Genomic DNA, 61,029 nt, shown 5'->3' on the forward strand with positions numbered 1-61,029 from the left:
AGATTTGGTGTTGCCCTGAGAGCAGCTGTGACAAAGTGGAAGTGGTGACCCACTAGTGACACAATAAGAAAAGTCTTTGTTAAAGTGTAAACAAGCCTTTTCCCTTCCCAGTCTAAAATCTCTTTGCTTCTGGCTGACAAATACATATTTCTGGAACAAAAACCTAAACCTATTATCTCTAGGGACAATTATTTTGGATATTAAATACTCAGTTCAAATTGTTGTAGGTGATTAGAGTGAAAAAATAGGTGCCACAAGAACGTGAAGCAAAGGCAGATGGACTGCTGAGAATTAGTGATTGAGTTGAGTTGCTTAATGAGGAGCTCACGCTAAGTTCTAGTCAGGACAACAATTGATTCCCTTCAGGTTCTCCCCGAAGGCTCTATCTATCAAACACAGCCTTTCCAAGCTACTTGACAAAACTGCTTGTGGCATAAAGATTTTCTTTCATGTTTATCACCAAAATTAATCGATTACTTGATAAACACTAGCGGTTGTTATTCCACCTTCAAGTTTCTAATGAATCAAAAGTTGTCTGTGCTGACCAATATGACCTTTACCTTGTGTGCCCCTGATCTGTTCTGAAATGGGTTTTTTCAATGTCAGCATTTAACTCCTGCTCAAAGAGAAGTGTTCAAAATATTTTACAAATTATTAGTCTTTAAATGAAACACACACTAATGCCTAAAACACACAGGCTATTGCTATAAAGTGACAAATGTATGACAACTACTAGACATTATTCAGCCTACAACTGAAGTTAAAAATAATGTATTGCAATAGGAATACTATTTAATATTCTATATGCAAACTTCAAAAAAATTATAGCGTTTTTAAGTCCTTCCCTACCAGCACACCTCTGCATATTCCCTTTGCAAGGGAATTTTTTTCATATAAGTAGTTCTTTACCTGTGTTTATCAGAAAAATAAAAAACCTTTCAAAGCTATTTCCCTGACTAAATTGTTAGAATATTTTCTCTGTGTGAAATCCAGCAATGCAGCAAGTGCTGAATGACTTCCAAGTGCTATTAGTTTCAAAGAATACATTTAGGACACACCTTCAGGTATGGCAGTAAGTCAATAAACCGCTTCCTGAGGACTGTTTGACCTGCCTGTGGGACCTGGGCAAGTCCCTGATCTCCAGGGCAATTACTGGGAAGAGCCACTGCTGTTGCTTCATCACCTCAGGAAGGTCAGCTGGGGTGTCTGCATGACCTGCCTGGATCAGCCCACCCAGGGCCAAGGAGGATTTCAGAGGGTGCCTTTCAGCTTCTCCAAGCAATGCAGCATCCAAGACACCCAACCAACATCCACTTCAGGAGGGAACACCAACTCTGCACTCTTTTTGGCAGAGTTAGTGAGGGGAGATCATTCTTGATTTGAATCTATGCACTCAGATTTGACCTCACCCGGGGAAGAAACAACTCACATTTAGCAAAACCTGTTAAGCCTTATGATTAACGGGAGGGAAAGATGCTTTTAGCAGGTTTCAATTTTCCCCTAACTCATTTTTCTCTAGGCAAAGAACAGTTGTTTGGAACAGTGAAATCTGGCAGGCAGTTAACCTTTATTTCAGAGAGACAAATTACTTTTTCATCACAGTTTATCAAATCAGCAATTCAGCTCCATAGATCAACACAGCAGGAAAATTTTATCAGATATGAAAGAGGACTTTACTGAGAACAGATTGGCTCAAAATAAGATATGGCTGCTTCTGCAAGGAAAAACACCAGAGGTTTTCATGGTACTCAGAAATGAGGAATGGGAACAGGGAAATTAGAGGAGGCACAATGGCTTGAACTGCCACAAATCTTTTCCTGCAATCTCCTAACGCAGGGAAAGCCAGCTGTCTATTGTGGATTAGGGACATAAACCCTGTCTCCACACAGGCTTCTTTTACTGCTTCACCTTCCAGACATGAAAAGCAAAATAGCATTGTTTTCTATAATTATATCAGGGGAGGATTGACAAAAGCATATGGTAAGCACAGAAAGCTTGACACAAACAATTAGACTAAACTTTGGTGTGCTGAAGAGACATGGGAGGAAACACTTCAGACTTGGAATCTGTGGGTCCCAGGACACCGGGATTTCGGTTTGTTTTAGTTCCCATTGTCTCTGTGCTCTGTGAGAGCAACACTTAATACAAACAGGCTCCTCCAGTTTAAAATCAGCTTCTGCAAACCTGCATGGCCTGTTGCTCATTCTCACCATCTTTTCAGTGTCCTCCCATCATGTCTGAAAAGCAAACACAAGATTGGCCAAGTCCTTTCCCAAAGAATATTTGCTGTCCAGGCACACGAGCTTCCAACCCTCCAGACACACACAACTGAACTACAATAAGCAAAGCCACACAGTTACAACAAGAACAGACAAACTATAAACAAAGCAAACTTTCCTTTGGATAAGGGACTGACAGTCCTCCTCCAAATTGCATGCCTCTGCCTGTTCATCTCCCTGAGTTCATTTGGGGAGATTTTTTTTCTCTCTGTGTTATAGGTAAATTACAACTTTATCAATACCTGAGTACTAACATCAATCATCTATGAAATAGATTTCACATTATTGTCCTGGGGTACAGAAATAGAGTCCATGTACTCATAATGAACTAACTTATACATCTTTTACTAATGTGGAATTCTCAGGAATGCTAAAGTTCATGACTGAATATGGTTTCATCCCTGTTAAAAACAAACTTCTGATGTTGTAGAAATGCAAATTTTAAAAAATCTAGAATAAGTTGAGCTTTATTGCTTCCTGATTTCCAGTGCAGTTACTGCTCTTGAATACCATCCTTAATACACCTTGAGGCTACAGTGAAGTTGGCTGATTCCCCTGAGTTCTCAAGACAAACATCATTTGGGGAATGAGAATAAATAGCTCTGAGAATCTTGAATTATTGAAACAAAGTTCCATCTGAAACATTTCTTCCCAGCTTCTGTTTTTCTTCTTCAGAGTTTTCTGGTGAGAGAAAAAGACTTTTCTGACTCTTACTCCACATAAAACCAGGCCAGTGCCTTTTTCCTTGCCCAGCTCAGCACAGAGCAAGCAGCTGCCATGGAAAGCCAAGGAGTGGAGCTGGATCAGTGCCACCTCCTCCCATGGGAACAAGCTGGCAGAGCCACACGAGCTGTCCCAGCAGAGCTCTCTAGGAAAGGGAAACTCAAAAGTGCCCTGGAACATGGGCCCTATGGAATACTCTAAAAGCCAATTGGACTTAAAGAAGGTTCAGGACTACACACATTTGCAAACACTACTGCAGAGTTCAGGACATTCCAGCTTGAAAGGAAACATTCAGCTTATAAAAGGCACCACTCTGAGAAAATGAGACTGAAAAAAATGGTTAAGGATGTCACTGCTGTCAACACAGGTGGAGAGCAAGGAAACCACTCCTATCAAGAAAGCACATTATTCTCCTTTCAAGTAACTCTTCATGCAATCAATTTTCTCTGTGCTGAAAGGGACGACGAGGCTTTGCCTAAAATAATATTACTGTGGATAAGCATGAAAAAACCCTGATTATAGGTCAGGTGCTGAAGAAGATGAGAACGGGAACAAAGGAGCACTGACATGCTGTTACCATGTATACCACAGATATTATTTTGCTCATTAATTGCTCATTACATCCCATTAAAGTAGTTGTTGCTTCAAATTCTGCCAGTGCTCCTGCAAAAAGAAGTGTAAAGCAAAGATTGTGATTCACTAAGAGTAACAACAAGAAGAGTTTTCCCAGTGTGAGTAGTAGTGCTCTGTACCAGGCTTGGCTGAGTCCTCAGTAGGGGGGCAACTGTCAGAATCACAGGGAACTTTTCCAGCTTCACTCTCACAATGCAGAACAGTTTAATTCTTTCAAAGGCAAATCAAAAAGCACTTTTCAAACAGAGATTTAGGCCTCAGAACATCTATGGAAATTAAGTACTAATATCACCATATCTACTGTCCTTCCAGTTGCTGGGAATGCTGAAGAAAGAAAGAGGAAGAGCCAGCAGATGAACACCTGGCTCTGAGCCTGGTGTGAGCAGCAGAATTTTAAGGTTTGTGATTAGGGGTCAGTTCCCACGACAGCTCTGCTGACAGCACACAGGGTGCATCCATGTCCAAGGGGGAAAGGGATCTGTGCACAGGACTCCACAGGGATCACTGGCAGAGCTTTAAGTAGATTTGAAGGGAAGAGATGAAACAGCTCACTGGAGGTAGGGCTGGGGGCAGGGCAGTCTGAGGGATGATGTGCTAGTGGCTCCCTCAGTGTGCCCCTCAGGGGAGGCAGGGCAGGGAAGGGCACGGGCAGGAGGAGCCAAAAGCCATCACACACCAGGGACATTGTGCTGGTGGCCACCAAGGAAAACAGTGGGATGACTCCCACAGCTGGATGATGAGGTGCTGGATGGATGGCCATAAACTCCTCAGTACTTCGTTCTTCTCTCAGTTCTGGCAAAAAAAGTGGCTGCTTGGCTGTGACTGCTTGCAAATCCCCTTTGACAGCATGCCCACTTAAACTTCAATTACCATTTAATTTCAATTACTTTTTTTTACATATAGAAAATACACTTTCAAGTAGCATATCGATTAATTATAAGTAGTTGTTCTACCATGTATATCATCATATTGTCTTACACTTTTCCTATGAAATCTCACGGAAATTCTGAGGAACTGCACAGCACTGGGTCCCACTCTGATCTGAATTTAGGTCACTGTCTATGTGGCACTAATAATGGATTCATTTAGAAACTTACATATATCCTAAACACTGAGAATCTTCAGGTTTAAATAATAAACCTTACAGCAAGTGAACTGAAGTTTTGCTGCAAGAGGTGGCTGTGTTTGTAGGAAACATTCCAGGAGATGCAGCAGCTCCGAGGCAGGTGGCCCTCTGTCACCCAGGAATTATATATAGCATCCATTACTGACATGAAGAGGAGTGCAAGTGAATCACCCATCACCAGAAAAATTTATAGTAGGGAAACACCTGCCTGCCCACCTGTTTCTTTGCATTCCTTTGTGCAATTAAAACGCAAGCTTTGTTTGAAAGGGCTGTTTGCTAAAATCCATAGACTAGAGGGAAGGGCTTGTTAAACGGGATAAGAAGTAGGAAACAACTGAAAACACCACCAGCCTCCCAAATCAGTTCTGAGACACCTTTTTCTTATCCAAGACCAAAATTATTTGAAACCCTGAGGTTTCTTCCAATCTGAGATCTTCTGTGAGTTGTGTGGTTACTCAAAATGCAGGAGAGAACTCTGGGTGACCTTCACCTGCATTACTGAAGATGAATCACTGTTGGTTTTTTGCTTTCCCTGCAGTCATAACATTCTATTGTCATTTGGAAAAAGTGCAAAGAATACACACAGTAGGTGGAGAATTATTTTTTAAAGTGTGTACAATTGTGCAATTTTAGAGTTCTCTCTAGCATATCAGTGCTCCATTTCTGGGTCAAGAAGGCAGAAGTCAAGAAAAATGTGAATAAACTCTTAAAACATTAAAGAGCTTGAATTCTACACATAAAAAGCATTCAGCTATTTTCAAATAAGTGATTAGAAATTACAGGTATTTTTCCTTCATCATCCTGTCATTTCAGTGTATGGGACATAGCTGTGGCTAAAAACACTCAAATTTGGGCAGGATAATAGTTATCTGCAACTTTTCTTCAAGCATGAAAAATGATGTAAATTTGTTACCTACTATACACACAACAGAAGGAGAACATGCAGGCATAGCAGAATCACTGCTTTTGCTTTCTAATTAATCTCCCAACTCTCTTGACTTCAGCCCTTATTTAAATCATTACCTCTCTAACTATAGAAACATCATCATCTGCATTTTTAATAACTGGATAGTCGAACGTGGGGCAGAAGGCACAAGGTTCTTCTTTAAAATATGGCTACAGCAAAAGAAATCTCCACATCATTTTCTATAAAAAACTTTCAGCTAGACACTACAAAATAGTTTAGGAGTGATAGATTTGCAAAGCTGCAGGAAATGCCAACAATATTGCATTAAATAAATCTTCCTCAACATCGATGGCCACTGTCTTGCCATGAACTGGAGAACTGTGTATTGGGCACATACAATTTGAAATAAGAGATGAGCTCCTCCAGCTCTTCCCAAAGATGTTTTTTCAGTTATCAAATTCAGTATCTTTCATATGCAGGAAGCAGTGAAAGAAAAGTTTTAGAGAAATGGGAAGAAAAGCCCCAGTAAATCCTGCAGTTGGGCAGACAAAGCTCTGCACACCAGTTTCTCTAACAGTAAACTAGAGGTAACAGTTACAAATCTTTGTTAAATTGCTCTGTAATAACCAGGGATCATTTCACACAGCACAGACACAAAACTATCTCCAGGGTAAAACAGAGCAGCAGTTTAATGAAGCACAGCCATGCAATGGAACACAATTCTGCTCCAGAAGTAAAACCAGAACAAAGCAATTTTCAGTTTCCTTCATTTTTAAAAGAGTCTAAGCAGACAAGGAGCTACTGGAAGTTTGGTCAAGACATTGGCCTTTAAAATTGCATTATTGTAGAAAAATATGTGCTTTCTATGGGGTTTTCTTTTAACTTCCCATACACTTGAAGGAGCAAGACTTTCCCATACTAGCTAAAGTTTCTAGATGGACACTTTTACACTGCTCATCTAAAAGGCCACTGTTCACTTGGAAAATTACACTTGTGAGAGAAAAATGGGGCATGAGAGCAAACAAGTACAAAATTCTGCTGGCTCTGCTGGTTTGCAAACTGGCATTTCTGTGACAGACACAGAAGAGTTCACAGATAAATTCGTTTCTGAATAAACCTGAAGTGTCCCACATTTTTCTCAGACCACACAATTGCATCCACTTTTAAAAAGAAATACCACGAGACCTTATCCATCTAGAAATTCCTTCTGTGCCTGGACAATATCTCCTACCCCCCTCCCCACAAAAGAAGCAAAAGTTAGCAAGGGAATTTTTCTTAAAGAACATAGGATCATTGCTCAAGAAAAACTTGGCTGTGAATCCATAAATCGGTGTCACTCAGCACAGTTCTTTGGCTGCTCAGTTTGTTTCTTAAACAGAGCCCCACCATCAGAGGAAAAACATTAGGGTTCTTTACAGGCATTAGAAGGGAGCTCAGCTTTTATTTGCAACACTGTTAGTACAAAACCAGGCAATCTCCAGCTGTTATAAACTAGTGCAGATTCACTGGAGTCAACTTAATGGTCTGATCCAGGATCACTGGAGAATCTGACCCAAAACGACAACAAAGTAATAGTTCAAAACAGCCACACATTTCTCAGTCTGCAGAGAGTGCTTTCAAAGGTTCTGAGCATCTGGAAACTTGTAAATATATATATATAAAAATACACATATACACACACATGTATATAAACCCTTGTAACATTTTGATCTTTAAGATAAAACATTATTCTGATCCCAAAATGGCCCCTTCATGATGCAACATAGAAGAAAAAAAACTACTGTTTGAAAGGAATTAATTTAACTCAAAAGATATTTTGAGCTCTTTTTTTCTGAAAGTTACTTTGGGATATAAGCCCAGCCCTGAAGGTTCATTTATTCAAGGCTAATGAGACAGGTGGGATTACTCAGGCAGCAAGCAGGGCACCAGTGATTCCAGCTCAGATCCTACTGAATATAGACAAATGTTAATGGAATGTCTGAAAGGAAACAAGGGATACAGAAAAGTTGAAATAAGTGATGAGTCAAAGAACATTTAACTAAGTACTCAGAGTATCAATTTGTTTCTGTCTTCCCTCACAGAAAAACAAACTTTAGCTATGTTTTATATCTATGGGAATGGTAAGCCAAGAAATTTTGCAGACAGAAGGATTCCATTTCTTTTCACAGAACAGCGTTTAATTTTCTACAGTAATATACTATTTTTTGCCTTTTTTTTTAATCCCAGTTTTTTTATGCTGCCTCTACCACACAACAGTAAAAAATATACCCCTTTCAGTTCAATTCAACCTCAGTGTGTTGCTCTGTCACAAAGATATTCCCTCTACAAGTCTTTCAGAAATATGGGTCCCAGTGTATCAAGATATATTAAATGTAATATCTGAGACTGATGAAGTAAAGGAGTCATAAATAGATTTAGTAGATTTTCAGTCATCTTCTCCCTCTACTTTCCCAGCAAAAAGATTTTAGTGCCCCTTTTGGTTTCTGCTCGTGGTGGTGATGAACAGCTTAAACCATTACACCAGAATTAAAGGCAATATTTCTATCTGTTCTTAGTGCAGGTCAGAGACAGAAGAGTCACTGTTGCCCACTTATTACATCATGTTATCATAACAAGGATATAAAAGGACTGAGTCTGGTCAACATTTATCTTAAATACAGAACTGTTTTCTCAGCCCTGAAAGAAGTTAAAAAAAAGCAAACCAGAGAAACTCTACTTAGCACTTAGAGCAGTAAATCCATGCATGTGGTGTCTCTTTATTCTGAGCATTGTCTCCAGCTAACACTCTCCTCTCAGAGCATCTCCACTGCAGCACTTCACAAGCTGGATACCCTTCACATAATCACACCTAAAGAGTTCTGATCCAGGGGCTGCAGGATACAAAGGAAAGATGGAGTTTGTCTGACATGACAATTTGCTGTTATTGTTGTGGGATTACAACAAACCTACAGCTAAACTAATTGTGCCGGGATGGTTAAGGTTGTGTCAGCACTTTCCTTGTAAACCTCTTATCCAGTGGATTTATTACTAAATAAAAAGTTTTTCAGGGGCTGAAACCTGGCATGAAAGACTGCATTTATCTTTAGAGACTGAGAAAGAAATTCAGCTTTCCTTAATGGAGGGAAGAAAGAAGATTGCTAACTTGGGATACATAAGTTTCTACTGCTAATCTTAGCAGCCCTGTGCACACTCTCCATGCTTTAAAAGATATAGGGAAAAATACTTTGTTGATGTAGGTTCATTTCAATTTAGAAAACAAAAATCCCATGCAAGCCACCTTCCCTTGTTATGGAGATTTTAAATTTTTTACAGTGTATGTAATGATTTTTCCCTGACTATCCAATACAGTGCCACAAACTGGCCCTAACTATACCCTCTGGTTACACCAAAGACTAAAATAACTATGAATTACCCAATATAAGTTTATTTAAAAAAAAAAAAAAAAAAAAAAAACCACCACCAACCACTACAAACCCCACACCTGTTATATGGCAACAATGACAAAAAAGAATTTACACTAATTTAACATCCATGGGAATCTGGGATGGCCCAAAGCAGTGGTCTGGCTCCTGGTGGGAGCTCCTCAGGCACTTGACAATAATACTGAATTGCATCCCATACAAGCCTCACATGAATATTTTATCTGCAAATAGATTCAAAACATCTTAGATCCAAAAATTCTGCACTGGTGACCTCAAATTTAGCTGTATTTTGTCTTATTTTACAACCACCTATTGCCAGCCCTGCCAACTCACAGTGGATGGAACAGCTACACTGACCTCCCTCATACCCCCGTCACCAACAGCAAGGTTCTGAGTCTCAACAAGGCCCTTCTGCAAGTTCACTTGCTTTAAGAAACCCACAGAAAATGATGGTTTTCTCAGTATTGCTCCTCCTGGACTCCTGTGCAGGTAAAGTACTTTCCATGCAGTTCAGAGGTGCAATAGAAAACCACTATATTGTTCTGCACTGAAACTCAGGAGGAAGATTCTGGCACCAGTTTGCTCTTCTGCAGCTGTAGCACTTGTGTGTGCCAAGAAGAGTAAAAATAAATAAATTTTAAAATAATTCAGCAGATACAAATGAAAAGATCTGAAATGAAGGAGTTCAGTTTTAACAGACACGCCTTTTAAACATCACTTTAATGTCTAGGTCACCAATGTGACCTACCTATTGGAACATGGCCAGGAGATTACTACCCTTAAAATGGTTCAGCAAGGACTTTGCACAGTCCTTCCTCCTTCAGTGAAATGCCTTCCTAAAAGTTTTATTCTTGTTCAACTAGATAAAGCCTTGGCCTTCTTCTTTCTACCTTTTCTCTCCTCTCTGTATTTCCTTGCTGTAAACACGCCTTTCAGACAAAAGGAGACATATTAAAGAGGAATAACAGAGCAGCAATCACTACCTGAGCACTGCTTCGTGTAGAAGTGATTTTACAGAGTCAGACAGTGCCTGTTCTCCTGAGTAAATAAGTGGACACAGGCCAACCCACACAGGAGATGAACGTTCTTTATCAAGTGGAAAAGGACTCAGATGAGGTAGACACAGTGTCATCAAAACAAACATGCGTCAATTTTGCTTCAGGATGGCATGTCAGGATGTGTAAAGCCCTTCCACCTCAAAGGGCACTCAACCTTCCCAGTTAGGACACGTGTGTTCAAGGCTAGCTTCCAAAGCAGAGTCTCCCACAGTGTCTCCCAGCCTTGTTTACCTGCCTGCTGAGTCTCCTTTCCATTCTCTGCCCTTTTGCTGCACAGCATCTGCTCCCTGCACCGAATTAAGTGTAAGCCAGTGAGTCTGCTCAGCCAAGCTTGGCTCTGACTCTCAGAAATAGCTCATGTTGTACCCTTGTGCATTTATTTAAAAGTTTGTGTCTGCATGCAAACACAATCCTCATAGCTTAAAATTTAAAAAAAACCCAGAGTTACAAATTCCTGTTTATGTCAAGCAGTGGCACATCACACAAAGTTCTCCCTTTGTTGTCAGAATTTTTTAGTTCATTTAACTGACCCACACTATCAAGCTAAGTTTGCATAGGAAAAATAAACACTCATTTTACTGCACAGAAAAACAAATTATTCTAATTTGAGATTTTTTCTTTTTTTCATCTTTTCTAACTACAGAAATTCAATCCTATATTAAGCAAGCATTGCTTCTGCATCATATGCCCTTGCAACAGAGGATATTATAATCAGAATAATGTTGTTCATAATGAATATAGAAGAATGTTCAAGTTGTCACAGCACTGGGTCATCAACATCCATAGACCTCTGCTGGATGTTGGAATGCAAGCCCTCAGTCATGTACCAACAGAAATCCTATTTAGAGCCACCAACATTAAGAAATCATTTTACTGGTACCATTTAGAAATACAGCAAATTTATGTGCTCTGAGAGCTTGTATTCAAAGAGGAAGTAAAAACAGTGAAATTCAAAACTGATGTTTGAAATGCACATTGTAAATACAAGAAAATAGTGGGAGACTGACCTGACCTGCCCATATGCATACATTGTAAAGATTTGCACATGCAGGACCACACTGCACAGCGCTCCCAACGAATAACTCCCCAGTAATTTGTATCCTCCACCTCTCCAAGCATCTCTGAATAGCTGCCATTTTGTACTCAAAATCTTGCCCTAAGAGATACAGTTTCTCTATCACTTCAAAATCAGAGCATCTGAATATAACAGAGGCCGGGGCAGGGAGAAGTTGTCTTTGCAGTGCTCACTGCAGGAGGATTATACACACAAACAGGTTCCAAAAGCTTTGGGGGGCAAAACACACCTCATAAAACTTCTTCCTGGGAAACAGAAAACACAGTGTCTCTAACACATACGCAAGGTCTCCAAGACAGGAAGAAATAAACAATTGTTACTTCCCATCATAAAGTTTCCCAGAGTTCCCACAATCCCAAACTGTTCCCAAAGGCCTTTCAGGAGCAGGAGGACTGGGGTCCCAGCCCTGAGTGGGACAAGGGAGGCACAGGCAGTGTGCCCTGGCTGGCAGGGGCACCCCCAGAGCTGAGCAGGGAGAGCAGAGCTGGCCAGGAACAGGAGCCAGGCTCAGGCACAGTACAGGGACCACCACCACAGCCTTACCAGTGCAGCAGGTCAGGGTCGAGCTAGGGAGTCCCATCAGTGGCTCAAGATCAGACTGAGCAAGAGAAACGGTCCAGAAGAGGAAACAAAGCTCAGGCAACTCCTCAGCAAAACCAGGGACATCTCCAACACGACACCCCAGTGCTCTCCCCACAGCAGCCTGGCTAAGAAGACACAGCTGCCCCCCATCAAACTGGCCTTAAATACAGGCAGCAAAGCCTGAGGAGTGGGAGGGATTTGCAATCAGGGCCTGGCACCTACTAATTGAAAACAGATGTGTTGTGGAATCCAATTTAAACTGGCAGCACCAAGTCCTTGACTATTACTGCATCTACTTACCTAGTTCTTAATCATCTTGAGCTTATGGAAGATGACAAATTTTGAATGCTTTTCCAGCACTGAGAACACCAGAGTGTCTGATAAGATGCAGGGAGTTGTGAAGCCTCGTGCACAGAGGCATTGAAGATCATGAGAAACTGATGGGAGCTGCACAGTCTAAAATGTCATGAGACTTTTTTGGACAGTTCTTTCTGATCTGACATAGTGCATCTTAGAGACACATCCATAATGGAGAAAACGTGTGAATTATGTATTCACACACAGACCACCCCACATATATAGACCATAGAGCACCCAGTTTGCTCTCGCTCCTATAGCTTTAGATGTATAACAATAAAATAATTTTTGTCTTTTAGTTTGTATTGGTTTTGCTAGGGGTATAGAAAAATCTTTTGCTGACATGAGACACCAGTTTGTTATCCTGAAACATTGGTCTGACATGGTAAAGGTGTGAGGGATATGGATAGCATTTACAGTATGTTTGTTCCGCCACCAGAGCTTCAGTTAGAAAACAAAACACCCTTCTTGGACTGGGTGCTTATTACTGAGTTACAACCTTTGTATCCAGTGTGCAAGGTTATTACTGCTACAGGGTAATAAATCTGCTGTGGCTCAGTGAAGAACTGGAATTGCAGTTACAATTATTCCCTTTCTCTCTGCTTGTGCTGCAAACCACAATTCATCCATGTAGTTTAAGTGTGAGCAAGAGAATGTTGAGATGGTATTTCACACATTTTCAAGAAGGGAGATACAGATGTTCTCCCCTTGCAGCTGAGTTTGCCAGGAGTAATGATAGAGAGGGAACACTTTGCTGTACTGTGCCTTTGGATTTGTGCTCTGATGAAAATAAATCTTACATTTTGTCCATGCCACGGTCTCACACAATGTTACTTGATGCTGGAAGCATTTGTACTGTGCTAAATACCTTAAAAAGTCACTCAGAGTTATTAAGTGCTCATTTAAACTAACATTTGTGATCTGCCAAACTACTTAAAAGCACACAGTAAGAAGTTTTAAGCCATTAACAAGCTTGCAGTTATACATAATAGGGAGGATGGGTTTAAATAAAAATCACTTTCAAGGAGGGGAATGATTAATCATTGCTGTTCTCTCCTTCGTTTGTATTCTTAGCAAAAGTTGTCAACCTTTGTCCCAGCATTAATGGTGAGTTTTATGTGACTGTTCATGGTATTCTTAAACTTGATTAATTAGCAAGGCCACATTTTATTTGAAAGTGCAGGATGGAGTCACATTTTCATTCAGTTCCCTAGGGAACTAATTATAAGGTCTGCTCCACATACATCACAACAATATCTCCTATATGGCACAAGTAATTATTTAGATACTGTAAATATCCTTCCAAACACTTAAAACAGAACTGCTTAAGCTACTTTAAAGTTTCATTAGAAACTGGTGCTAGCCTCTGCTGGGAAGTTCCAAATATTCCCTGCTCAGGAAAAGCAGTAGGTACTCAGCACCATGAGAATGTAAACCCTCTAATGGGAATTTATCACATTCATCTCTGAACCAGCACAAAGGAAAAAAATAGAGAGAAAGGGAACACAGTAGTTAAGATTACACAGCCCTTTAAAAAAAAAAATGAACATAAATGTTTAACAACCAAATGATGTTGTTTTTTCTCCCTTAGCTCCAAGGCAGCAATCAATTCTTTCTATTCTCCACCCCCAGTACGCTTGAAAGTGGCAGTTGTGCTGCATTAAAAATCAGAGTAGAATATGCAAAAGCCCATCTTTAAAGAGGGAAAAGTCCTTCTCTCCCATCTTGCACGAGTCTTGGGGCAGTGGGTAGGAGGCTAAGGAGTGGCAATAGCTCTGACTAGTCATATTCCAGTCACTTTAGGAATGGAATTCCATCATAGCAGATGTACAGAAACATCAAACAAAGTTTTGTGCAGCAGCACTTTCAGTCTAAAAAGATTAGACAGTGTGTGGGAGAAAGAAACCATCAGTTTGTACCTGGGAATACGACACAGAGAAGTTTCCCTCAGTAGCACAAGACTCCTCTGTAACTCTGGAGCAGAACTGGGCACTCCAGTGCCACAAAGCTGCAGTTCAGCACCGGGAACACTCACACAGGCACAGGGGCACTCCCACTGCCTGGGAAAGGGGCACAGAGCCTGCAGAGGAGCTCAGGGGCTGCACCAGACACCAGCTTACGGTTTCCTGGTTTGTGGAATTCTCAGCTTGCTCCCACTGTGCTTCGATTCTCGGGATTTGCCCCCAGAGGCAAATTTTAGGGGAAAAAAGTGCTGTTTGATTGGCTCCAAAGCACTTCTAAATGGGATGATACAGTGAGCACCAAGCAGCAGAACAGCTTCCATAGCAACACACACTCTGTGCTGAGTTATTTCTGGGGCATCTGTCACTGACTCTGCTCCCTGAAAACAGTTGCAGAGTGAAGGTTCCTTGCAGACTTGTAATCAGCCCATGGTAGTTCAGGAGTGTATCTGGATTATTGTCAGAGTGCCCCCTGTGAGGCAGCAGCAGCAGCAAACTGCTCTTCCAGATTGATTATAATCCACATTTAGATTTCCCAGCATCTCCCAAACAAAGACTTCAGAGCAGTCTACAAATAGGCTTCAGAGCAGTCTACTAAACATCTGCAAGAGCCTAAAATTATAGATTAAACTTTCTGAAGCCAGAAAGATTAATTATACAAGACCATGCTCCCTAGAATTACATACCAGCTTTGTTGAAGCAGAAAACAAGTCCTTCCACATAGGAAACCAGTTAAATATTTCTAAATTCTTCCCCAAATCCACTTTTTCTGAACTAGAGGTGTACATATTATAGGTGTAAATATTAATTTATCTCACCTTCACTATATAGCAAAACAAACAGTATAACTTGAAGACCAACATATATGTCAAATGACAAAAACTTGTGCCATTCTAATGCTTTAGTTAAAATTACTGTATTTAGAATTTTAAGATTTTCTTGTATTAGCTCACAAGTAATACAGCATCAGTAGCTCTCCTTATTTTCATCACCTTGGAAACACCACATGCAGGAAAACAAATACCAGAAAAATAAATATGGATTTATTATTTGTAATTCCATAAAATTTTAATCCTGAATCTTCTGTTTTATATTCTTAAAGAATTTCACAATAGTTGAGACTTTTTTTATCCAATAAATCTCTTCTGAAGCTGAGTAATAATAATTGTGACCATGATTTTGAAGATTATGAGTATAGATAAATAAACAATGAGGTCTGGTGGGCATGCACCATTTCCCTCCACAATAAAATCACAAGTCTTCTGAAAAAAAAGATGGATTGCATTTTAATTTTAAATACTGCTAATTTATAAAATGTCTGAAAGAGACATACAGCAGAAAACACCAGTTACGACTGTTCTAAATAAGAGCTCTCAGATGTGTCAGCAGCTACTGAAATCAGCAATAATTAACACTATAATTCACAGGAGAAAAAATGTAACTGATGTTCTCTCTTGCTAGTTAATATTTTGGTAAAGCAGACAGACTGAGAAGATGCATTATAAGTAGTTTGGTCTGGTTTTTAGTAAACAACACTGAACAGTCACCAAGTATACACATCAAGCACACAGTCAGTACTTTAAATGTTTTTGTCTTTGGGGTATTTTCTAGTCCACTGCCATATTCACTGAACAATGAGTCAGTAGAGAAGATACCAAATGTTCTGCATCTGATATAATAAATATATTAAAAAGAAGAGGAGAAAAAGGAATTTAAAAACACCTAATGGGAAAAAGAAGAAAACTCAATTTTTTTCTTACCCACTCTTTGTTCAAAACAGCCAGTGTGTGTTGACCTGCAGGGCATACAGTAAACTTTATTGAGTTTTATTGGCATTTGGAAAATGCCAGAATTTGATGAGACTTGCAGACAGCAAAACTTTGTAGCACTCTTTGCCAATGTTTCCCGTTGCAATGGGTTTAATGTTTTGTCTTGCTTATGCCAGGGTTGCTCATGGTCTTGCAAACAGTGTCCAGGGTTCAGCAAAAGGGAGATCATCCACAGAGTTCAAGAGAGCAGAGGAGACCCAGCATGAGGAGCAGAGTGTCAGGGAGAGAGACACTTAAAACAGGTCAGAAAAGTCTCATTATGGTACAGACTGTGAGCAAAGTGCCTCAGTTAACACTCTTTGCTATCAACAGTAACTAATGAAATCAGCACCACGGAGAAAGCCTCACCTCACTCAGATTGCTGGCCAAAGGAAACCACAGCTTGCTGCTGCTGCTTCAGGAGCTCCAGCAGCAAAGGCTTTTTGCAAAGGTTCTGTCCTCAAACACATGGTAAATGAAAATATGTACTCCATCAAATTTCAAGGGTTAAAAGGGAACTTCTTTTCAAGGATTGGAAAATATAAGCAATCATATCTTAGGGGTGCAAAGGTAACAAAAGCCACTCCTCTGTACAACTCTGTGTCAGATCTATTGCCCTCAGCACCCCAGAACTGTCCAAGGCACACGCTCCAGAAGGTTTTCCACAGGACCCAATTTCCAAAGGGTGTCTGAGGTGTGAGGTCACACCAGGAATAATAACACCAAAGGCTGTATTCCAGTTCACTCACCGTGTCAGCACCATCCAACCTCAGCAGTGACAAAACTGAGGCAGAAAATGCCTGTGCTGAGGTCACTGGAGTGTTGCAGGAGGAGAAGCAGCAGCACTGCACTGACTCAGCCCAGGTTCTACCTGTGTCTGTGCAAGGGAGCCTTCACTTACCCTGAGAAATGTGCCATGGAAGTGGTGCCATCTTCTGAGAGGCCTGTAAAACCTGCACCTTCTGGCTGAGCCTGAGCCTTTACCTGGAATCACAAAGAATTGTTGACTGGGATAACAAGGAATTGTTGCTATTATCTACCCTGTTTGTAAATACAGCCAGATAACATTGCACATCCAGCTCTAAGCTCACAGCAATCATCCAGAGTCAGTTAGAGAACTACCACAGAACTGCAGCAAGTGCAAGAAAACCAGGAGAGTCATCCTCCAACCACAATATATATAATAGATAACCATGGCAGAGGGTGTCTGTTCAGGTGCCTCTCTGCCCAGGTCACTGTGGGGTCAGTGGAGCCTGGGGCCAGTCCCAGGAGAAGGGCAGGGGCAGGGGCAGGGGCAGGGCAGCATCTCAGCTTAGCTCCAGCATCAATGGATTCACAGCACAATCCACCAGGAACTGACTCATACCAAAAACACTAAGATAGCACCAGACAGCAGTTCAGAAGCATTCTGTTCCTCTAGGAAGAAAACATGCAGCTCTTCCAAATGCCCACCAGTCACTTTAATAGTGAAATGTTGGTTCTCTTTCAAAATCCAGTGTATAATTCTTAATATTAGGCCAGAGAAAGGAAACATCATTTCAGCAATCAAAAGATGATGCTTTCACATAAAGACAAATATTCTTAATAAAGTCATCCCCAAAACCTTTATGTGATCAGCTACCAGTTCAAAGCCAAGACAAAGTGTAAGTACAATAACTAAACACTTTAAAATATAACATAAACCCCATAAGTGTAATGAAAAGAATATTGCCACCTCTTTATTTCAGTTGAAAGTCAGAAACAGAGAAACACGCCTAGAAAAATGCAGACATACAACTGGTGTAAGACTGACTGGTGAAAATAAAGAAACATATTAAAGTTCTACTCAGTGACAGAGATAATAATTGCTCTGTGTCATTCTTCATAATCAACTGCAAAGAGATTAAAACCATCAGGAAACAAAAACAGCAAAGGAGAAATTCTGCTCCAAATGATAATACTTCAAACTGTTCTGTTACATTTTTGTTTCAGTAAGTTTTGTAACCCCCTTTGATTTGGAAGCATCATCCACGTAGGAACAGAGGAGTTCAAATGACAACATTTAGAGAACACAAAACCAAAGACAGATCAGGTTGTATGAATTCAGGATTTGGGTCACCAGCACAAAATGGAAGCAGCAGAAAATGTCATCAGTAACCAAAACACTGTCAGGCAAACAATAAAACTGAGAAAGAACAACCTTAAACCAACTTTCAAAGAAATTTTATATTACCAGATTGCAAAGATGAGAAGGTTTTTTCCTCCAGTTAACTTGAACTGAAACAGATGAAGGGGAATGACGGGAACTGAAAAAAAAAAAGAGATACAGAGAGTTGAGAGAGTTATTCAAGTTGCTGCAGACTCAGCTGGATGCCAGTAATGTTGGAACAAGAAAGAGACGTTCCAGATAATTGGGAAATTAGATCTAGAAACAAGGGCATTTGTTTCTAAACAAGTATTTCTAAAAAGAAAGAAGCAGCATAAAGGAAAAGCATAATGAAGATTGACATTTCTTGGTTATCGTGAGAAATGAAAATTTCAGAAAAACATCACTTAGAACCTTCTTGTAAAGCTTTCCAGAAACAATCAGTGATTCTCAGTGACCAACTAGACATATCTATAAGGCTCCTGCTAATCCTAAAGCTTTCAGCACCCTAAGTAAACGTTTGCTGCTACACAATGTTTTTGTTGATGTACATCACTCCATGTTCTCCAGGAGTGATGTTTGCTTTTCCAGCCCCAAAACCCAGCTGTACAGTAATTCTACACCTATGAATGAGAGACAAGAATAACAACAACTTTACTCTGCTCATTTGAGGAATGAGTGAACTTAATGACCTTGCTATGGAAAAGAATTTATCAGATATATCATGTCATTTATACACATCTAATCAGGGACTAACACATTATAGCAGAGTCTGTAGTTGCTGTTACACTGTCCCTGCTCAGGTGACAGGGTGGGCACTCCCAGCAGGGCCATGAGGAGCAGCTGTGCAGCCACAAACAGCACCCTCTGAGTTGGAAGGGCTGTTCTCACTCTGCTTCAGCTGCACCTCAACACACAGTGGAATATTCCTGTGCCAGGACAGCAGACAGAACCTTCCAGTAATTTCCAGAAAAATTCAAATAACCCTTATAAATCTTCAGGTGATCAGTATGTCTAAAACTATTTTACAAAGGCAATATTTAAGGCAGGAATGAAGGAAACCTGAAAAGAAGCTCACATTGTGATCTCACATTGCAGGGCACGGGTTGTGTGTTCTCTTCATTTTTGAGCATCCACAGAAAAAGAACTCCTGAGACCAAGTGGCAGAAGATTAAAAAGTCATCTTGAAAAGGAGGCTTTTGACACTACTGCAAAAGAAAAAATAATAAAAAAAACCACAACAGTTTTTAACATGGTCTCTGGTTTAATATTTCACTTCTGCAATGTTCTGCTTCACTGCTACTGAGTGACAGAAAAGGAAATAAGAAAAAGTTTTTTGGGCATCCATATCTTGACTTTTTTCTGTATATTCTAAGAAGAAACGACAGAGCTGATAATTAAAAATATTACAATTAAGTCCTGCAGTCACCAGATGTACAGCTGAAAAGAGAAGTGGGATCAATTCTGAAAATTACATCACAGTTAAAGAGAAATTAAGACTGGTGAATAAACAGAGAAAACTATTAGAAAAAAAAATGTAGCCTCTTCTGCTAGACTGGAGGTGAGGTGGGTGGAAAAGAGGTAGTATCATGTTGTTTGAATAATCTAATTCTCTGTTATGCACTTTTCCATGAACATGTTTAATGCAGGCTTCTTGCAGGTTTAATGCAGGCTGTGATATAGCAACAAATAATCAATTTTCTATTCCTCCCACCCCAATTAAAAATTATAATAGTTTGAAATACGTGGAATCAGAATAATTGATCCTGACTGGGACACTCACAAGTTTGACAACTGCCACCTTCTGCAACCAGCCACGGGATGTGTTTGCTGCTTGTGGATATGTGGAACCTCCCAAAAAAACAGAGAGATGAGTGGAGGCATCAGACATGGTTTGGATTTTTGCTGGGTTTGCTACTGAGCAATAACTAAAATTGTGAGTACCCTCCATTAGGCAGTCACCACACAGTTATTTCAGTGGCTGTAAGTGCTTATACAGGTAGAGAACATCGGCCTCTCCCTTCTCATGCACAAAAGTGAACGAGACCTACCCCAGCAAGCCACTCCTCTCCTCTCATTTCATTGATTTCTTCAGGTATGTTGAATTTTGGGTTGTTGTTTTGTAGTTATTTTTCTGAATTCTGGACCCTTAAAAAAGCCACAGTTGGTAAAAAAGCACAGGCTTAAACCAGCTGGTATCAACCTCCTACACCATCCTTTGGGCTGTTCTCATATATATTCTCATATATTACAAAACTATATTTATTGTCATATTTATTTTTCTCATTTATTTATATCATGTATTTAATTCATAAATTATGAACAATTCATCTTTGATAGGTAGAAACAGACAACTTCCACCAACTGAAAGGACAGAAAGATCGATTCAGAATAGAGAGTTAAAAAAAAAGAAGCTGACTAACTTACAATGTGTATTCTTCACAGTCAGAAGAAAATTGAAAATCCACATGAAAGACACCTGGAAAGATTCTAATATTGCTGACAGCATAATTTCAAATGCATGTAAAGATATTAAAAATTTGAAGGAGAACTTATTTGAATATAATTAGAGTAAAGGACTTCAGCATGAGGCCAACAGACATAGAAGTACAACTCAAATCTGGCCATGAAAATCGCCCAGGCTGGAGAAGTGTGAGGAGAAGCCCTGCTCTGTCAGGAGCATGGGAACTCCCACTGCTCACTCCTCAGCCCTGCCCTGCACACACTGCCCACACTCCCCCACTCCACCCGCTGCTCTCACAGTTGCTCACCACCTCAAAAGGATTCTCTGCACACTACAAGAGATAATCACCTCCATAAATCAAGACAAATAAAGTCCCACATAGTAGTTATGTGCATTTTATAATGCCAGATCTCTTACAGACACAGGTTGGAAGGAAGGGTTTCTGTGGGAAATGAGGGCTTTTAAACAAAACAATTTAGAAACAAAAACAAAGTTAAGGATATAAACCAAATCCAAATCCTCAGTGATTCAGTTCTTCAAGTGTTTGGAATTTTGATTTTAAAAAGATATCAACATTCAATAAAAACATAAAAATATTTGGAACTTTTCAAACATCTGCATGGTCTAGTTGTCAGTATTTACTACCCCACGCTCTCTCATTATGCAAACACTCTTTCCCTTGGCAGTGTAAATTTGGGGACACAACACAAGAAGGTGCATCCCAGCTCAGGACAGGGTTACCTGTACTGAGACCCTGAATTGCCCACAGAAGAGGAATTGTTTCACACCCACACAGAGCCCAAAGCACTCCCCACACAACACCACTGTCTCCTGCAAGTCTTTCATTGCTGCAAACCAGGGGAGATCTCCAAAGAGTAGGAATATTCCATATTTTCACGCTATGAAAGCATTCCCCATTGACTAGAGTGGGACAAAGGATCAGGTCAGAGCAGGCCCATCTGACACCTGCTGTATTTTGGAGCCCTTCTTTAAATCACAGCTAAACTGTAGAGCAGAGGGAAATGCAGCACACAACCATCCAAGGATGGAGAACTAAAATGCCCCCATTTTTGCAGCAATAAAGTGCCATCAGGAAGAAGCCATCCTGCCTAAATACAGATCTCTGAGAAACTAGAAGCTAAACGGGCTTACTTCAGGTTTTATTTTAAAGAAAAGTAAGGAAAATACCCCAAACCAGTAGTCACATTTTCTTTAGCAAAGGCTTCTTTAGTCATTTATGTTCTTCTGAGCTCAGTGAAGAATTGTAGAGGCTGCTGTGAACTACAGCCAAGCAGAGCAGAGGGAGCAGAGAGCAAAGGGAAGGCTGCTGGCTGCAGAGCAGATGGAGCCATTAACTGCACTGGGGGAATCCAGTCAAAGCAAGGGAGGATAACTAGCAGGGAGCACGGCTTTCAAGGGCATTTCACAGGAAACTTGACTTTTTTGGCCTTTTTTCTGTATTTCCAAATTGATATTTTACTGCAGTTCCTTTCTGTTGCCTGTTGCCTCTTCTGCTATTGCAAATCCTCACCTTACTGTTGCAAACCTGGAGAAAGGGCTTATTTCTGAGCTACAGGGAAATGGAAAAGCTTCGAGGTTTCTGGGCAAGGGTTCAAAACGATATTACATGTTTTAATAATAAGCCCTTAGAATTGAAGTGGTTCCCATGTTGCTGTCTGTGAAGAGCCTGATTTGTCAGACCCTCTGCTTATTTTCCTGGTCTCACTGTCATACATGATCAAACAAAAACCATGATCTTTTGGGGCACTATGTGCAACTCCTGCTAATTTCAGTCCAGATTCAGGAAGGCTGCATGTTTTGGAGATGGATAAAAATGTCCCTTAAAATTGGTAACTGAGCAACTCACAAATACAGTATTTCATACACATATTCTGGCAATCTTTAAAAATTCTTATAAAATTAGTATATAAACAATTGCCTGGAATGTATCTCAACATTTTCCAGCCAACCAGAAAAATACACAAAGATGTAAAAACTTCCCAAATACAAACAGTCAGCTTCTTGAATTTTAATCAAAAGTTTAGCCTGCTTTTACAACCATGAGAAACTTCTGCAGAAGAGTAGTTCATAGCACCACTTGTGTTGGGCAATTTTTCAGCAGACTTTGTGAGCAAAATTTCAAAGTCCTGCAACAATTCATCAAAGCAGATGCTGCACTGGGAAGCAGAATGCTTGGATTCTATTTCTGGGGCTAGGCAGACCAGATAAATCATTAACCTCTTTCCTCTCATGCCCATCATCTGGTTTGCTGCTACAATTGCAGTAATCACGTTTCTGCAGTGACAACAGACCTTCCAAACTGCCCAGAGTCCATATTTTCTAGTTTGACATTAATTGTAGCAGTAAACCAGGCATCAAGTGTTGATGCAAAGGCAAAAATGTGTAGCTGCCTGGCCATCAAAAAGCAATCTGAGGGTAAGCAATATATTTCACTTAATCTGTTGGTGAGATAATCCTTTCTGATTGCCTGCACGTGCACGAGATGCAACACAGAACAATCTTTCATCTTATGGCATTTACATGCTCCTTAATTCAAAAAGTTCCAAGTTTTCCAAGTCCCTTTTTGCTGTGTCAGTTTTACTGTGTGGAACAATGGAAATTATAGTCTGATATAGAAAGGATGCCTACTGAAGAGATAAAATATGCTTTATTAAAAAGTCAGACTTATATGAGCTTTGTCTATTATTTTCTAATTAACTGTCAAAGGAACAACTGGAAAAAAGCATCTCAAGAGACTTCTGAGATCATGAAGCTGAAATGGTGAGAACAGACAATGCCTCACTAGGTACAATGTTGTCAGCATCTGGTTCTCTTCTTAGCAGATGTTGAAACAAAGTATGAGATCTATCAAGAAGGAAAATACCATCTAAATAAATAAATTCACATATAAAAGTCATCACATCCAAGGAATAGATAACAATGTATAAAAAAAAAAAAAAAAAGAGGTGACATTTTTTAATTTGGGAAAGAACCCTCCAAATAATGGTATAGATGGCAGCTTGTAATATGTTGGCAGATACTATAGGGATCTTTTTATAATTAACATAAGATGTGCCATTCTCCTGCCTGGGAAGAACCAATGAGAACAACTCACAGAGCCTTTCATAAACTTTTGGTGTTTGCCAGCAGCTTCTGTGAGGTTCCTCAGACCCTTGTTTTCCAGAGAGGGGATGTTTGTGACACACTGTGGAGTGTATTTGGAAGTGACTATAGGGTTAGATTACAAATATGCACATATTTGTCATCACGTGAGGGAAAATAAACACCCTGGTTCTCTAAGACAGGCATTTCAGCTTGCCTGGGAACGGGGAGAAGACTTAAGTTGCCATAACTGCCCCGGGCTGGAGCTGGGTCCCACTGGGGTGTCCCCAGTGCAGAAATACAAAGGCAAATGTACCTCGATCACTCCAAACCACAGAGCTGAGCTCTCTGGGAAACTCAGATCATGAAAAGGTACTGCAGTGAAAGGCAAAGTTAAAGGCAGTTGTACAGAGCAGGAGTTGGCTACAGCTGCCTTCTTGAACATGCACCCCTCCTACTCCAAGCTGGCAGGTGAATTTTTCTCCCAGTATGGGGCACCTCATGCATGTTGTTCATTGCTGGAGCTCCTGGAATAGCTCAGGATACAGTAAGATATGGGGTATTGGAAAAGAAGAGAGGAAAGAGGTCACATTCACAGCAATTCCAGATTACTCTAAGTTCTACTTAAAATGCTTCCATCTATATTCCTGGACCTGGTCCTGCTAATGAGAGAAGAAAAAGGCAGCATAAAAGCCACTTCTTATTTTTTAAATAACCCTTTTTGACATGTCACAAAGTATTGCCCTTTATCACAGCAGACAGCACAAGGATTTTGTCCTTTCAAATGATGTTGGCAGGGAAACACAAATTTAAGAAGTTGATATAACCTCCTAGTGCAAGGTTTCCCCATTACTTAGCCAGTTAACTACTGAATTCTAATTTCCTAATACAAGCTGCTTAGATATGTATAACATTCAAGCACACATGACATTGGTAATTCATATTAGCTATAACTACCCATTTTCTTTCTTTTTTATGAAAAAGTGTTTATGTTTTTAATGAAAATAAAAGAGCATTATCATGACTGAAAGAATAACGTAATCTGAGCAATTTAGATCTAAACATACAGCACCTGATAAACAGTGTTATGGCCATCTACAATTCAGTTATTATAGCAACTGAAACTTTTGTTTTTCATGGGATCATCATTCTGCAAAGGAAACTGCACAGCGAGAAGGTGGCTCCCTGGAGGATTTCCTCATTTCTACAAAGAGCTGATATCTTTCTGTGACAATAACATGAATACCACAAAAAGTTCATTTGAAAGAAATTTTGAAGTTAAGTTGACACCAATGTCTGGGAAGCTGATGCTTCATGCACTGTGCACAACATTCCAAGGAAGTTCAGCAGCACAAAAATGCCACTCAAACACATCTCAAGGCTACTTTCCTTTTCAAGCCTATATACTTATTACATATATTGTATAGCTTCTAGTTATTATTATTAAGGTGCTGAAGCATCCCAATATGCAGTAAATGTGTTGCAAAGCAGTAAAATAACAAAGGCTGCCAGAGTAGCTAAGTTAGGACTGCCAGGGAATGTGGAGAATTGTGCCTTTCACAGACCCCTGTAAGGAGACACAGCTTGTCACCAGTGAAGCAGCTGCTCCATTATGGAGCTCAGGTTGATTTAACCAGGACCATTTCGGGACAGTTACTAAAGCTGAAAAGTTTCCACTTCCTCCAACTTCCCTGCAGCGGGAGAAGCAGAGGATGGACACTAGAAAGGAAAAGGGAATAAAAGTTGACAAGGAAGAGTAACAGAACATGGTAGGAGGGAAAGGTTTGGTGCTCTGGTGGAACAGGAAGGAAGGAAGAAGCAGGAGGATCAGAGAAGGACAGATCAGAAACCAGAAAAATCTCACCTGGAGCAGTCTGCTCTGTGGCCAGCTGGGAGCTGTACTTCCAACAGCTGCATCAGTGGAAGCTTCCAATGTTCCCTTCCATTCTGTACATCACCACACTGCTGCTGGCAGTGTATCCCCATTCCAACATTCCAAATACATTGAAAGCATTCTCAATAAAAGTCATTCCCTTCGTATAGGAAGGCTGTCAAAAAGAAAAAAAAATGGTTAGCTTATCCTAAAATTGGCTGTCAAGCAAAAATATAGAATCTATACAGATGAAAAGGAAAAGGTAAACACTTGTCACCACGACAACACTGTACTGTGATTTTTGAGGAACTTGGTTGGGTGAAGATTGTTGGTTTTGGGGGGGAGACAGTTCTTTTGGGTTTTGTGCATTCTTTTTCCCAAACCTGTTACAAATATAAGCATTTTATGAATTTCCAAATGATCTGCATTCTGATGTTATCAGAATAGAATACTGAAGACAAAAGGAATTTTCAAACAAAACCACATTACAGTTAACCCCAAAGTACAAACACATTCCTGTGTATCTCAGTTCTTCATGTTTTGTTCTAAACAACTTTTCTTGCAGCTTCTACACTACAATGTTTCATACAAAAGGTATTCTAATGCAGAAGGGTGGAAAATGCTGTTTATCAGTCTACCTGTTCCATCAGCTTCTGTTCTGATACTCTGCAGAGACCCAAGTTCTAAATCAAGTAAGGAAGGAATAAGTTTAGAAACAACAATCACACACTCCTGTAAAGAGAGGAACTCACCAGGAAGGAACACCAATAGTGACCATCATGGCAGTTTCTTTCTATGTGTGAGGAAAATATTCTTTCTAGCACAAATAGATAGTAGTAATATTTTTACCCTATAAATTATAAAATTCAGGCACGTCCTTTCTGAATTTTCATCTTATTTAAAGAACTGAAAGTCACAGGAAAATGTGTGTGATGGAATCAGAAAAAAAATTAGAATATTATTTGTGATAGGATGTAATAAGGAGCATTGCCCATGCCTTGGTGTCACTGCAAACATTTTTAGCAACAGTATTTATAAAGTAAGACAAAAAACAGAGATTCTAGAGCCAGCCTTTTAAAAAGCTCCCAATTGCAGAAATGAAGAAACAATCAATTATTCCATTTTCTGAAGTACTGGAAATACCAAACCAACCTAGTAGCTCGTGGTTTTAATTCTTCATGTCAGAATTCAGAACCACAGAGAAAACAATTTGGTATTTGTTGACTTAGAATAATTGAGATTTTTCTTCTTCTGGAATCTGAAACAGGCTCTATTCACCTGCTTTGTTCCTGATCCCCATTTCAGGGTGGCACAATTTAAACAGTGCATCCCTCACTGACACCTCCCTTCATGCTGCCAAGGAAGAAAGTTGCAGTTTTCCTTTTTATTTTTCAGGTCTCCTTATGCTTATTTAATGAAGCATAAATATGGATGGCACCTTTCTCCTTACAGCGGTTGAAAACATACAAAAATACACTCAGCTGCAAAAGCACCTCCTTTTTAGGCAGCCTGGAAATAATTCCCTCGGTTTCCATTGTTTGTGCAGACACTTGTGCTTCCTTCACACACAGGAGCCACACAGTGCCCAAAACAAACCCGCCACATAAACTCATCACACTGATGTCAGAATGTGCAGCACTCAGGGCAGGAAAATCCTTTCATGTAGCAAAGACAAAGAAATATATAGTAGTATTCTTGACTTCATTTTCTCTTCTTATTAGCTGAGTGCTCTGTGCTGATGTCTGTATGTTGTTCTTTCCTCTTTAACTGTCTACAAAGAGTCTGCCAGGAGTGCTTTAAAGTACTTGTTATTTAAAATATTGACCTCCACATAAGTTCTTACCAAGATATACCTAGAAGTACCAGAATTTTGTGCATGTGCTATTTTCTATTTCTGGATTAAAATAATGTCTCTTAACAGAAATAGCTTGTCAAGTGTTTCCTGTGCCATTGCTATAGTTCAAAAAATGAGGGCACATGTAAAAATTCAGAGAAGAGTTTATCATAATCTACAGCTGGAATGCCTGTAGGAGACAGCCTGTGCATGTTTTTTTCTTTTCCTTTAGTTTTATAGACCTGCATCTCTTGTTTGGTAAACATATTATCTGAGTAAAGTATTTCCTGTGCTCCTTTTTCCTCCTATTCTCTCTCCTGTTCTATACCCCAGGGCCATCATTTGTCTATTTGTGAGGAGATCCTGATCTGGATTTCAGCTGGATCTCTGAGACTGAGCGTTTGCATTTCTACAAAGAGGAGGATAAAACACAGAAAGCAAGGAAAGAAGACAAAGCTCCAGTTCATGCTGAGTGAAGAGGCAAACAGGTACTGCTGAGCGGGGATTGCACCTCACAAACAGTCAGATATTCTTTTGGTGACAATTAATTATGCTTTTCAAAATATCTAAGCTCTACACAACAGGCATTTCATTTCAAAGAAAGGGGAACACAGCAACACTCACTGCACGAGAGGATAATGCAGATGAGAAAGCACATCTGTGAATCCCAGCCCAAAGCTCACTGACCCTGCAGCAGATTCTCCTGCCAACCTGATCTATAAAGGACGGACTTTGAAGCATTTTTACATTTACTCAAAGTAAAACCTGCATGAGCCTGCAGTGTTAACACAACCCCACAGTGATTCCCAGAGACACAGCCCTGGTCCTGGACATTCCATTCCAAGCTGACACATTCCCTTATGGCCTCGTTGTACCCACACGTGGTTTGGGGCACATCAAGGGCTCAGCCACCAAGCTGATCAAGGAATGTACATTTTACAGCTTTGCAGAAGGGGACAGACCTCATGCACTACGTGGATTCTAAAGAGTTTCTCTAAAGTGTGAAAGATGAGTAAATTCTGGAAATAGAGGGACATTCTCTAGAATATAGGTAATGATTAAAAAGGTGCCGTTTTATTCTCTCTCAATGCTCCCTTCTCCCTCTGGTATTTACCCCAATCCAGACATTCTCATTGCAACTGATGTTAAGAATAGTTATCCAACCTCAATGCCCACTGGGTAGAATATTGTAAATCAAATACATTAAATTAAAAAAAAAAAAAGAAAAATAAAAAGAAAAAGAAAATAATAAAATAATCATGCTCCAGGCAAAAGCTCCCTCAAACTCCTGGAAGAAGTGACTTAGAAAACCACAGACTCTTTTTATGTCACAACATTTTCTCTAATGTTACCTTTGGAGTAAAAGAGTAGCAGACATACAAAGTGTGTGTTACTCAGTGAGAGCAGAGATCCCTGGGGAGCCTACAAAGAGCACAGAAGGCACTGCTCAGCTATGGTTTGATTGCAGGTGGAGCCTGGCTGCAGAAAAACGTTGTTCCACAACACATAAGACTTGCCCTAAACTGATTAGGAATTCATTTCATCTTGTCTTGGATAGGGAGTTATTACAAATTATCTGCATTCACACTAGGAGCTCTTCGCCTCTGTTCCTACAGAATTTCAGGAATAATCTGCATGTGAACAAGCTGAAATAGGCCAGAGAGACTAAAATATTTAGCTCCACATAGGAACATACCATCAGACCTCAAAAGTATGGGAATTCTACATCAGAATCCCCCAATGAATTTTCATTTACAAGTGAATAAGCAAGATACTTCATTCTGGCTACATAAAGCATTACATTCCAATACACCACTTTCAAGCACTTTGCCTCCTTCAATTATACAGCCTGACAACAGCCAACATACCTGCAAAGCACCTACAGGTATATTTGCCTTAGCCACATTGTCAGAGCTGGTATTTCCTACCCATGAACCTTGACTTCAGCATATCCAAAATGCAAATTCAGCTTGCACTGAGCCCCTGGCTAACAACATGTTTGGGTTCCCCAGTGCCAGGCAACACAGGGTGTCTATTTTGGTGTGTTTACTGGATACACAAATACAAGCAGCAAGTACATGCATCTCTTCATCCTCCTCACAAAGCCACCTTTCACACTTTATTATCTCTTACTAAAGCCTACTGTTGGCTTGATTGAAGTGTGTAGGTTGCACTATACTTACCTGCAAATAAAGCACCTTCATTTGGTTCTTAAGTTACTTCAGAAGCTCTCCCTGTTATTACATGCCTCCTTTACAAATTATGAATTTCACACACTTCACTGCTTTTGTGTTCCATTTAAAGTCTTGTTTATTGGTGGCACAAAAGTAAAGCTTGACTGGTACTGCCTGCCTTTTTCTTTTCATGCTTTCCCTCATGGGATGCAATTCAACTCACATTACTGATGTGAATTATTCATTTCTGCAAATCTTTCAAGTAGGTCTGAACCAAGCAGGTTCCTATGTTTCCTACCCTCAGAAAGAGTGGAAGAATCATATTGCAGAGTTTCCATCCTTTCATATATATGATTTAATGACAGGACATGCATAATCATCTTTCTCCACAGATACTGTTGAAGTTAAAATCTCTACCAAGCCCAAATCTGTTTTTCTACCACAAGATCACAGGATTGTCTCTTATGGCTTCTTCAAATGTAAGGTTGCTTTTACAGACTAATGACTTCTACACCTCAAAAGGCCACATGATGATGTGCAAGCTCAGTTAAATGCAGGGTCCTGAACTCTGACTGCCTAGTTTGAAAATTAGGAAACTTTGCTTTCCGTGCTAGTTGTGCAAGGAAATAATTTACACAGATGCACTACCAGCCTGTCACTTCTCATCCCCTCCCTCCCAAGTTTTTGAATGAATTGGCTAATTTTGATCAAATTTGACAAAAGGACCTGGTCTCAAAAATATGAAGTTCCAACAAGTTTCCATGAGAACTGACAGTTGAGTAGGAGATAAAGACTGACATGAGTCTTCCCAGTGAGGCAAATATTGCTGTGTAAGCTCAGCAATTATCTATTATGCCTGACATCCCCACCAGTCACTCATTGTGTGTATCAGCCACACAATCCACTTGTGTAATTTGGAAGCAATCACAGGTCTTCTTTTCCCTGCCAGCCATAAGCTGGAGAACAGAGGAGAGGTTGGCAGTAAATTTTGGAATCAGTGGAGAAGTTAGGATTTAGCAATAAAAAGTGAATGAAGAAGGAAGTTGTAGTCTGATTGGACATAATCTCACTTGAAACCAAGCTTCAGCATATCCACTGTAACCAGAGGAATTCTTTAAAGTTTGCAGAGTGTTTGTAATCACTCACCCACTGGAATCCAAGCCAATAAAAACCAGGAACAGATCCTAACCCATCACTTGACTGTGGTTTGGAATGGTGCAGACAAGTTGCTGTGTGCAGCCTCCAGTGTCCCTTCCAGCAGCCCAGCACTGCGGGCTGCTCCCGAGTGCTCCCTCCTGCCAGCACTTGCTCCAGGAGCCCACAGGCAATGCCACCCTTTGCTGGCCCTGGTGGTAAGGGCACAGCTGGCTTGGGGTTTTTGGGGACACATCCCAGGATAACACCTCAGGAACTCGAATCTTTTAGAATTCTTGGAATGTTGTGAAAGAACTCTTTGACCTTTCCAGGTCTTTGTCTGGTGATTCTCAGCCCACATTAACTGAGAGAGTCCCAGTGACACCAGTTCCTTGGTTCTGTCCAGTCCTGCTGATGCCAGTCCCTGGCTCTGGAAGTTATGGATATGCTGTGTTTCCCTCTGGTCTCCTCAGCCAGTTGCACCAATGGCACATACCAAGGGAAAACAAGCTCCCTCTGGTCCTTACTCCTGTTTAGTTTCTCTGCTTATTCAGGAAAAGGATCACATCACTTTTTTATGCAAAGGCATCCCACCAGGACCTCATGTTCTGTTATTTTTCTACTACTATGAATCCTTGATCTTTTCCAGTCACTGCTTTCAAAGACAGTATTCCATTCTGCTGATGAAGTACTTAACTTACATCTGCTCAGACCTAATAAACACTCCAGAACTGGAGGTCCATCAATGTTACTCAAAATACTTGTTTGAATTATCATTTAAGCAGTCAGATCCCTCCCTCATTCAGATGTTGCAGAGCATAAATAATAAGAAACCATTTCAAAGAAATCTACATTGCAGTCATCATCAAAGTGAGTAAATAAAGAAAAGCTGACAGGACCTCACACAGTAAGCAAATCACTGTGATCTTCACAGAGAAAGGTGAAGGATTTCTTTTTCTTCTTTTCTTTTTAATACAGCTTTTCTTCTAGATTCAGAGGCTTTCATGTCGAATTCAATATTTTTAGCACCCACACGACCATCTAGAATTAAATTGCAGCAGTTCCTTAGCATCTGAGTAAGAAAGCAATGATAGATCACTGTGATTCTCCTGTCCTTGTACAGAATCAAAGAATCATTTACTAACAGACTGAATTGTTTCCACAAGCAGAAATCACACAGCTCCATTTTGTGGAGGATGAGATTCCTCGTGTAACGTCACGGCTCAGTTCAACCTCTGCCTTTGGTAATGATTTAGCCTTAGGTGGTTTTCCATCCAAGGTTTCACTTACTGCAGAAATTTTCTTTCATGTGCAGTTTACACACCTTCCCCAGGAGCAGGAACAATCTGCACAGTGTTTTTACTTACATTCTCCTGCTTCATTTTATTTTCCTATAACATCCTCCCAAACAGGTTCATGGTTGAACAGTTCATGTTTGTACCAAGTGGTGCAGAACCAGCTATTTAATTTTTTTCTGTTCTCCTGTGAGAGGTTGCAGAAGTGTCCTCAGTGAACACACCATGCATCAGTACTAAAAATGTTCGATTTTCAGCCTAGTGGTCCTTCTTAGCAGGAAGTATTTGCAATGCAGTTTGGATGACACAAAAATGCAGAGCAGCAGAGTTTGTCCCGTTCATGTAACACAGAACCCTAATCTATAATGTTTGCATAATCCAATGCTATTAAAATCAACCCTGTCAGATAAACCAGGTTACTCTCCACAACAAAAAATTGCTACTCTTAACAAAGAATTGTTACTCTCCACAAGAAAATTTTGATTATACATTTTACTTAAGGAGAGTACATTAAACCATGTTTATCACCACAGGTTTACAACCTGCAGTTCCCCAAGGCAGCAGCAAATAACTCATTGTCAAGGCTTCACGAGATATTTTGATGTTTCAAACTCTACTTTGTGTTTGGGGCAGAAGGCATCTCTCAAAAGTCTGATGTAACACTCCTCAGATTCTCCCAGCCCACATCCACAGAAGTTTTCTGAAAAGGCAGCAAGTAATGTGACTCCTGGGACTGCTCACAAGTGACTCTGGGAAATTATTTCCCATTAATTTACAACTGCAACGTGTGAGGGTTCAAAAATGACCATAAACATTCCCTCAAGTCTTCTAATTTAATTAAAAGGATAAATGATCCTAAGTATTTTCATCTTTTAAATTAATTTTAAATTAATTTTCAGTGTGAGAGCCAGAAGTCCTAAGAGAGAAAGTAAGGAATTGCTCATAGGAGCTTCTACCAGATCTGCATGATGAATGTCAACACAATAACCACAAGCAGCTGCTTATTAAAATACTGGTTTGGACTACAACAGCCAGAGACTGTCTGAATTAACACACTTAGGCAAAAAGAATGCAGTAGCGAAAAATTTCCTTAAAATAATCCAAACCCTGTGTTTTTAACTAACATGCTGGGACTTAAGGGGGAAAAAAACAGAATAGCATCTTGATTGTTTCCCTACAAAGGATATTCCATGCCCCTATTGAGATGATTCATCACCACTTCACTCCCCTGAATTCATCTTCCATACTGAGAAACATTATGGCATTTCTCCCTCCTGGTAGAAGTCAAAATAGCAACCCTCTAGATATGAGTGACAAGAAAAAATACCTCCTCTCTTCTGCTAACTCTTCTTTATTGTATGAAATTTCAGGAGCAGTATTGACTTGATTTCTTTTTATTAAGTCTTGAAGTGATTTTTGTTTCTCTGAGAAGCATTAGTATTTCTCTGAATCACTGAAACCCAAAATCTACAGAAAGGATGAAGAGAAAGAACCAAAGGAAAAGGCCTTTCAAGGTTCACACCCCACCAAGAGCTGTCAATCCTGACAAGGAACAGCTCCCTGTGACCGTGGGTGGATGCAACAGTTCATCTTCATCCACTCAGCCTTTGGCTGTGCTGCAGAACCTGCCAGGAAGGTTGGCAATTAGTGCCAGTCAGACAGGTCTGTCTGTGAGAGGGACACCCAGGCAGGAGATGCCGGGCTGATCCTCTCAAACCACTTTGCACCCCTATCTAAAGACCTTTGTGTGGCTTGGTAACCTTCAGTAACTGCCAAGATTAGCCACAGAGACATTGAAAACATATTCCTTCACCAAAAACCCTCCACTGTACAGTTTTTAGCTGGAAGTTCTCTTGGGCTCTTCAAGAAAGGGTCAAGAGACCCTGCCAGAAACTCAAAGTCATTTGTCTTGCAGTGGGGCTACAATTATTTCATTCCCCAAAAGCAGAGGATTAAAAATTATGTTAATTAGGATAAATATTGAGAAAGTATTAAAGCTTTATTACAAAACAAACCAAGCAACAAAAGAGTTGCTGACTATTACAACTGCTACAAATAATACTTTATAGTGACACTCTGTGTTGCATATGGTGCTTAGAAGCTACATAATTACACACATTTAATCATCCTTGACCTATGTATTTTCATTACTTTGGTGCATGCCATTAAAAATGAAGTGCTATCAAAGCATGACATTAGAAATAATTTACTATTTCCTATTTCAGAAAAAAAAGAAAAAAAAGAAAAAGATGATTAAGTGCCACCTATGAGGGAGGTCATTCTAGTTAAAAACAGGACAACGTGTGGCACAAACACCTGAATCTGCTTGTTTCCCAGTCGTCTCTTTATCTATTCCTTTTCCAATCCATGTGTAGTTTGAATAAGGCATTAAAAGTGTAATCCTGATTTCCCTGGTAACCTAAATGGGAGATTTGGCTGCAGGAGAAATCAACCCTCAGCTTCAGGGCAGAGAGAAATCAAAAGCAAAATGCCTGGAAGCCTTTGCAGGTAAGCAGTTTTAGTATAAAGGCTCTTGTTTTATTATGCATGGAGTATCATTCTTTGGGTTCTAAAGGACTTTAATCAATGTTCAAGGGTTTTTAAGAAGCTCATTAGATATCTCTTTTGCAGGATTATGAATATTTGCAAATGAGGTCACGTAGTAAAGCTTCAAAGGCTAAAAAGTTAGATCAAGATATATTTTCTAAAACTCTTGAAAATATTTCAAAATCAGAAGTGCTGCCCAATATACATTGCCACATTCAAAGCGTCAGCATTCTCTTTGAATTCTAGCAATATCTTTTATATATATATATATATAACTATTTTCCTTCCTTGCTGTTTTCCTATGATGATGGTTACATCTGCACCATTTTATCCAAAAGTAAGCAGCAAGAGTTTAATTTAAATAAAATTAAAATAAAGGTACAAAATTAAAGCTTCATATACTAAAGACTGAGCTAATTAATTTAGCTTAACTTACTAAGCAACAGTGTACAAGAATTAATAAATATAACTAGATTATGGTTGAGCACCTCTATGGCAGTTGTGTAACTGTCCTTTCTAAGGAGTATTGTGTTTACTAGAGGAACCAAAAAAACCCAAAGCTGGATCAACAGGCACTTCACAGATTTATAAAAGTATCTTGGAGTTACAACTTCAGTTTTCTAAATCTATGTATGGTGGGTCACTCAGTGTTTTGCACAGGTAAATGTATTCAGTGTTCAGGTATATTTTATACATATTTTTATATATACAATATTTTTGTATATTGTGGGTGGAAGGGAATGAGAAGTTCTATGAAAACTCTCCAGAGGGGAAAGAGTGATTGGTAACAGTACAAAGAAAATGGGAAGACAGATTTGATACATTCAGAGCATGTCAAAGAAGGCTTAGCAGAAGAAAAAATACTCACCCATAATGAGTTATTAATGGTGCTGAAATTGTACCATTCATTTGTTAAAATGAATATGCTTGACTGGAGATTTTCCTGTCAGTCTATATATTTTGATTATATGCACCACACAGCTCAGCAGTAAATTACTGCAATTAACTTTGATTCCTTAGGATCCACAGCAGAAGCATATCCACATCTCGTGGCAGAATCTAGAATTCAACTCTAAATTCTCGTCTAAAGTGCTCATGCAAAGCAAGTGGTTACTTTGAAAAGTGCTGACAAACTTCAGCAGAAATTCTACAGAGATCTAAGGCAATAGTGGTTGTTAAATTTCTCATGAGAAAACAACTTTCTAAAAAAATCCAGAGAAAATTTAGTGTATCCATCACAGTAACGTTTGGAAAAGAGCTGAACAGCTTGAGTTAATTTCTTAACAAACACCTTCCGCACTCAGCCACCATTTTGGTGTACCAAGAACAGACACTTCAATGAGAATCTTAGCTTACAGATAGGATGTTTGCCATGGTATTCCTTTGAAATGTGAGTAGCACATCCCCTGTGAAAGCAGCACCGTTCCATCTGTGCAGCTCCAGAGTCAGACACTTCCTCTCCGAACAATCTGCGGAACTCGCTCGTTTGGGGCTGTGTGACTGCGGGACAACTTGAGACAAAACAAACTGCAGATGATCACATGCAAGAGGCAACTCCAGAAGAAACTTACAGCCCTGCTTTGGTGAGGACAAACCACACATCAGGTGTCAGCAGGGGCTGGGACAGGGACAAGACAAAATATCAGAACTAGGGGAACTAAGAGAGGCTCCCCAGTAGATCTGCCAGGAAATAGCAAATAACAACTCACCCTCTGAGTTAAATCTGACAGTCTGAGAGAGTCAACACAGACATTTATTTCTGCTAAAGAACTCTAACAGTTCCCATGTATGACACATGCTCTTCTGGTCTTGTTTTCATAACTTCCCAGTGAACTAATGGGCAAGTCCCAACGCTGAATGAATTTAACTTACAAAATAAGTGTGCTTTTGTGATTTGTAAAAGTTATTGAGTGGATCAACTAATGGTGGCAATATCACTAAAGTATAATTCACAAAATGATACAGAGATAGTAGAAATAATGGAGAATTTTGTCATAACTCACAAATCCTGTCAATAGATCATTCACAGGCAAAAGGCAGCAGGAACTGGACCGAATCTACTTGTCAGTACTTGCTTTTGCTATCACAGTAGAGTACAGAGATCACAAAAGCACTTGGTCCTCTTTTGTTAGTGCACAAACGGGAAGGATTTTACAAGCTGTGACACCACTTACTCCATCTGACTCCACTCTGAAGAACAGCCAGCAAAATTAAAAATGTCCACACATCCCAACCACTCACAGCTCCAGCTGTGGTCTGGTTGCAGGAAGACCTTGCCCTGGGAACTGCAATGGCTCTGGCACACTTCCATCTGCTATTCAGCTCCAGATGTGGGCAGATGATAATGGTATTTTTTAACATTGCCAAATTATTCACAATGGTTTTGACAAACACAGTAAAGCCATGGCTAAGATAGCTGCTCCCTTCCCCCCAAAATATCAACAAATACCCCCTGCAGCTCCTTAATAAAGTTAACTTGCACCATTCATCTGGTAAATCAAAACCCTAGAAAATGGAAACAATGAGAAAGCATCCCATGCATATTCAGGGAGTTGTAATTGCTATGGAAACCATCTCTGGTAATAGTGTTGCTTCAGAGCATCAGAGATAAATCAGAATAAAATGACAGCCAAACAAAGTGTAATACTGCCTGAGACTTCAAGGTGCAAAACTGAACAGGGAATTAAACCACTGTGTAGGAAAAACCTTCATGTTCTCCCATCTTCCAGGTTCTTTTTGGAGCATGTTTCTGGGGATGAGCTCTTTGGTGGTGTTTTCTGCCTGGGCTTCCCAAACTGCTGCTGAAGCAGCACTGAGGGCTGGCAGCATTGCTACAGTTGTTACAGGAAAGGGAAACAGTTTCTTCAGCCTAAAACTAATTGTAATTTTACTGTTAGAAATTTTGGGAAGCCTGAAAATGTGTAACTCCATTCTAGCAATGGTGTTTATTTTCAAGCCTCCAAAAGACTGATAAGAGGGTCAAAGAGGGTAACAGGGTCAAGGATTCCGAGATCATTGATCATTAGCTTTAAATTATTTTAGATTTTAGAATATTATATTTCTTGCTTTCATTTCTTTTATATGAAATATTATCAATTTATTTTACTGTATTTGTACCACATGAACATGTTAATGGGCAGCTCACAGTATTTTAAACATTTCATGTCATTTCCTTGCAGCAGGTTGCCCACTGATACACCAGAGCTTATCCCACTACTGGTCCTAATCAACATCAATTTTCAATTTATTTGCTGAATAAAATGAGTAAATGCAATATGCATACATCTACCAGTCCAAATTATGCCCAAAGTCATTACTGCAGATGCTCTAGCCTTTATTCTCTCTGGGTACATAATCCCAAGAAAGAAACCAGCTCAGATATTTTTTCAGGAGTACATTGCATGTCAAACACTAAACATCAATTTAGCTTTTTTTCAGGTACATCCCATCCCATTACAAGTGCATAAAGCAAAATTCCACAAAACAGTGAAATTTTACCTCTCTAAAATCCTTCCCCGGGATATCACCAAAATAACCAAACTAATGTATTAAAAAATGGTAAAAAAACCCCAACACTTCTAATAGCACTCAGAACATTCTGGTTTCCATTAATATTTTTCACTTAGAGTCAGGAAACACAAAATCTTCAACTCAAATTGCAAAACCAGATCTGCATTGCCAGTGTACCACAAATTTACACTGGTCACAATGGTGCAAATGTTTGCAGGTTGAAATATTCCCCATTGCATCATCAACTGCTTCTTCTTTTGGTCATAGTAAAGGAGAAAATCTGTAAAATTACTTGTATTACATGAACAGCTAAATACAGCTGAGTAAATATGACCATGTCCCTTAGAAATGCATGATAGGCTTGAATTTAAGTAACATATTAAAACACTTCATCTATCTGTCATTGTTATATATTGCTACAATAAAGAAACCTCATTGTACTTTATAACTTTTTCATCTATAAACTATTAAAGTGGGATATTCTACACAGTCGCCATGTGGATTACTTGTATAAGATGCACAAATGGAGGGGGGAGAAAATCAGAATTAAGGTTGTTCAGGGTGCTGAAGTACAAACTGCGTGAATGTATCTTTAAAGCTTTAAACCCAGCTTTGTAATTGTGAATTAAAAACAAACAAACAAACAAACAAAAAACAAAACTGTGGAAATAATTAAGAGCTGCTAAGTTCAGTTCTGATTTACTTAAGACAAAGTACCTTGAACAAACACACTTGCTGTGACCTGTATGCAGTTATCCCTCGGGGGAAGGAATGGGAAGCAGGCAGTAATTCCAGGGTCTCCTGGTCTATGCAGAGCCAGTATGGGATGAGAACTCACCTTTCCCTTGCTAATGTCCCCAATCCATCAGAGCAGAGCCCACATCAGTTCCTTTATTGGAGTCCATTTTTAACCCAGCAAAAACATGTCAGATTTAATTTTTACGAGAGCTTCACTGAAGAAGAATAATTAGGTTTTCTTTTCCAGGGGTAATATTTTTGAACATATAAAGAATGTCCTGTATGGTGACTGCTGGAGGAAAATCTATTTCAGCCAACTGCAAATCACAGAAAGTGCCCCCCTCAGAACTAGATCTTCTAAGAACCTGAATATATGTGGCTAAAAAATGGATTATAAAAAATTCCCAGATTATGGAACACATTTTTTCAATTTCTTATGTGTGTTTATATATACAGACAAATATTGGTATTTCTAAATCCAAACAACAAATGAAATCAAAGACACAATAAAAAAATCCACCGAGTAGGAAATCTCACCACGTTTTCACAGCTGAAAATACTTAAATACAAAATAAGTTTTATGTAACTTATCTAAATATTGGTTTTCCTCTCACAGAGAGTCCTCAGCTCTTTACATGATCAGTAACAAAAGTTAATTAATATCACACAAAGGAACTGTCACTAGTTTTCAGATAAGGCTGTTGTCATTACACAAAAGGGCAGATTAATGACTTAAGTCATGATTTTTGCATTTTTCTCTTGCACAGTAAGGGCTAATAAGTTGTCAAAATTAAAATTAAAAAAAAAGTAATTGTCAAAAGTGTATCATAAATATTAATATTGGTGATCCCAATAATGAGTGAGGCAAATAGTCATCCCCCCTCCAGGGATTTGTTCTATTGCACTACCAGACAATTAACCTGACTTTCACTTGGGGTTAATATGATGAAATAAATAGGTCTGTTAATGTCTTTTTAAAACACCAAGTAAATGTCTTTCTGAGGTTGATAATGGGCTGTACTGACCATTTCATATCATCCATCAGCTTGAATGTAGCCTATAATTTGTATGTGTTTATGATTTTATATGGAATGAAACTCCTGAAGTTACTCCAGGTGTTCATTACAAACACACACACACACATATATAACACAAGTTTTAACATGCTTAAAATTAAAAGCAAACCTTGATGGTTGAATACAGAAATGTATTCACCCACTCCCCTCAATATCATTCTCCTGGCCTATTACTCCCAACTCAAAAACTGCATATCTTAGCTCATTTTTAGATAAATTTTATTTATCCTGTACCTACACAAGTTATTTCTTGTGGGTGCATGAATACTTTTTAAATATTACTCTAATGTTTTGGAAAGAAAAATTGCACAAAATTGAATTGCAAGATTTAGGACTAAATTCTGGTCTTCTAAGGTAACAAATGACAGCCCTCTGCTGGTTAATAATTGTGTACCCACAAGAAGCACATTTCTCAACAGCTTTACATCAATACTATATTTAGCCAAAGTGAAAATATATAAAAATATATATAGTACAAAATAAAATTATACTACAGAGATGCCTGAAATATTTTAGCTGGACCATTAATACACATATTATTTCTAATCCATATAGGAAAGAGTAAGTCAAGGAAACGGCTGGTACATGTATGTAATGCTGGCAGCTTTACACCCTCACTTAGAAAAACACCAAAGCCCAAAAGAAAACCCTCTGCAGCTGCCAGCACCTGACAGTGTGAAACAAAGAACTGAAACTACTTATTTGAATGTATTTGACAGTTGACTGTCAAATTTTACTGGCATTTTACTCATAGAATATTGAGAGAAGCAACTGGAATCAACACCCAGTGTAAATAGGTCCCTTCCAACCCAAACCCTTCTGTGATTTTGTGATTCTGTGATGCTCAGCTGAATTGCAGGGGAACTCTGAGCAGCGTCCTTCATCTCTAGCTGTCTCTGGAAGCTGGTCCAAGGAGTCCCTCACTCCCACAGGCACAAACAAAACAAATAAACCCCTTGGGGACCAAGGAAACAGTGAGGAACTGATGGATTGTGTAGGAATGTGGGATGATTTCAGACAAGTGTGGATTTGCTGCTTAATAAATTAGCTTACAAGTGCCAGGTAAGAAGTAACAGAGTCACAGAATATCCTGAGGCAGACAGGACCCACAGGACAACCCCAAATGTGACCGTGTCCCTGAGAGCACTGTCCAAGCACTCCTTGAGCTCTGGCAGCCTTGGTGCCTGGGGAGCCTGGTCAGTGCCAACCACCCTCTGGGACAATGAACCTTTTCCTAAGATCCAACCTAAACCTCCCCTGACACAACTTCGGGCCATTCCCTCTGGAATAAACACATAAGGAGAAAGGAGAAGATCGGCTACCTCGCACTGACACTCGGCGCTCACGCCGCCCACACGAGGAGGATCGGGGGCGCAGCTCCTGAGGGGAGCAGGCGGGGCCCGTCCCCACATCACCTTCCACGCCGGGGGCTCGGGATCCTCCAGTCCTTCCTGCCCCTGCAGTCCCTCCTGTCCATCTCTCCCTGCAGTCCCTGCAGTCTCTGCTGTCCCATCTGTCCCTCCCGTCCCCGCTGTCCCCGCTGTCCCTCAGCCCTGCTGGAGGACCGCTCTCCCGAGCCCGCCAGGGGGCGCCGCCGGCGCGGGCGCGGCGTGTGGGGCGCGCGTGCGCGGCGGCGCGCGGCGATGGCGGCGCTGCTGGAGCACGAGAGCCAGATCTTCCTGGACCTGTTCCACCGGGACGGGCTCGTGGTGTGCGCCCGCGGGCTCGGCATCGACCGCCTGCTCCTGCGCTTCCTGCGCCTCTACTGCGAGCCCGCCAGCCTCGTGCTCGTGCTCAACACCGGCCCCGCCGAGGAGGTGAGGGGGCTGTCAGCGCCCGGCCCGGCCCCGCTCGGGCGCGGCCCCGCAGTGCCCCGGGCGGGAGCGGCTCCCCGGGCCGGGGGCGGGTGTGCGGGATCCGGGGCCGGGCAGGGGCTGTCACAGAATCACTGAGTGGGTCAGGCTGGAAGGGACCACAGCGGGTCATCTGGTCCTACTTCCTGCTCCTGCTCCAGCAGGGTCATCCCAGAGCACACGGCACAGGATTGTGTCCAGACGGTTCTGGGATGTCTCCACTGAGGACACTCCGCACCCTCTCTGGACAATCTGTTCCAGTGCTCGGTCACTGCACAGGGAAGAAGTTCTTCCTCATGTTCAGGTGGAACTTCCTGAGCATCAGTCCCTGCCCCTTCCCTCTTGTCCCACTGCCGGGCATCCCCGAGCAGAGCCCGGTCCATCCTCTGGCCCCTGCCTGCAGATATGACAGACACTGAGGAGGTCCTCTCTCATCTGTCTCGTCTCAGGGCTTAAGAGGCCCAGCTCCTCAGCCTGTCCTCAGAGGAAAGTCCCCCCATCCTCTTTGTCACCCTCTGTTGGACCCATTCCAGGAGCTCCGTGCCTCTCTTGTCATGAGGATCCCAGAATTGGGCACAGCGCTCCAGATGGGCCTCAACAGGGCTGAGTAGATGAGCAGGATCACCTCCCTCGACCTGCTGGCAATGTTTTTCTTAATGCACCCCAGGACACTGTTGGCCTTCTTGGCCACAAGGGCACTGCTGGCTCAGGGACAGCTGGTTGTCCCCCAGCACCCTGGGTCCCAGGGAAAGCTGTCAGACTGGACACACTTGGGATCACAGCAGCTGAATTCCTACTCCTGCTGCACTATAAAGCCCTAAAAACAATACTGAGCCAAAACAAGCAGATGTACATAATTGTAAGTAACCACTGAGCAGAAAGGGATGAAACTTGCTGACAGGTTTGTCCCTGCTTGTACAAAAAATAGCTGCTCTTTTTTTCGTGGAACCAGGGAGATTTCCCACCACCAGGGAGGTGAGGTCCTGGGGACTTTTTATAGTGACCATAGGGGAATAAATATCACAGCTCTCGTTTATAAGATTAAGCTTCATGTATAGGACTTACCTGCTGTACTTGTCTAATAGCAGGGGAGGGCACTAAAAGATGAGCTCTTCCCAATTCTCTGTTCTTAAAGCAGTATTAAAATTGCACGCTCTCTGAAAATAAGCTATGGAAATACAGGAAAGTGTAAGCTCCTTTGAGTGTCAGTTGATCATACTTACTTAAGTATTTTCTAGCTGCTACTGACAATATGTAATTTTAAATCACCCAGATGAGTTTGAAACTGAACAAAGTATATCAAAGAAGAAACAAAATCATGATAATTGTGACTTCCTTTAGTATCTTATACTATCATGTTTTAATTTGTTTTGGACTGCTCCTCCAAATTAGCAGGGTATGTATAATAAAGGTGTTTATTGCATCCCTTTCATTAGTTACCACGTTTATGTCTTTGTTTGTATTGTATTTGGTTTAGGAGTATTTTATTGATCAGCTGAGGTCAGATGGAGTTGTTCACCTTCCTCGGCGTGTTACCAATGAAATTGCAAATAATACTCGGTATGAATTTTACACACAAGGAGGAGTCATCTTTGCAACAAGTCGGATCCTGGTGGTGGATTTCCTTACTGACAGAATTCCTGCCAACCTCATTACTGGTAAGAGTTTAATGAAATGAAGTGTTCTGTTTGAACATACATAAAGCTTAATTCTGTATGAAGAGTTCTACTAACCAGTACTGAAGTTGAAGAACTTCTCCTTTCTTCCCACCAAGACTGAGGTAAAAAGAGCAAATATGTAGTTCTTTCCTATTTTTTATAGTTTTCTTTGCTCCAAACTTGCTTGTCTTATTTAATCACACCATTTGAGAACACTCACATTATTTTTACAGAGCTGTAACAGGTTTTGCATTGCCACCAGAGGTCAGTGCCAGCTGTGACAGACCCGCTGCTTCACTGCCAGCTTCCCCAACAGCTGGTTCCATGTGCCTGACCTGTGTGTGACTGTACAGCAAAACCAACAAAAACTTGTAACAGTGTTTCTTGAGGAGCTAACACAGAAAAAGTGTTTCTAGGTGTTATAAATGTCGTTTATAAAATCAGTGTAGAATCACATGCGAATTAACATCTGATGAACTCAAAAAGTCCAGCTAAATGGAGATAAGAAATTATCACTGCTCTAAAGAAGAGTTAGTCCTGGTAGTTTTAGCCAGGTAAAAATGATGTACTTGACAGCACAGTAAAACCTGTGATGTTTGATGCCCTTTGCTTCCATTTCAGAAAGGCATTTGTGATTCCACTGGAAGCTGTGAACAGATGAGAGTCACCACACAGGCCTCTCTTCAGCAGGGGAGAGGGAAGAAATGCAGTGTGCTATTTAACACGATTAAGTGGGAGGAAAAAATAAGCCTGGGTCTTGGCTGAGTGAACTGTGAATCCCAGAAGTATTTGTCTTGAACATCTAATTAAATTAAATTGTTGTTTCATTTCTCTTTACTAAAATGTGCTTGATAAATCTTTTATTCCTAATACACCCATAGCCCTGAATAAAAGTGGGGATGTACTCATCCAGTTGGTAGTACTTGCTGTCCTTAAGTGTGAAGATGACTTATCAGAAGGGGGAGAAAAGCAAAATAAATGTTTTCAGAAGTTCTTTGAATATGTAAACACTTGAACTGTTACCAATGAAACATACTTGACAAGACTAATTGCAGAATTTCTCTAACAAAAAATGCAAATATCACAGACTTGAAAGCATCAAACTTGCTCTGTTGTTACAGTGTGTTCTGTCGTGCATTTGCTTTTCCTCCTTTTAAAAGGCTCAAGTTCAAGTTATGCCTCAGGAGTAAAGAATTTTCTAAGCTGATAAGTCCTGCCACTCAAGCACAAGATTTTTTTTTTTTTTTTTATTAAAGATGCATCATGAACGCAGTTCTGTTATTTGGCAGTTCTGTGGTACTGAAACTGAGGAGTCACTTGTTCAAACCCCAGAAAGTTTGTTCAACACTCATTTTAGAAGATTTAAATTCCTATAATCCAAAGAACTGTAGAAGAATAAGACAGCTATGAGGAAAATTGGATACAAAGTTGGACCTTTCTTAACTTCTAACTTGAAAATGTTTTATTTTGCCAGGCATTTTGGTGTACAAAGCACACAGAATCATCGAGTCGTGCCAGGAAGCGTTTATCCTGCGACTGTACCGCCAGAAGAACAAGCAAGGCTTCATTAAAGCTTTTACAGACAATGCAGTTGCATTTAACACTGGCTTTTGCCACGTGGAAAGAGTGATGAAAAACCTTTTTGTCAGTAAGCTTTATCTGTGGCCAAGGTAAGGCACTTCTTTACTTCACTGGAGAGTTAAAGATGAAGGATGTTAGATTGATTCCTCAGAAAACAAGGTGTATGCAGTCACACTGCTTATCAATGTTCCCTCTTATATCCCAAACAAATTTCATTCAGGTTTTGACTGAAGTGGTCTTGAAGGTGCTAAACTTCTGTAAGTATTTTTGAAAATAGACTCAAATTAACTCTCTAAGGGGCTGAACTTTATGGCAGAGCTGTCCTTTTAACCAATAGAAATCACAACAGGAAGTGACACTCTTAATAGCTCAAGAAAAACTTCAGTGACTAAACAGAGTATTTAAGCCATAAAGTAACAAGAATACAGTCTCAGTTCTCCAAGGAGGTATGTTTCCAGCTGTGATGAAACTCCATGGATCTCTTTCTACATGTCAGATTTTTTTAATCTTCTTTTACATGTGTGTTGTATATGAAGAATATTTCTTGATTACTGATAAAAACCAAATTGCCAAGTCTGTGGCATGTGTTAAATCATTCAGAAGCAGAGCCACAAATGAAACTGGACCCTTTATCTGCTGACTCCATTGCCTTGGGCAGGAGCTCTGCCCATTTGTTCCAGGCTAGAATGTGTTTCACTCCATCTTAATGAACTGTCACTCTGCCTTGTAAACTCTTTTTTTAACAGTCTTTCTTCCAGTATCCCAGGGAAGTAGAAGTGGACACAACTAGGGCAAAAAGAGTTGGATAAAAACTCTTTATGTTTTCTTCCTTGGCTTGTGAAGCATGGAGAGCCCTGGGGGTGCATGTGCAGGAAGGGAGGTGCCCAAGGAGTTCCAGAGGTCGGCAGGCACTGGGCTGGCTGAGCCTCCCTCTTAGGGAAAGGCAGTGACGTGTCTGTGCCTGTGCAGCTGAGGGACTGCAGGGGAGGCTTCCCACAAGGACCTGCTGCTCATCCTTGTGAGCTGGGAACGTCACAGAACCTGCTGGTGCAGTGTCTGATTTCAGAGAATTCATGAGCCTGTTCCAGTTCCCCCTTATGAGATTTTTTGGGTTTACTTTACTATTTGCTCTGTGAAATGATGATGCAGAATCCACTGCAGTAATTTTCCATGGCTCATTCACCAGTCCTATAGGCTCATATGACTAGAATGCCTACAGTCATCATTGTGGAACAGATGGTTTTCTGGGGCTGTTCATGAGATTGCAGTGTTCACATCAGTGAAATCTGATACACTTTGGAATTAACTTATTTGTTCGCATTTAAAACAATTGTAACTGTAGTTTATACAAACTTTTGAGTGACTGTGGATCAAGAAAACTTTCCATGTAAATCTTAATCAGCTGTTTTCCTCTTAGATTTCATATAGCAGTGAACTCATTTTTAGAGAAGCATAAACCTGAAGTGGTGGAAATACATGTGGCAATGACCCCTGCTATGCTTGCTATCCAGACCTCAATCCTGGACATTTTGAATGCCTGTCTGAGAGAACTCAAACGTTATAATCCAGTTCTTGAAGTAGAAGATCTCTCTTTAGAAAATGCTATTGGAAAACCTTTTGACAAGGTAACATTTTGATTGTTCTTCAGTGTCTCAGCAGGATGGAGACCTTCAAACTGCCATGCAAACAGAAATGTTATTTGTACAATAAATAACCTTCAGCAGCTGAGTTTTCTCCCATTACATGTTTACTACTGGCACCAGCTGATGTAACAGTGATGTGACTGTTGCCAGTAGGGTTTTTGGTGTATAGGTATTATTGTTCTTCCTTCCTTTCCCAAATCTCTACATCAAGAACATCCTGATTCATGGTTTTCTTTCATTTCCTCTAGTAGGAGAAGCACAAGTGTATAATAGACAATATGCACATACATCTACTGCATCTTTAATCATTGTATATGTCAATAGTTGTGTGTTCATTGCTGTTTGTGGCAGATGTGCAATGTTTTTCATACATGTGCTTTCTGTAAGGTGAAATCATAAACATCAACCATCACAGTGAAACACAGTTATTTCTTAGCTACTATTTAATCCTGATGTAAGGCCTTCAGTACTTTAAATATTTGGAGTTTTTTTCCTTAAGCTCTGTAAATTGCACATCTGCATGGTACCAACCTTACTTTGGAAATTAAATGCCATTATAATGTTTCTACTTCACCTAAGTAAAAGACCCTAGATACTAAATACAACAGGCCAGTGCCAGTAAATTAAGGGTGAGGGGAAGTATTTTACCAGTATTTTATTATTAGATGGAGAGGAAAAAGTGTACTGAAAGCATTAATTTATATATATCTGCTAATTGCTGAAATATTTTATATAAGGGCATCTATATTATTTTAACTTTGCTAAAAAATGATCACTTATATTAAAAAAAAAAACCTTACCATCAGATCTTTAATTTGGTATCTTTAGTAACTTCAGAAAACTAGTGGCATCCTCTATAAAGGAAAAAAAAGTGCAATTTTAACATGCTAAGTGTACTATATATTTGACATCCTGAACTTTCCAATTTATCTTTCTAGACAATACGTCACTATTTAGATCCTCTGTGGCATCAGCTTGGAGCTAAGACAAAATCCTTGGTCCAGGATTTGAAGATACTCCGTACTTTGCTACTGTACCTCACTCAGTACGATTGTGTCACCTTCCTTAATCTCCTGGAGTCACTGAAAGCAAGTGAAAAAGCTTTTGGTGAGAATTCAGGTAAACACCAAAGATCCATACAAGTCAATGCATGAAACAGTGGAATGTTGATGTTTTTAATTAGCATTCCCAAACATTTGAAGGTACCTAATTAGGTTTTACATAACCAGCCATAAGGACGTAGGTTTTTATTGACAGATAATGCTTTCATCTTCCCACTTAACTGCTGTTACTTAACAGGGGCAGATTTGCATCACATTTGTCTCTTATTAAGCTGGTGATTGCACAGCAAGCAGGTAGCACAGGTATTCCAGATGAGAGATTTGGGGCTTGTACTGCAAAGGGTTGAAACCCATCCACACTGCAGATATCAAACTACTACTGCCTCCTTGTCCTTTCCCCTCAGGTTGGTTGTTCCTTGACGCCAGTACCTCGATGTTTGTAAACGCTCGGGCCCGAGTTTATCGCATTGCAGACGAGAAACTGAGCCAGAAAGGCAAAGGCTCTGAGAAACGGGATGTGAAGAAGGAAAATGGTACTGATCATTCCTAATGTTAAGTTTGGGATTGTCACACGATTTCAAGGGCTTTGCATGTTATTACTGGAGCTCTGGTTCCCTGGGTGAACTTACACAGCTCAGGATCTCAACCTGTTAGCTGGGATAAGCTGAGACAATCTTAGTTCAAAAAGCATATAATAAACAACATACAAGAGTCATGAAGAAATAAGGGGTTCTCCTAAGCTTGCTTAGCCGATCACTGGAGAGCTTTTATGGAATTCTTGTATTACACTGGTGTTTAGCTTGATCTTTATTATTTTACATGAATGGGTAGGAGGCTGGGGTTGCTTTTATTAAAAAAATATACCCAGGGGTTTCAGAATTGAAGTGAATATTTCAGCTTTTCGCTTCACTAAAGCACTTATCCCCATTTTTAAAGTTAAGAGTGTTCTCCAACCCAGTAGCATAACACATTGCATATGTAGGCTGTTGAATATCATCTCTGCCAACAGCCATCATGCTATTGACATCTCACCGGTAATTTAAAGTCTGAGGGATATTTTGGCTCTAAGAGCTGCTATGTTCAATCTTACTTTGTTTCAGAACTGAAAAGGGAATTGGTTCTCGAAAGTAACCCAAAATGGGAAGCTTTGAGAGAAGTACTGAAAGAGATTGAAAATGAGAATAAGAACAGTGACAACCTTGGTGGTCCAGGTGAGAGTTTTCACAGTATGGTTGGTTTGCACTTCTGCTTGTCTTTGGAGAGAGGGAACTTTACTTTTTTTGCAGTTTTATCAAAGAGCTAGTTTAAATTTAATAATTTGTGGACTTAAGATGAGGAGTTTATGTTTACTGTGTACATAAACTATGTTAAATTAGATAGTTTTACATAAATTCTTATTTAATTCTGGCTCTCAAAGAGAAATGCTGTTGGTTACTATGCAATACTGTTTAGGAAAGAACCTGTATTATTCTGAAAAACTATTTTAACGTACATTGCAATATTATACTGACACCTTATTCCCAAGCCCAATAAAACTGATGTGGAAATTTATAATAATCAAGGTACCATTCACTCATTTCTTAAGTTCAAGTTCAAAAAAAGTGCCCTTTCTAACTCACACATTCTTCTGCACCTGAAAATTTGCCTCTGCAGGAGATGCATATAAATGGGGTAGAGATTAGAAGGCAGGGTAGAGAGTTTAACTGCTTTGCTGCCTTTCCTATTTTAGGGCTGTTCATCCCCTTAAATTTCAGCAAGTTTTATTTTAGGACATAGTAAGGGTAAAAATGTGCTCTTTTCTCCCACCCACAGTGTTCTGACTGCATAAGAACTGGCTCTCTCACCTAGTGTTGTAGGAGTTTATCTGAGTCAGCTTGTGGAGAATTGTTATTCAAGACCACAAATGTCAATAATAATGTGTGAAATATCTATTTTTTTGACTTTCTATCACAGCTGACAAAGGCTGAAAATTAGAATGTTCTAAATTAAGTTCTCTCTTATTCCACATCTTAAAAACAAGCAGTTGTGAGTACATTTCAATACACACTATGTTTCAGATGGTCAGAAGGAAAGCCTCACAAATTTAGATGTTGTGAGAATAAGGAATGCTGAACTTCCATTAATCTCCTCTAATCTTGTTTGGTACAAAACGCCCATGCAATTTAGATTTCTTTTCAAGTCCAGAGCAACTGTGACAACCAAATAGAAAAGTCTTTGGCAGGCATTACTCCCAGGCTCAGTAAAAGCAGTTTGCTCAGGAGATGCCTTGTAGGTGGAGGAGAAGCACAGCATTACAGGCTGTAAAGATGCTGTTGTTTCTCGACTGCAGGGCAAGTGCTCATTTGTGCCAGCGATGACCGAGCCTGTGCGCAGCTCAGGGAGTACATTATTGCTGGACCGGAAGCTTTTTTAACAAGGCTCTATAACAAAACCTTTGGGAAGGATGAGAAAGCTGGAGAAGTATGGATTACAGACAGAAAAGCCATCAAGTCCAAAGGAAATGCCAAACCAGACCCAGGGCCTCAAGCCAAAACAGCCAAACTCGCAGCTTCTTCAAAACAAAAGAAACACAAGAAGCAACAAGAGCGGACGATAATCCAAATGATAGGGAAGAGCGAGGAGGAAAAGAGAGAGGAGTTAGAGGTGGAAGAGAACAAAGAATTAAACAGTAGCCAAGAAAGCAGCACTGAAGAGGCCATTCCTGAAGATTTTGACGTGAACTTGCCCTCAGATTGTTACTATGGGATTTTCAAGGACCCACTCACCATCATCCACCCGCTGCAGAGCTGTGGTGATCCCTACGCCCTCAGCCGCGTCCTGCACGAGGTGGAGCCCAGATATGTGGTGTTGTATGATGCAGAACTAACCTTTGTCCGCCAGCTGGAGATCTACAAGGCCAGCAGGCCTGGAAAGCCTCTGAGGCAAGTCCACTTGGCAATTCTAGTCTTAAAAAATAAAAAGTGCACTGTCAGCAGTCAAGGCAGAACGTGCAGCTGTTCATTTTCTTTAGCTACCCTTTAATTCCTGTTTAGCCCTCTTCCTAATTGTAAACAAAACCAAAATGTCTGGAGTAACCAAAAGATAATTTTTGCTTTCCAGAGGGTATTTAGTCCCCCCAAAGTTCATTCCATCTTCTTCAAGACCTCTGCTTCGATGATCTTAGGGGCAGTACATCATTTTGAGGTGGTGTAGCCTCATTTTAAACCATTTCTATGGGTATGATTTTTACACAATAAAGATTCATTTTGGATTTAATTCATGTTCACATTTCCTCATGTTGGTCATGCTGAAGACCAGTAATTCAGAAACTGCAACAGAAAAACAAGTATAGGAAAACACAGTGAAGAAAATGAGAAGTATTTACAGTTATACTTTGTTCTAGCTGACACGAAAGATCACCACTCTGTGTATAGATACACATTTGATACACAAACTAATTAAAAATATAGAAAACTTTAATATACTATTATTGACTAACTTGTCAGGCTTCTAATCTTAAATGCTGGTTGTGGGTGTTTTTAAGTTAATATGAAGTTTTGTGAGGTGTTTTTTTTCTCTTTCATGCTTACAGAGTTTATTTCCTCATATATGGGGGCTCCACAGAAGAGCAGCGTTATCTCACAGCTCTGAGGAAAGAGAAGGAGGCCTTTGAAAAACTCATTCGGTAACACAATTAGTTTGTTCCATGTAATTCCCTTACATGCTTATATTTTAAATAGAATGAACTTCTTAACTGTGTGAAGGCTTTAAATAAACTTTTAATTCAACTGTTTTTCAGGTGTTAAGAGAACAAAAAGTCAAAACCCATTTTATTTATTAATTTTAGTGGGATTTCATGTTAAACTTCTAAGGCTGAACAGCACCACTTGGATTTTTCCCTAACTGTCTGTGCATTTCATTTTTGTAACTGTGTCTTTGTCTGCAAGTAACATTTCTTGTAAGATAATTCCTAAGGCTTTTATAACATAAGTCAGTTGGGTAAACAAAATAATTATTTCCTTAGACTGTATAAGACAGTATTTTTACTGACAGCGTCTTCTCATCAGGTTAGGGTTCTATCACTAGTTATTTTACATCTGAATGAAGGGTGGTAAACTATTTCGGTCTGTTTTTCTCATACATGTGCAGTTCTTAGTGTGTGTTTGTTTGTGGTTCCTCAGAGAGAAGGCCAGCATGGTTGTTCCTGAAGAAAGAGAAGGAAGAGATGAAACAAACCTGGACCTGCTGAGGGACGCCAGACCCCCCGGTGTGGCTGCAGACACTCGCAAAGCAGGTGAGCGGGGCCTGAGCTCCAGCTGAGCTCTCAGTCCTGCAGAGCCCCAGCACCACTGCACTTAAATCCCAGCCAGGCACCAGGGTCAGAGACACCTCCACGGGCTCTGCAGTCCTCATGGCAAAGGAACAGTATTTCCCATGACAGTGAATTGTGCTTTGCTCTGACAATACAGGCTAATGAAGGGGTTTACCATTGAGACAATTTGGATAGTTTCTGGGCAGCTTGTTGGTTATAAGACTCTCTAGTGCTGTTTGTAGGGAGAGAAATTAAAACATAGAAACTGAAGTCTGCAGATAGCCAAAGGAAGACAAGTTGTCCTTGAGCTAGTAAATGTTGGGGACATCTTTTCATCTTGGCAGAACAGATTGCCTGGGTAAACAACTGCAGATTGTGTTTTTGATCACTTTCTTTGTAATAAAACATCCTTTTTTTGCAGTTCTAACCACATTTTTGTTCCTTTCCTCTGACATCTATATCTTCACAGCTCTGCCTGTTTTTCTTTGCTGTCATTTCTGTAATCCTGCTCTCCTTTACCACGTGCTCTCTGATCTTTGCTTTTATGTCTTTTCTGGCCTTGGTGCTGCATTCTCTTTATGTGTCTTTTTGCAGACCTGTAGAGGCCAACACAAAAGTCCTGCAATAAAATGCCATATTGTCTGTGGGAAACAGCTGGAAATAAAATGGATTGGCTTCGTTATCTTGTTTCGCAGGCAACTTTTTAAAGATTCTCCTGATTTATTTAAATAACTTTCATCTACAGTTGAATGTGTTTCATTGTCACATGCACAAAGCTTACAGCAGGTAGCATGGGAGTTCTGTGAAACTGCAGACTGTACTCCATAAACTACAGTACATACTTGGGCAACTGAAAAATAAATGAAGATTGGATTTATTAAACTGCTGAATTCGAGGTATAGTTTGGGATGTGAAGTCCATCCAGTACAGAAGCACTGGCAGCACATGTGAAAGCTCTGCAGCTGGAGCTGCAGGTCACAAGTATGGGGATAACTGTTTATTTTGTTTTTTAGGGGGACAGGAGCAGAAGGATGTTCAGCAAACTATCATCGTGGATATGCGGGAATTCCGTAGTGAGCTTCCATCGCTGATTCATCGCCGTGGGATTGACATTGAGCCTGTTACTCTGGAAGTTGGGGATTATATCTTGACTCCTGATATCTGCGTGGAGCGGAAGAGCATCAGCGACCTGATTGGTTCCCTGAACAACGGCAGGCTGTATTCCCAGTGCGTTGCCATGTGCCGCTACTACAAGCGACCGGTCCTCCTGATTGAGTTTGATCCCAACAAATCGTTCTCCCTGATCCCACGAGGCTCTCTGCAGCAGGAAATTTCCAGTAATGATGTTACTTCTAAACTGACCCTCCTGACACTGCATTTCCCGAAGCTGCGGATCCTGTGGTGTCCCTCTCCCCACGCCACTGCTGAGCTGTTCGAGGAGCTGAAACAGAACCACCCCCAGCCCAACGCAGAGACGGCGATGGCCGTGACCGCGGACTCCGAAACCCTGCCCGAGTCGGACAAGTACAACCCCGGGCCCCAGGACTTCCTCCTGAAAATGCCAGGTGTCAATGCCAAGAACTGCCGGGCCCTGATGAACCACGTGAGGAGCATCGCAGAGCTGGTGACGCTGTCCAAGGACGAGCTCGCCAGCATTTTGGGGAATGCTGCCAATGCCACGCAACTCTTTGACTTCATTCACCTCACCTACGGAGAGGCACTGGCCAAAGGGAAAAGCAAAAGGTGACTAATGCCACTGTTCAACACGGAGCACAGATAAGCTCTTCTGGCACAGGACTTTGGCAAAGACATGAAATATTTTAATAAATGCCCCCTCTCAGATAACCAGCTCTTTCTTGCTAATGCTGTTCCATCAGGTTGAAAATGTGAGTTAATTATTACTGAAGGCAAGTTTCAAAAGGAATAAGTATTTCTAATAGAGAAATGTGAATTGTTTTTATTCATTCTAAAGCACTTTAACCAATTCTATAATGAATTACTGAATTACCACTGAATTAACTAAATTAAGTTTTTCACCAATTCCACGGAATTAAGTGCTCAGACTAATTGATGAAGGTGTTTTCTTATGAAAGGTATGATGTCTTGCTAATGCTAAAAATGTACCACGTTTTGATTAGTGTGTGTGACCTGCTGCACGATACATCACCTTGCTTTTGCCATTTTTAATGTCTTGCTCTCTGGAAACTGCCAGGTTTTGATTGACAGTGATGAGCTATATCATGGTCTTTGCTCAGGAGTTTTTTTAGGACAATATACTTGGACTCAATCCTGAATTTTAGAGTTACTGTCAGAAGCCTTTGTCACAGTAAGAGACAGTTGTCTGCTGGGCTCCACATTCAACTTGCTTACTTCACTGCAGGTTATATTTTTTGCCATTCCAAAGTCAGTACAGCTCTATCTTGCTAGATTTTCCACAGTGCATTCCTTTGGGCTGGACTGGACAGAGATTCTGAATTCTCAGTGTGCCTTACTTATACTTTGAAGATGCTTTATTTTTTTAATCAGTTTTGATAGCTCTTTCACGTCATTCACTGGAAAGTGAAAAATCCGGGGATACCATTGGCCCTGTTCTTTTATACCAGACCATATTTCCTCTTGTGAAATGCAATAGTTTTCTAAGCAAGGTTTTCCAAAAGTGTGGACAGTTCTTTCAATATTGACTTCTTTCTGTGTCCAATTGCAGCTGCATTTTAATGTCTCAAATTGTCCATTGTCACCTAGAAGGTAAAACTTTCAGCACTCTGTGTAGCATAAAAGAGGGAAAAGTTATTCTTCTCTTGGTATTTTGTCATTGTGTTCATTGTTAAATTATATATTCTGCACTAAACTTTGATACTGGGTAACAAACTGCCATTGCCAAAAGGGTTGGTCCAGTGTCATTCCATGGTTATGTATTTACATTTGCTATTTACAAACCTTTATCTATGATTTGTACATGTATTTATACGATTCTAATGGGAACAACAGATCAAAAGTATCTCCTTCGTGAAAGGAGAAAATATTTTTTATGTTCAGGTTCAGTAAAAACTGTTCTCTGCGCTTTCAGGTTTGTTTACTGTGCATTTTAAGTGTGAACTATGAATTGTTAACTTATATTCTAGGGCTGAGCTGTGACAAATTTCCCAAGTGAATTCTGCAGATGCAAATTTCAATATTAAATACACCCATAACAAGATTAAAATTTGTTAATTATCTTGTTTCTCGTTTGGCTGTGTTGATATCGGAACATTTTTAATTTTAGTTGTAGTTTTATACTGCCCTATATCCTAATTTATTTAATATAAAAAGAAGCTGTTCTTGGGACTTTTGCTTATTCAAACCAATATTGTTGGGTTGAGAATACCCAGAAAATGGTGCTAAGGGAGCAGAAAATCAGAGTAAGTTCCTAAGTGCCCTGAGTGTGTTAGTAAAGGGCAGGTGACCAGCCTTTGAGAACAAACATTGGATGCTCCAGGAACAGTGGGTTTGGGTTTTTTCACAGGTGCTGCCTCGGCTCTGTCAGGTTTGGGAGTTTTGCTCGGATTTGTATGGGGTGAAAATGAAGGGTATATGAAGAGGTGATAAAGTTGTAGCTTTGTGTTGGATGTTAGATGAAGTTACATAATACAATTAAATAATTATTTGCTAAATATTTTGATGAAATTGCCTTTTGCTTATATATGTGGAATTTTTGTACAGCTTTTTCCTTTTCTGTCTCTGCAGGATTTGTCTTTATCTTTCAAAAGCCACAAGTAAGATTGTTGCATGTTATTATTGCTCCTCTGTGCTCTGGCATTTGTCTGCCTTGGGTTCAGTTGCCAGTTGTGTGTTCTTGTGGAGCAGCAGGTCCAGGCTGTGCACCAAGGTAGAACAGGACTTGTGTCCTGACAGCACTTAAACCTTAAATAACCCAGCCAAGGCTCTGCTGGGCTGGAGTCCCAGCACACGGGTGGGTGACTGATGGAAATCCTGGCCTTGGGCTGTTCTTGAGCTCATTTTCAACAGTCATGGAGTATTATATGTCTTGTCATTGCTTGGTGTTTTAAGCCTGTGCTTTTTTATTAAAAATCCAAACTAAACCCTGCTGTCTTCAGCCTGTGAGTGTCTCAGGTTCTTTCTTATCCCCAGGCCAAGACTCCGTTTCCAGGTCCCTCAGTATGTGAAGCCCGTGGGGTTCACATGCTATTGGGAACTAAGTTTCCAGCTGCACCTGCAAAGGAGCCCTTTTGCTGGCCATGTCACTGTGCAGTCCCAAACCAAAACTAACTCTGCTTTCAAAATTACTTCTTCTGCATGAACGTGTAAAGTCGGGCTTTTCTAGGCCGGATTGATTCCTTTCAAAACTTAGACGTAAACCAGTTAAACTGAAATCCACCCTGCTTAGAAAATATGCAGCTACACTGTAACAAACTGGGATTTTTTCAGAAAGTAGAGAAGTTTAAATGTGCAGATTGTTGTGGTTGTGAGGCTTTCTCATTTGCAGAGTGATAGTACAACCACAAATAACATAATTTTTAAATATAAAAACACTTGTCTCTAAAGCTTTCCTTAGTCATCCAGAATTCCAATTCTATTAGTGTAGAACAGAATCCAAAAGCAAACATCTGCCAAAAAAACTGTTATTAAACAGATACATTTATATGCCAAACAGCATAAAAAATGTAACTGAGGGTCATTAAAGAAACTTGTCCTGTGTGGGCTCAGGAATAGACACTCTGTAGATTGGGCCCCGGGAGGAGTGAGGTCTGCAATCCTTTTATAAGGACTAGTTTAGGATAAGGTTCTCCTTAGCCCTTATTCCAAGATAACCTAAATTAAATTAATATTCAGTTGATCTGTTTTCTAAAACAACATGATTTTAAGAAATGCAAGTAGGGTCATATAAAGATCAGAAACCATTGCTGCAGCATTTTGTAACACTTTATAACTTGTTTCACATGTTCATTCTTTCTTGACATAAAAGAATTTTGGATATTTGCAGAATCAAACTAAGAATAAACCCTTTATGTGCTTCATATGAAATGGTTAATACCTGCTTAACTGTGAGGTACCCTCTTGCACTGAAAATACACTCACCAACAGTATATGCACTAATTTTTCTTAATTTGCAACTTTTTTCACCAAAGTTTTTTTCTATAGTCATCCTCTCAAAGCTTCCTCTCAATATTTCTAATACCCAGTTCCACAGTGGGCTGGCAGCCTAGGCAACAAGAAGACATAACTGATAGACCTATTTGTCAATAATATTTCTTACTTCTGTTATTTCCAGTCTATTCCAAGTTCAGCCTGAAGCCACGAGAAATAATATCCCTCACCTACAAGATGAGGGGGAATAATTAAACACTAAGAATCTTTCTCAATGTTCATCAATCAAAAATGACTTAGCTGTGATAACAGCAGCTTTGGTGAGGTTCGTAATGTGTAAATGTTCCATCTCCTGTAATCTGGAGTGCTCATTTGTTTATTTTAAATCAAGGTTGAAGCTCTAACGTGTGAAAGGTGGTGTGATTCACGTGGTACAGGATGATGCCAAAGCCTCTAAGTAATAAAAACCTTTCAATGTTCCCACTCCTCACCAGCCACTAGAAATGGGATCAGAGGGAGTCCCTGTGAACCTTGACCCAGAGTGCAGCTGAGAGGTAATTCAGAGGTAATTTGGAGCTGTTCTCCTCCCCTTGGCTCCAGAGCAAACACTGGCATTGTCCATCAAAAGTGATACTAAAGAAGAGGGAACTAAGAGGATCGCTTTAGCACTGTTATCTCCCCCTGTATTTCATTCTTGCAATCAGCCAGCAGGTTTGGGGTGGGAATTTACTCCAAAGGCCAGAGAATGTTCATGACTGACCAAGTGTTTTGATAAGGCTGTACAAGGAAATATTCAAGGGTTTTAAAGTTTCAGTGCCATTTTTTGTTTTGAGGACGAAATGTTAGGAGTTCATCTCCCAGACTTCAATACAAACAGGAGGACCCTTTTTCTCCTTGAGTTTTGATGTGTATTTTCCAAGTTTCTCTGCAATAAATAAAGAGGAAGAAATATTTTCAACCACAGCCTTGAACATAGGGAAGAACTGTTCAGCTTGGCCAGCCAATACTTAGCTGAGAGATGAATTCTTCAGTCTTACTGAACTTAGTCAGGGTAACCAGGGCTGCTACACTGCTATGGTGATTTGTTGTCTAAACAGAAGATGTTGCTGCAATATATCAAAATGGGCTAATTTTGGTGTGATTTTTCTTTTCAAGCATAGCAAAATTATCTTGATCCACAACTGCTATAAAGCAGTCTTCCTAGGAATATTAGATCAGGATTAAATGGATACTATTCTCTCGGCTTGCTTTTTACCTTGTATTTGTTTGTAAGAGCTTCCCTCTGTAAATAAATGCCTGGATTTCATTTCTAGGGTCCTCTGTCCCTCAGTGTTATGTCTTTTTTCTTTCACCTTAATCATCTCCTATCAAAAAGCACCAGACTGTAGTTATTAAACTGACATTGATATTAAATATAGTGGTTGGGGGATTTTTTGTCAGCCCCAGCACCTCCTTAGGGATCCCTGACATATTTCTAGTGGCTTGAATAAATCATGCATTACTCCCCAAACCGAGGAATTTCCGCTGATACCTACCAGGAATCTCTGATTTCCTTTCCTTATCAGCTTGGCTGGGTAACATCACTCTTGGGCACTGGCACATGCACACCCAGACACAGAACCTGCTGGGCTGGGTAACATGAGCCTGCACATCCTCAGTGTCCAAGTCTCTGGAAATGACCCTGGAAAAGTAAGCTAAGCCCTTCCCCCTTTCTATATATAAAACTGTTTGTTTAATTGGTGGAGTGCCCCAAGAATAAATAATGAGCTAATTCTGAAGATCATTCCCAGAACAGCCAGCTAGGATTGTTTCTGCAAGTCAGAACTTTCTCCTCTCCTTTGTTTGGTTTTTGTAATCATATTAAGGTGAACAGGTTTATCTAAATGCAGTTTTAGGAACAGTGCAATATTTCAAGAATTAAGCATTCTGCACATAAATGAGGCTTTGGAGAGATTGTTTACTGAATGTAAAAGTAGTTGAAAGTTCAAATTCTAAAACTGGATCAAGGATTTTAACCAGATTAAAGATGAAGTATCTTCCATGCAAAAAACAGGGGAAAAAATAAATAAAGAAAAAAGCTTTCAAGTACTCTCAATCAATTAGGGAAGAGTACCATTAGATTTTTTCTAAACCATAGTTACCTTGCTTAATAACAGTTAAAAATGATGAACTTAACTACAAGTTTATCTTAGAAGAAAAAAAAATTAAAAAATACTTAAACAGGTATAGTAATTACTTTTTCAACTTTTTCGTTAAATCTTAAGCTGTAATAGGTTATAAAGGCTTAATAATAATTAAAATATTTTAAATCCTGCACTTGGTGATGTATTTATTTTATCTCACAAATAGGGAGCCAGAAAAACTAAAGGCAAAGGGATATGCCTGAGCTGACAGAGCAGGTTGACAAAGTGTGAAATTGTAACTCACCGCTGACTCACAGATCAGTTTACCCCCTCAAAGTCTTGTCTTTCCTATCCTTCCATATGCTTTTTCAGTTCTGATATGCTGTTGTTTATTACCACTTGAACGTAAAAGTCTTCATTTCAGTGTCTGGTGATCCTCTGAGCTTCCCATAATTCCTCGGACTGATGCACAGATTCACCCTGGGCCACGTGCAGACACATTCTGCCACCTCCAGTACAGCTTTGGGACCCACATGACACCTATCCTAGGGCATGAACTCACCAGTAAAACCTGGCTAGAAGCCAATTTAATCTTGCCTTCTGGGTCATCTCGAACTCCCCTGTGAGAGAGGGAAGCTGGGGATTAACAGGGAGTCAAGAACTGAGAAGTGACTGTTTTGCTGCTAGACTTTCTCAGTCCAAGTTCTTGTTCAAAGAGTGAGTTTTAAATACTACAGAGAAATCCAGGCTGGCAGGCAGGACCCAGTTCAGACCTAGAAAATCTGGATTTCTCAGCAGCTGTAATTAGCTTGACCCTTATTTCTAGGGCCATGCTGCTTAAACTGGCAGATTTCAAAATGGGCTCCAGGCCAAATCAGTTGTGATCTGGTTTTATTTATCTGAAAGGCTCATGTGGACCTAATTTACTATTGTGTGTTAAGAAATAATGAGTAAGTAGAAGGGATTATGAACACATGTTTGGCCTGGAGAGGAAGAGAAAATGCAGCCATAACTTCAATTCTGAAATGTCTTACTTCATCATAAGCTTAAGTTTCAAAGCTGACATGGGGATTTTGGTACATAATGCCTCATTTTCAACTAATTGCGTCTTAACTGAACATCGAAACCTTCAATTTGGAAGCTCAAATTAGCAGCTCTGTGATCGTGCTTTTTTCCCAGTTGTGTGTAGATGCCAGTTGGAGGATCTAGACATCTTATAAGTACTTTATAAAATTGACTGAGATAGAAATTAGAACTCTTTAATCAACTTTAGCCAAGGAAGAGGGGAAACTGTGGGGAAGCGCAGTGGTTAAACTTACCTCTGTAACTGTGTTTATCAACATCTGCCCTGCCTTTCAAGCCGTCTGTTAACATGGGGAGAGCAAAAAACATTTGCTAACACTGAAGGATTTTCCATAGATACAAAAGATTTATTGGTTTATATTAAAATAGCATTGAAATATCTAAATAGTTTCCAAACACAGCACACACAGCTGGGACTCATGGCAACAAGCAATAGTGCTCCACAGTACTCATGTATCACACTACTTGCTCAGCAACACTATCCCAGTTTTTATAACTACAAATCCACCTGAGTTCCCAATTAGCACTATGCCAGCGAGGCCTAAAAACCTTCATATGGTCCTGCACAATCTCCAAGACAGATCCCTCACTGGAACCAGTATCTGACCACCAATAGCTCCTACTGAGCACTACCTGCCCATGCTGTCACCCCACATATGGCTCAGAAATCCACAAATTGATGGAGCCTGGGAACACATCATCCAGGCTTCCCTGTGCATCCTCCTTTCTGTCCAGTCTCAGAAAAGTAGGATCAGGTGAGGCAGATCCTGCAGCATGGCTCCTCATATGTACATTTATTGAAAGTCATCAGCAGCACCTTCATTACACTACTTTTCATCCTGAATCTC

General features: G+C 40.2%; 1 protein-coding gene across 1 annotated transcript; it reads left to right on the forward strand.

Moving 5' to 3' along the window:
• Positions 1-41,435: 41,435 nt before the first annotated feature.
• ERCC4 (ERCC excision repair 4, endonuclease catalytic subunit) lies at positions 41,436-55,983 on the forward strand. Its single transcript, XM_050317379.1, has 11 exons — positions 41,436-41,620; positions 43,134-43,314; positions 44,789-44,984; positions 46,313-46,520; positions 47,477-47,657; positions 48,004-48,132; positions 48,700-48,810; positions 49,929-50,520; positions 51,171-51,263; positions 51,760-51,872; positions 52,904-55,983. Exons 1-11 carry the CDS (start codon positions 41,447-41,449, stop codon positions 53,635-53,637), a joined length of 2,712 nt encoding a protein of 903 aa, XP_050173336.1. The 5' UTR covers positions 41,436-41,446; the 3' UTR covers positions 53,638-55,983.
• The last annotated feature ends 5,046 nt before the right edge of the window (positions 55,984-61,029 follow it).

This window comes from Myiozetetes cayanensis, unplaced genomic scaffold (assembly GCF_022539395.1).
Source record: "Myiozetetes cayanensis isolate MyiCay16 unplaced genomic scaffold, myiCay2020 scf20-37, whole genome shotgun sequence".
NCBI lineage: Eukaryota > Metazoa > Chordata > Aves > Passeriformes > Tyrannidae > Myiozetetes > Myiozetetes cayanensis.

Coding starts and splice junctions, on each gene's coding strand:
- ERCC4 (XM_050317379.1), top strand. CDS start 41,447: ATGGCGGCGCTGCTGGAGCACGAGAGCCAGATCTTCCTGGACCTGTTC. Junction 51,264..51,759: donor GCCTTTGAAAAACTCATTCG/GTAACACAATTA, acceptor GTGGTTCCTCAG/AGAGAAGGCCAGCATGGTTG. Junction 51,873..52,903: donor TGCAGACACTCGCAAAGCAG/GTGAGCGGGGCC, acceptor TTTGTTTTTTAG/GGGGACAGGAGCAGAAGGAT.